Genomic DNA, 61,730 nt, shown 5'->3' on the forward strand with positions numbered 1-61,730 from the left:
TAATAATATTTCATCATAAATCTGTTCAGCATAGATGTAAATATGACACGTCAGTGGATATTCCATAGGCCGATTTCGCAAATTTGCAAAAAGCGTCCCCTCCTCGCCAAAGCAAGATATAATAATTTAACAAAAAACTAAAATTAGCACAATTTTCTTTGTTCTCATAACTAGTTATCCTCCAAGTTTTAATGTGTTTGGTTAAACCGTGTATTTTTAATTATTAAGAAAATGTGTTGCCAGTCTGCCGAAACTGTCCACAGCCGGGTACAGAAACACAGAAATGTTGGAAAATATTATACTGTTGCCACATACTGACAATCACTTTACAACTAATATGTCTTATCGAAAATATTATTATGTAGTCTTTGCATTTATTAATATAAAATACAACAGGCCCGTAGGAACTGGGGAAGGGCGGGCCTAGGGACTTGTTCTCTATCACACACTCTAGGATGAAAATGTGTTTTAAATTTTCACTACTCTGCATAAATAAAGATGTAATAAAGATAAAAAATCTAGTTTGTATCCCTTACTGGAGACTGTATCCCCCCCCCCCCCCCCCCCCCATACACACTTCAAATATCGTTCCTACAGGCCGGTACAAATGTAGATAATATGTAGAGGGTGAGGTTAGGAACCAGTTCCTTTTATCTTTAGGATTTTGTAATCATGATTTCAGGTAGTTTGCTCCACATACTGACATAAAACACATTTGTTATATATTGGAACAAAATATAAATAATTACAATATATCCAGTGTTATTTTCTTTAATCATTCATGGAGGAAGAAGGAAGTCCTGATGAAAATATACTACAGGTAAAATATATTACAGGTAAAACAAAATAATATATGATGCTTATTCCATGTGGTAACTATTGTTAATTTTGCTTTAAATTGCTAGATGCCAAAAGTGATTAATTATATTATTTTATGGTAACAGTCGAAAATTAGACGACCAATTGTTTCAACCTCTGCCAAAGGTACCAGGTTTTCTGCCAGAAAATAAGTTGAGGGTACGTAATAAAACAGGCCCGTAGGAACTTCGGGGTGTTATCACATTAATTTTTGCCATTGTAACCAAAATCTGATGTAGAGTTTATACCCGGTCCGTCAGTGCCCCACCTCCCAAAGTCGTTCCTATGGGCCTGTAAAAACTAAATATATTCAAAGGAGTATATTGGGTGGTTATAGGTTTGAAATGTGTGTTTTTTATTGAACATTTTATTTCACGCACTTTTACAAATTTTAAACAGCAATTATGTTAATATAATCTATCGAAAAAATAAAACATTATATACATCAAATGTATATACATTAATTTCTGAGATGTTTTAGTACATACATGTAAGTTTACCCTCCGCACCCTCTGGCAGAAACCCAGGTTAGGTATTAAAACAATTATTTGGTGTAGAGTATTTTTAATATGACATACAGAAAGCATTAAAAAGTACAATTTTATTATGCTTTAATAATCGACATTAGCTTTAAAATTATTTAACCATCATTCCTTCTGGCCAGAGTACATACGTTGTTCCTGCCAAAGTGTTAGCATTTTAATTTTAATGACAATATACTGAACTGACGATAAACATTGTTAACGTTTTAAAGGTGGTTTGTTATGAGGTTAACAAACCAACTAGATCAAGAGACGTTAGTATGGAATCGTTATGGGCTGTCGGTAAAAATTAATTTGGTAATTATAGGTAAATAAATGTGAAGTTTAAATATTCGTATGTGAACAAATTGCAATACCTTTATTTAATGTATATCTTAAGTACATACTTGTTTTAATTTTCACATTGTAAATGTACCATAACCTGCTGTATTTAGTTGGTGTAAAGCCTGTTCGACGACAATAATGCATCCATGTTTTAAAACAACTTTCGTTTTTTTGGAAATCGAAACCATGATGTTAGCCGTTTCTTGGGATGCATTGCTGTTACTGTTTCAGTTAAACACTGCGCAGTTAACCATCATATAATTACGTTGACAGTATATAATAACACTAATTATCTTGTAAATTAAATTTCCGATAAACCTGGAGACAAAAAAAGAAATAAAATAAAAGACGATTAAAAGGCACAACCAAAGAATCAACACGTGTACTGGTATTGCTTGGTAACTCTCACCGATGACGTATTGCCTCGCTTTCGTTCAGATCTATGCATAATCCCGCCCACTTCTGTTTTTACTCCAAACCTAAGACTTCAGCTGACCGGTGCCTCGCAGTGAGCCAGGCGTTAGAGTAATGCGGTCTTTGACGCTGACTTAATCCATTACACACTACATGTCTTTTGGTGTCCAGTTTCCTTTAACCCTCTCCTTAGTGGATCTGTTCGTAATAATATTTTCCGTTCAGTCAGTTTTCATGGTTGTTTTTAAAAAGGGCGTGGTGTGTGCTTTAATATTTGTGAAACTTACTAATTGACAAAAGTAATGTAGCAGTAGCTAGTTTTTCTCTATTAAAAGTAAAAGTTTGTTTTGTTGGACGACACCACTAGAGTACATCGATTTATTAATCATCGGCTAATGGATGTCAAACATTTGATAATTTCGACATATAGTCTTTGAAAAGAAACCCTCTACATTTTTTCATCAGTAGCAAGGGATACTGTATATGCACCATCCCATAGACAGGATAGCACATGCCACGGCCTTTGATATACCAGTCGCGGTGCACTGGCTGGAACGAGAAACAGCCCAATGGGCCCACCGACGGGGATCGATCCCACACCGACCGCACATAAGGCGAGCGCTTTACCACTGTGCAACGTCCGCCCCCTTCAGTTAGATGTATGCAGGGACAGGTCCACACAATACTGTGCTACGTCCGCCCCCTTCAGTTAGATGTATGCAGGGACAGGTCCACACAATACTGTGCAACGTCCGCCCCCTTCAGTTAGATGTATGCAGGGACAGGTCCACACAATACTGTGCTACGTCCGCCCCCTTCAGTTAGATGTATGCAGGGACAGGTCCACACAATACTGTGCTACGTCCGCCCCCTTCAGTTAGATGTATGCAGGGACAGGTCCACACAATACTGTGCTACGTCCGCCCCCTTCAGGAAGAAGTATGCAGGGACAGGTCCACAAAATTATATAAGATCAGGTCTTAGTTTATTCACTTTCATATAGACAGGACAGTACATACCACTGTGTTTGATTGCCAGTCGTTAGACACTTGTAGGGACGGAGGAAGTCCCGAGCCCATCATGGGTGGCCGATCCTACAGCCTACTGCACCTAGGAGTTAATCGTGCTCCAGTTGTTAGTTGAGTATAAATACAGTATGAGACATAGAGAATAATACATGAGTGGCCGTTAGATAAATACAGTATGAGATTATAGAGAATAATACATGAGTGGCCGTTAGATAAATACAGTATGAGATATAGAGAATAATACACGAGTGGCCGTTAGATAAATACAGTATGAGATTATAGAGAATAATACATCAGTGGCCGTTAGATAAAGACAGTATGAGATATAGAGAATAATACATGAGTGGCCGTTAGATAAATACAGTATGAGATATAGAGAATAATACACGAGTGGCCGTTAGATAAATACAGTATGAGATTATAGAGAATAATACATCAGTGGCCGTTAGATAAAGACAGTATGAGATATAGAGAATAATACATGAGTGGCCGTTAGATAAATACAGTATGAGATATAGAGAATAATACATAAGTGGCCGTTAGATAAATACAGTATGAGATTATAGAGAATAATACACGAGTGGCCGTTAGATAAATACAGTATGAGATATAGAGAATAATACATAAGTGGCCGTTAGATAAATATAGTATGAGATATAGAGAATAATACACGAGTGGCCGTTAGATAAATACAGTATGAGATATAGAGAATAATACACGAGTGGCCGTTAGATAAATACAGTATGAGATATAGAGAATAATACATCAGTGGCCGTTAGATAAATACAGTATGAGATAAATACAGTATGAGATATAGAGAATAATACATCAGTGGCCGTTAGATAAATACAGTATGAGATATAGAGAATAATACACGAGTGGCCGTTAGATAAATACAGTATGAGATATAGAGAATAATACATCAGTGGCCGTTAGATAAATACAGTATGAGATATAGAGAATAATACACGAGTGGCCGTTAGATAAATACAGTATGAGATATAGAGAATAATACATCAGTGGCCGTTAGATAAATACAGTATGAGATATAGAGAATAATACACGAGTGGCCGTTAGATAAATACAGTATGAGATATAGAGAATAGTACATCAGTGGCCGTTAGATAAATACAGTATGAGATATAGAGAATAATACACGAGTGGCCGTTAGATAAATACAGTATGAGATATAGAGAATAATACATCAGTGGCCGTTAGATAAATATAGTATGAGATATAGAGAATAATACACGAGTGGCCGTTAGATAAATACAGTATGAGATATAGAGAATAATACACGAGTGGCCGTTAGATAAATACAGTATGAGATTATAGAGAATAATACACGAGTGGCCGTTAGATAAATACAGTATGAGATATAGAGAATAATACATCAGTGGCCGTTAGATAAATATAGTATGAGATATAGAGAATAATACACGAGTGGCCGTTAGATAAATACAGTATGAGATATAGAGAATAATACACGAGTGGCCGTTAGATAAATACAGTATGAGATATAGAGAATAATACATCAGTGGCCGTTAGATAAATACAGTATGAGATATAGAGAATAATACACGAGTGGCCGTTAGATAAATACAGTATGAGATATAGAGAATAATACATCAGTGGCCGTTAGATAAATACAGTATGAGATATAGAGAATAATACACGAGTGGCCGTTAGATAAATACAGTATGAGATATAGAGAATAATACATCAGTGGCCGTTAGATAAATATAGTATGAGATATAGAGAATAATACACGAGTGGCCGTTAGATAAATACAGTATGAGATATAGAGAATAATACACGAGTGGCCGTTAGATAAATACAGTATGAGATTATAGAGAATAATACACGAGTGGCCGTTAGATAAATACAGTATGAGATATAGAGAATAATACATCAGTGGCCGTTAGATAAATATAGTATGAGATATAGAGAATAATACACGAGTGGCCGTTAGATAAATACAGTATGAGATATAGAGAATAATACACGAGTGGCCGTTAGATAAATACAGTATGAGATTATAGAGAATAATACACGAGTGGCCGTTAGATAAATACAGTATGAGATTATAGAGAATAATACACGAGTGGTCGTTAGATAAATACAGTATGAGATATAGAGAATAATACATCAGTGGCCGTTAGATACCATTTATCTCGCAACGAGTTGTTTCAAAATGAACGAAGGAAAGCGAGTTTGATACATTTTTAAACGAGTGGTAACTAACGGACACGAATGTATTATTCTATTTCTTACATATCCTCAAAAACTAGGTTTTAAGCAAATTTTAACATCTTTTTCGACTAAAAGTTATTTACAACCGTTGCACTTACAGCTAGCTATACGTTACAATGTAATCGATTTCCATCGTGTAGTTTTTCATTGGATGCATGGCAGTGGTGACCTGGTCGTCACCTAGGAGCAGCCAGTCGTATGTCTTGAAATTGTTAACACGTGCATGTGTTAACAACGCATGGTATTCTCACCAACGGGTGTGTCATCTTCATAAATCAAGGCTAATATTCGTTCCTCGTATTCAGCCTTGATACATGTCGTCAAGAAATCGTGCCACAAAATGCTTAAATTTCATTGGATGCGATGAGATCTGATTGCAACGCTCCTTATAGATTCCCTTGTTATTGTAAACAAAGACGGCAGCGTCAGCGTCCGGCGGATAATTTTTGATATTGCTTTCAAGATTGTCACATGTTACCGATGCTGTGATTGGTCAACGATGTCATCGTGTAAGGGACATAATCGGTATTACAAATTTTCTTCCAATAGAGGGCGCTAGTAGTGGATATCAGTAATCTTGACTACATATATCAAGGCTGAATACGAGGAACGAATATTAGCCTTGATTTATGAAGATGCGGGTGTGTAAGATATAGTTATATTAACTAGAATACATGGGCTGGACGAAGACCAGTATACGTGCTAAATTGCTCGCTAGGATCGATCCCGTGGGTGGGCCTATTGGGCTACTTCCTGTTGCAGCCATGGCACCATGACTGGCATATCAAAGGCCGTGGTGTGTGCTATCATCTCTATGGGATGGTGCATATGAAAGATCCCTTGCTATCTATGACTACATGTCAAAATTACCAAATGATTGACATCCAATAGCCGATAAATCAGTGTGCTTTAGTGGTGTCGTTAAACAAAACAAACTTTAACTAGTATACAAATTCAGGTTAATGAATGATTTTGTGTTTGTTTTAAAAAATAATAATAATTAATTTTAGAAACTACGTTTTCTTCATAGCACTCTAGTGAACTATAATGGACAGAGTTTCGTTGATATAGCAGTGCCGGTGTATTTTAACACTACAGCATTCTTTCTGCGACTCTGGATCGTATTAAAATCCACTAACACGTGCTGGCGCGTCGCCCACACTCAGTATCCCCATCACGTGGCTTTTATGAGGAAATCGCCTAGTGGCGCTGCTTCATTACCTCTCTGCAGTTTGGCATCATTGGGCCAATTCGGTTTAACATGGAACCATTACTGTCTGTTCACAGAGGAATTTCAAACCGGGACGTAGCAAGAACATGCATCACGTACATTCTCAGGATATTTAAATGTGTATTCCCCAAATAAACGTCAGCATTCATTATATATGTGTATAAAATATATGGCTGAGCTGTATTGGCTATTAGTAGTATTGCATATCTAATCCGTAACCACATCGTGTGGTGATGTCTTCTCTAAACCTCTAACACATACCAGTACTAAGTTATATGTTCGCTTTTGCTCATCACAAAGTATTGCTTGAAAATCGTAAACACAGATGTTGATAACTTTCACATTTCTGACATATTGACTTCACCAAAAATAAGAGATCTCCACTTTGAATCTATACATACAAGCCTTTTAATCCAAGCAATTTCTTGTGCCATAATGAATGTTTGAATATTTGGTACTTTAATTCCTCCATCTCTAATAGTATAATTCATTTGTATACGTTTAACTCTGTCAGGTTTACCCTTCCAAATAAAATTAAAAAACTTTTTTTGAAGTTCTTGAATACCATTAATAGGTGGATTTGGAATAGAGGAAAATAAATGATTTAATTTTCCAAGAACAAGAGATTTTAATACTGTGTTTCTTCCCAATGGAGTGAGAGTTCTACTTGACCAACTGTTCAAAATAGATTCAATAGCTTTAAATTTTTCCCTAAAATTACTTTCTATCATATTTTCCAAATCAGTATCAAAGTTAATCCCCAATAAAGTAAATTGTTCTGTCCAGTCAAATTTCCAGTCCCGACATATCTTATATCTACTACGTTTTTTCGACCCTATCCAAATTAGTTTAGTCTTGTCCACATTTACTTTAAGATCTGAAAAACGAGCAAAAAATGCAAGGGTGTTTAAGGTGGTATAGAGACTTTTTTTTGTGCCATCTAATATCGCTGTTGTATCGTCAGCAAACTGCGTAATTAAATATTCTATATTTCCAAGTTTTATTCCTTTTATGTTTTTATTGTTTTTCAATAGCTTGGCTAATATTTCTGAACAAAGAAGAAATATATACGGGGAGATTGGCGTCAGACATATGGTTAAGGACCACACAGATTTTGAGAGGAAACCCGCTGTCGCCACTACATGGGCTACTCTTTCCGATTAGCAGCAAGGGATCTTTTATTTGTGCTTCCCACAGGCAGGATAGCACAAACCATGGCCTTTGTTCAACCAGTTATGGATCACTGGTCGGTGCAAGTGGTTTACACCTACCCATTGAGCCTTGCGGAGCACTCATTCAGGGTTTGGAGTCGGTATCTGGATTAAAAATCCCGTGCCTCGATTGGGATCCGAACCCAGTACCTACCAGCCTGTAGACCGATGGCCTAACTACGACGCCACCGAGGCCGGTCAACAGATACAGGGTCACGCCAATATTTATTGTTTCAATTGCAATTTGATGTAATGTTATATATATTATAATGTAATGTAATGCTATAGATGTTACAATGTAATGCTATAGATGTTACAATGTAATGCTATAGATGTTACAATGTAATGTTATATATGTTATAATGTAATGCTATAGATGTTACAATGTAATGTTATAATGTAATGTTATAGATATTATAATGTAATGTTATAGATGTTACAATGTAATGTTATAGATGTTACAATGTAATGTTATAGATGTTACAATGTAATTCTATAGATGTTACAATGTAATGCTATAGATGTTACAATGTAATGCTATAGATGTTACAATGTAATGATATAGGTGTTACAATGTAATGTTATAATGTAATGTTATAGATGTTACAATGTAATGTTATAATGTAATGTTGTAGATGTTACAATGTAATTCTATAGATGTTACAATGTAATGCTATAGATGTTACAATGTAATGCTATAGATGTTACAATGTAATGCTATAGATGTTACAATGTAATGTTATATACACACACAAAAAGATTCAACTGTGATTTTTCTCATTAGTGTTTGGGACGGGATTTAGCTCAGTCAGTTGAGTGAACGCTTGACGTGGTTGCGCCGCAGGATCGAACCGTGGTATGTGTGCTTTCCTGTCCAGTGGCATAGGAAGGTGTTAAAACGTGGGGGGCACATGACCCCCCTTGCCCCCCCCCCCCCCCCCCGCTTCCTACACCAGTGCTGTCTGTGGGAAAATGCATATAAAAGATCCCTTGCTGCATTAGGAAAAATGTAGCACCTTTCCTCTGATGACTACGAATCAGAATTACAAACTTTCATTAGTGTTTGTTTTCTTTAACGACACCACAAGAGCACATTGATTATTAAATGTCAAACATTTGGTAATTCTGACAGTCATCAGAGGAAACCCGCTACATTTTCTTAATGCAGCAAGGGAACTTTTTTATGCACTTTCTCACAGACAGGAAACCGCATACCATGGCCTTTGACCAGTTGTGGTGCACTGGTTATAACGAGAAAACCCCCAATCAGTTGAATGGATCGAGCGAGCACTGAACCGACTGAGCTCAATCCCAGCCCTTTCTTATTAGTGTGTACTAGAATAGAAGAGACACCACTGACACTCGTTCACCGGCCTTGGTGCTGTCGTCGTTAAGCCATCGGACACAAGGATGGTAGTACTGGGTTCGCAGTCCAGTACCGGCTCCCACCCAGAGCGAGTTTTAACGACTCAATGGGTAGGTGTATGACCACTACACCCTCTTCTTTCACTAACCACTAACAACTAACATACTGTCCTGGACAGGCAAACCAAATAGCTGAGGTGGGTGCCCAGGACAGCGTGCTTGAACCTTAATTATAAATAAGCACGAAACTAAGTTGAAATGATATGACACTCGTTCACAAGAATGTAAGACTGGTCTGTATTACTGAGCCTCGTCATTATTTGTAAAGACGCCACAAACATAAAACACAGAAATGAATAACATCGGTGTTAGGACATTACAAACTTATACAGATGATAATGAGATGAATGGTTAAGCCGCAGTATTTTTCATTTCGGTATGGGTCAACTTGACAGGGTCATAGTCCATACTTGTTGTTCAGTATGATTCAAGCCCAAGGTAGACGGAACATGCCGTGTCTGCTTGGTAATCATCCCCCATGTGAGGCCATACACTCGGGAGACACACCTATAATGGCACCTATGAAGTGGGTGAAACTCAGTGCGTGTGGCCTTCACCCTAGCGTGTACTCGCTCTGCTTGGTAATCATCCCCCATGTGAGGTCATACACTCGGGAGACACACCCATAATGGCACCTATGAAGTGGGTGAAACTCAGTGCGTGTGGCCTTCACCCTAGCGTGTACTCGCTCTGTGTTGGGGCGGGACGTAGTCCAGTGGTAGAGCGCTCGCTTGATGCGCGGTCGATTTGGGATCGACCCCCGTCGGTGGGCCCATTGGGCTATTTTTCGTTCCAGCCAGTGCACCACGACTGGTATATCAAAGGCCGTGGTATGTACTACCCTGTCTCTGGGAATGGTGCATATAAAAGATCCCTTGCTGCTAATCAAAAAGAGTAGCCCATGAAGTGGCGACAGCGGGTTTCCTCTCTCAATATCTGTGTGGTCCTTAACCATATGTCTGACACCATATAACCTTAAATAAAATGTGTTGAGTGCGTCGTTAAATAAAACATTTCCTTCCTTCACTCGGTGTTAAGCGGTATTCTGATTATGCGATTTGTCGCACAGACTTGTTGCATGCGATTTGTCGCACAGATTTGTTGCATGCGATTTGTCGCACAGACTTGTTGCATGCGATTTGTCGTAGCGACTCGAATCGTGTGTGTGGGAAGATGTTATGTCATGCGATTTGTCGTAGCGACTCGAATCGTGTGTGTGGGAAGATGTTATGTCATGCGATTTGTCGTAGCGACTCGAATCGTGTGTGTGGGAAGATGTTATGTCATAAGATTTGATGATGTGTAAAAATATTTTTCTGGAAATGTAAGTGAATACAAATTTCCTGTAAAATAAAGAAGACATGAATGTAGACAAATTACTGATGGCATTAGTCAACAAAACAATTATTGATCACATCTGGACAATAATAGGTTTTATGGACCATTGAAATCTGATATTTTGACATGTTTATAAGCAAATGAAAAAAACCCAGAAGTGACAAAACTAACCGGTTGTACTTTAATGTGATTTGATTGGCTGAGAGCTTGCGATTTGTCGTATAAGACTAAAGTCGTTCCAATTTAGATGTTCTCACGGTATGATTGGATCGCATGCGACAAGTCGGTACGACTAATCGCATTATGAGAACGCCCCTTTAAAGCGATACTGTAATGAAAAATGAAAAATCTCCACTGCCTCAGGTGGGACACGAACTCAGTGCCTACCACCCTTGAGTCCCATATTTTAACCACTACACCCGAGGCCATTGCGTCACGAGATTATTTACAGACGCTGTATATCATATTTTAAAAAAGAAGAAAACACATGTGTTTTAAACACCACTTTAATAACTAGAGGTACATAGTGATGGATGATGATGTATCATCTGAATACTTCGACAGTGTGAGCAATCATTCAGTCATCACGAATTACTATTATATTTTGTTTTCACAGTTAGCTAGGATTTTTTTTTATAGATAACCTAAACAACACTGTCTTAAATAGAGGGGTGTTCCTCTCTTGTGAACAGCGAGAGATCATTATGCGTAGCACAAGCAGTGGTAATGCCATGTCGAAATCAAGTTGTTTTATATAAATGCATAAAAGCAATACTTAAACTAGCGTGCAAAACTCATTGGACTCAGGCTTTGTTGGAGTGTTGCAGTGTCCGATATCGTTCGATTTAAAATTGTATTAAACTCTCTTCAGCTTCTGTACCATGGATACATCTTCACACGACGTGGTCTGAAAGTGTCAAATATATGTCATCAACTGCGTTATTAAAGCAGACATTCAGTAAATAAGAAAATAAATGTTTATTGCGAAACGTCATCACGTTGTTCAATCAAAACATTTGTCATAAACAGAGCACAATATTATATCACTAAAATATTTGTAATTGAAATCCGTATTTGAGTACTGCATCAGTTGACTACTATATTGTACTGCCTCAGTGTACTACATCGGTGTACTACCTCAGTGTACTACCTCGGTGTACTACCACCATGTACTGCCTCTGTGCGCTACATAGGTGTACTACCTCGGTGTACTACCTCGGTGTACTACCTCAGTGTACTACCACCATGTACTGCATCAGTTGACTACTATATTGTACTGCCTCTGTGCGCTACCTCGGTGTACTACCTCGGTGTACTACCACCATGTACTGCCTCTGTGCGCTACATCGGTGTACTACCTCGGTGTACTACCACCATGTACTGCCTCTGTGCGCTACATCCGTGTACTACCTCAGTGTACTACCACCATGTACTGCCTCTGTGCGCTACATCGATGTACTACCTCAGTGTACTACCATCGTGTACTGCATTGGTGTTCTACATCGATGTACTACCTAAGTGTACTACCACCACGTACTGCCTCTGTGCGCTACATCGATGTACTACCTCAGTGTACTACCATCATTAGCCCGAGTACTCTGACTGTAAAATAGCTAGACTGAAATATGGATGGTTATACGCTCGCATTAGTGTATAACCTTCTAACTGTCCGTCTAGCTCTATTAGAGTACTTGGGCTATATCAACATGTACTGCATGTGTGTTCTACATAAGCGTACTTTCTTAGTGTACTACCATCATGTACTGCATCTGTGTTCTACATCAGTGTACTATCTCAGTGACTACTTCAATGTACTACCAGAATTTACTGAATCTCTGTTCTATCTTGGTGTACTGACGGTGTCTTGCTACTCACGTGAGTCACAGTGAGTGTTATTAAAGTGTCAGTGTTGTTGTCAGTGTAAATGTGTTGTGTACTCACCGCAGTCATGGCGTCCCCGTCAACCTTCCTGACGCACTTCCACTGCCTGTTGAACTTCTCCAGAGTGTACGACTCCACGACAGTGTCGCCCTCTTCCGTCACCGTCAGCTGTCAGAGTAACAAACATACCGAGTATAACATTACAAGTACAACATACACACATTACAATGTACAACATACATTACATTACACTGTACAACATACACACATTACACTGTACAACATACACACATTACACTGTACAACATACACACATTACACTGTACAACATACACACATTACACTGTACAACATACACACATTACACTGTACAACATACACACATTACACTGTACAATATACATTACATTACACTGAACAACATACACACATTACACTGTACAACATACATTACATTACACTGTACAACATACACACATTACACTGTACAACATACATACATTACACTGTACAACATTCACACATTACACTGTACAACATACACACATCACACTGTACAACATACATACATTACACTGTACAACATACATTACATTATAATGTGTCTTATGTGTATATATTATGAATTAGTCGTTATAAACTTATATGTCAATTGATCGGTTCCCTTTTGACGCAAACAGACTACAGAGTACCTGGCGGCTTATTAATTACAGGATGCATTTTGTTTACATATTTTCATTTGCAGCAAGGGATCGTTTATATCTACTTTGTCACAGACAGGAAAGCACATACCATATCTATAGCCTTTGATTATCAGTCGGGGGCGGGACGTAGCCCAGTGGTAAAACGCTCCCTTGATGCGCGGTCAATCTAGATTCGATCCCCGTCGGTGGGCTTTTTGGGCTATATCTCGCTCTAGCCAGTGCACCACGACTGGTATATCAAAGGCCGTTGCATGTGCTATCCTGTCTGTGGGATGGTGCATATAAAAGATCCCTTGCTACTAATGGACAAATGTAGCGGGTTTCATCTCTATGACTGTCAAAATTACCATATTTGACATCCAATAGCCGATGATTAATAAATCAATGTGGTCTAGTGGTGTCGTTAAACAAAACAAACTATTGATTGGCAGTCGTGGGGCACTGGTTGTTACGGTGATGTTCCCAGCGTGTTCACCGAGGTGATTCGATCTTACACCCCAAACACGTCAGGCGAGCGCTCTACCCACTTAGCTCGTTCACGTCCTTAGTGGCGATGGAATTCCAAGCCGTCATCACAGTTTGATATGGGTGTTGTTAAAGCATGTTACTGTGTAAGGTCTTCAAATGTGTGTTAAAAGCAACATGCGACAAACTGTACACTCGGTATGTGTAACTCGAAGATTGTGTCAGGACGGCTGTGCTAGCGAGAATTCCGTACATAAACGGAGTAACAGACTTTTTAAAAATCTGTCTTTGGGTCGAGTCAAGGTGATTCAGAATGAATAAAAATTGGATAAAATTGTCATGATTTGATTTTACTTCTTGGAGTTGTTTTAACCCACTACATTTTGACGACCATACAGTGTCATACCTATCATACCACACCAAACCGTACCGCACGGGACAGAACCACACCAAACCGTACCGCACGGGACAGAACCACACCAAATCATGCATGAATGAATGAATGAAACTTTAACGACACCCCAGCACAAAAAATACATCGGCTATTGGGTGTCAAACTATGGTATATGCAAACATTAAGTGACGACCTCGTGCAATGCGACACACAACCATATATATGGGGTTTTCTGAGTTTTGTATTCTCCAAGTGTATTTCTTGCCAATACAGTTGCACACAATGTCATCTCTCACCACGTCAAACCACAGCACACACCTCTGTACCACATACTAAGTCTACTTTTTAAATCCTACCATAGGTTTGGTTCCGTCCAGCGACTGGTACTCGAAGGCCTCTCCCAGCTTCCACGTGTAGACGAGGGGGTCGCGACCGGTGATGTTGACCACCGACTTGAACGAGTCCCCGTCCTTGGACGTCTCGATCGTGTAGTCGAGATCCTTGTAAGCGGCCTGGGCTTCCTTCGGCAACCCTACAAACAGAGAGAGATCGTTAGGTCTAGACTGTTGGGTATGTGTGACTCTAGGTCTAGACTGTTGGGTAGGTGTGACTTTATGTCTAGACTGTTGGGTATGTGTGACTTTATGTCTAGACTGTTGGGTATGTGTGACTTTAGGTCTAGACTGTTTGGTATGTGTGACTTTAGGTCTACACTGTTTGGTGTGTGTGACTTTAGGTCTAGACTGTTTGGTATGTGTGACTTTATGTCTACACTGTTGGGTATGTGTGACTTTGTCTAGACTGTTGGGTGTGTGTGACTTTAGGTCTAGACTGTTGGGTGTGTGTAACTTTAGGTCTAGACTGTTGGGTATGTGTGACTTTAGGTCTAGACTGTTGGGTATGTGTGACTTTAGGTCTAGACTGTTGGGTATGTGTGACTTTAGGTCTAGACTGTTGGATGTGTGTGACTTTATGTCTAGACTATTTGGTATGTGCAACCCTACAAACAGAGAGAGGTCGTTAGGCCTAGACTGTTTGGTATATGTGACTTTATGTCTAGACTGTTTGGTATGTGTGACTTTATGTCTACACTGTTTGGTATGTGTGACTTTATGTCTAGACTGTTTGGTGTGTGTGACTTTATGTCTAGACTGTTTGGTGTGTGTGACTTTATGTCTAGACTGTTTGGTATGTGTGACTTTATGTCTAGACTGTTGGGTATTTGTGACTTTATGTCTAGACTGTTGGGTATTTGTGACTTTATGTCTAGACTGTTAAGTGTTTGTTACTTTATATTTAGACTGTTAAGTAGTTGTAACTCTAGGTCAAAACTGTTCGGTATTTGTGAGTTTAGGTCTCGACTATTCGAGGTCAAATATGCTCTTTGCCGCAACCAAAATAACGCATACCACGGAATTCGATATATCCGGTGTGTGGTTTTGGCTGGAATGGGAAATAAGTCAGAGGGTTCATCAACGACCTACCTATCGCACTACCACAACAACACAGTTTAAATATTAAATATACAAAACAATCATGGTGTGGTCCTTTTTTAAGACTAAACATTATATATTATGTTGATAAATTTCATTTATCGAGCACGGTCATATAATATAGTACTTTCTCCTTTTGTCAATACAACGGGTTTTGTGTGTTGCCGGGTGTGCTGTTTGCTTTGCAGTCAGACCGTCTATTCTGTCAGGCACGTCTGTTCTAACGGTATCAGGTTTTGCACGAAACCAAACCGACGACAATGAATTAAAATAAATTAAGTTGCAACAGGGATCAGCGGTATACTTTTCATGTAGTGTCCCTAACTCTGTAGTGTGAGTTGTGTGTGTTTAGCAAACAAACAGTGGTCGATCACAAACGTTTTTATCGAGGTTTAAAAACGTGGAATTTCAGGTCACTATTCTGTAAGAGAGATTGGCAACTAAACGTAATTAATTTATTTTCTTTGTTCTCAGTTGGTTCATTCTGTTGTTGTTGTTGTTGTTGAATTGTTGTTGAATATTTGAATTATTGGGAAATACATTGCAACCGGTCTCGGTGGCGCAGTGGTTAAGCCATCGGACTACAGGCTGGTAGGTACAATGTTCGCAACCCGGTACCGGCTCCAACCCAGAGCGTGTTCGTAAGGGCTCAGTGGGTAGGTGTAAGGCCACTACACCCTCTTCTCTTTCACTAATCATTAACCAATTAACAACTAACCCACTGTCCTGGACAGACAGCCCAGACAGCTGAGTTGTGTGCCCAGGACAGCGTGCTTGAACCTTAGTTGGATAAGCACGAAAATACGTTGAAATGAAGTTAAGGGGTATCTAGAGCAGCCACTTTAGAATGAATGAATGAATGAATGTTTAACGTTACCCCATTAACAAAAATACATCGGCTACTGAGTGTCAAACAAAGGAAATGGGTGAATGAGAGCAGCGTATTTATGAAGATATTTTAGATATCTGGGGTCGTCTATCTCAATGTGATTTTGAAGGATTCTATTTTTACCTATCAGGGCCCCGTTTCACGAAGTGCTCTTAGCGCTAATATCACCTTAAGTGTATGAGGTAGTTATGTACTGGGGTTGATCTTAGCGCTAATATCACCTTAAGTGTATAAGATAGTTAAGGCGCTAATTTCACCGTAAGTGTATAAGATAGTTATGTACTGGAGGTGATCTTAGCGCTAACATCACCTTAAGTGTATCAGGTGGTTACGTACTGGAGGTGATCTTAGCGCTAATATCACCTCCTGGATGTGATCTTAGGGCTAATATCGCCTTAAGTGTATAAGGTAGTTATGTACTGGAGGTGATCTTAGCGCTAATATCACCTTAAGTGTATAAGGTAGTTACGTACTGGAGGTGATCTTAGCGCTAATATCGCCTTAAGTGTATAAGGTAGTTACGTACTGGAGGTGATCAGGGCGCTAATATCGCCTTAAGTGTATCAGGTAGTTACGTACTGGAGGTGACCAGGGCGCTAATATCGCCTTAAGTGTATCAGGTAGTTACGTACTGGAGGTGATCAGGGCGCTAATATCACCTTAAGTGTATCAGGTAGTTACGTACTGGAGGTGATCTTAGCGCTAATATCACCTTAAGTGTATCAGGTAGTTACGTACTGGGGATGATCAGGGCGCTAATATCACCTTAAGTGTATCAGGTAGTTACGTACTGGAGGTGATCAGGGCGCTAATATCGCCTTAAGTGTATCAGGTAGTTGTGCACTGGAGGTGATCAGGGCGCTAATATCAACTTAAGTGTATCTTAGCGCTAATATCACCATAAGTGTATCAGGTAGTTATGCACTGGAGGTGACCAGGGTGCTAATATCACCTTAAGTGTATCAGGTAGTTACGCACTGGAGGTGATCTTAGCGCTAATATCACCTTAAGTGTATCAGGTAGTTACGTACTGGAGGTGATCTTAGCGCTAATATCGCCTTAAGTGTATCAGGTAGTTACGTACTGGAGGTGATCATGGCGCTAATATCACCTTAAGTGTATCAGGTAGTTACGCACTGGAGGTGATCAGGGCGCTAATATCACCTTAAGTGTATCAGGTAGTTACGCACAGGTAGTTACGTACTGGAGGTGATCTTAGCGCTAATATCGCCTTAAGTGTATCAGGTAGTTACGTATTGGAGGTGATCAGGGCGCTAATATCGCCTTAAGTGTATCAGGTAGTTACGCACTGGAGGTGATCAGGGCGCTAATATCGCCTTAAGTGTATCAGGTAGTTACGTACTGGAGGTGATCAGGGCGCTAATATCGCCTTAAATGTATAAGGTAGTTACGTACTGGAGGTGATCTTAGCGCTAATATCGCCTTAAGTGTATCAGGTAGTTACGCACTGGAGGTGATCTTAGCGCTAATATCACCATAAGTGTATTAGGTAGTTACGCACTGGAGGTGACCAGGGCGCTAATATCACCTTAAGTGTATCAGGTAGTTACGTACTGGAGGTGACCAGGGCGCTAATATCGCCGTAAGTGTATCAGGTAGTTATGCACTGGAGGTGATCTTAGCGCTAATATCACCATAAGTGTATTAAGTAGTTACGCACTGGAGGTGATCTTAGCGCTAATATCACCTTAAGTATCAGTAGTTACGTACTGGATGTGATCAGGGCGCTAATATCGCCTTAAGTGTATCAGGTAGTTACGCACTGGAGGTGATCTTGGCGCTAATATCACCTTAAGTGTATCAGGTAGTTACGTACTGGAGGTGATCTTAGCGCTAATATCGCCTTAAGTGTATCAGGTAGATACGCACTGGAGGTGATCTTAGCGCTAATATCACCGTACGTGTATTAGGTAGTTACGCACTGGAGGTGAACAGGGCGCTAATATCACCTTAAGTGTATCAGGTAGTTACGTACTGGAGGTGATCAGGGCGCTAATATCACCTTAAGTGTATCAGGTAGTTACGCACTGGAGGTGATCAGGGCGCTAATATCGCCTTAAGTGTATCAGGTAGTTACGCACTGGAGGTGATCTTGGCGCTAATATCACCTTAAGTGTATCAGGTAGTTACGCACTGGAGGTGATCTTGGCGCTAATATCACCTTAAGTGTATCAGGTAGTTACGTACTGGAGGTGATCTTAGCGCTAATATCGCCTTAAGTGTATCAGGTAGATACGCACTGGAGGTGATCTTAGCGCTAATATCACCGTACGTGTATTAGGTAGTTACGCACTGGAGGTGAACAGGGCGCTAATATCACCTTAAGTGTATCAGGTAGTTACGTACTGGAGGTGATCAGGGCGCTAATATCACCTTAAGTGTATCAGGTAGTTACGCACTGGAGGTGATCAGGGCGCTAATATCGCCTTAAGTGTATCAGGTAGTTACGCACTGGAGGTGATCTTGGCGCTAATATCACCTTAAGTGTATCAGGTAGTTACGCACTGGAGGTGATCTTAGCGCTAATATCACCTTAAGTGTATCAGGTAGTTACGTACTGGAGGTGATCAGGGCGCTAATATCGCCTTTAGTGTATCAGGTAGTTACGCACTGGAGGTGATCTTGGCGCTAATATCACCTTAAGTGTATCAGGTAGTTACGCACTGGAGGTGACCAGGGCGCTAATATTGCCTTAAGTGTATCAGGTAGTTACGTACTGGAGGTGATCAGGGCGCTAATATCGCCTTAAGTGTATCAGGTAGTTATGCACTGGAGGTGATCTTGGCGCTAATATCACCTTAAGTGTATCAGGTAGTTACGCACTGGAGGTGATCTTGGCGCTAATATCACCGTAAGTGTATCAGGTAGTTACGCACTGGAGGTGATCAGGGCGCCAATATCACCTTAAGTGTATCAGGTAGTTACGCACTGGAGGTGATCTTAGGGCTAATATCACAAGTGTATAAGGTAGTTATGTACTGAAGGTGATCTTAGCGCTAAGATCGCTTCCTGGGAAGGGAAGGGAATTCTATTAACGTGCCCCTATCCAAAAGGTTCAGGCACGCCTATTCCAGGTTTGACCTCTGACATCGTCAGTGAGCAACTCTGGGACGGTCGCTTCCTGGAACGGGACCCTGGTCAGTAAACTCATATAAATTGATTTGAACTCGGTGGCGTAGTAGTTAAGCCATCGGACATAAGGAGGTAGGTACAGGCTTCGCAGCTCGGTACCGGCTCCCACCCAGAGCGACTTTAGCGACTCGATGCGTAGGTGTAACAGCACTACACTCTCTTCTTTCTCACTAACCAATAACAACTAACCCACTGTCCTGGACAGACAGCCCAGATAGGTGAGGTTTATGCCCAGGACAGCGTGCTTGAACAATAAGTGGATATAAGCATGAAAATAAGTTGACATGAATGAATGAATGTACCAAGTTCAAACGTGCTTGAAGAGTGTGGAATGACAGTCAAGGACCGGAAACGGTAATGTTTGCACATTTTATTTTATTAATTTGGAGGCAGGGTGTATCCCAGTAGTAAAGCGCTCACTTGATGCGCGGTCGGTCTGAGATCGATCTCCGTCTGTGGGCCCACTGGGCTATTTCTCGTTCCATTCCACGACTGGTATATCAAAGGCCATGGTATTGCTACCATGTATGTGGGATGGTGCATATAAAAGATCCCTTGGTACTAATGAAATAAATATAGCTAGTCTCCTCTTAAAATTACCAAATGTTTGACATCCACTAACCGATGATTAATAAATCAATGTGCTCTAGTGGTGTCGTTAAACTAAACAAACTTTAACTTTTAACTTTGATTAATTTGAACGGTTTAGTGAATAAAAGGTTGCACTGTGGCAGCTTTAGCTATGTTGATTGATTGATTTCAACTTATCTTCGTGCCTATATCCAATTAAGGTTCAAGCACGCTATCCTGGGCATACACCTCAGCTATCTGGGCTGTCTGTCCAGGACAGTGGGTTAGTTATTAGTTTGTTAGTGGTTAGTGAGAGAGAAGAGGGTGTAGTGGCCTTACACCTACCCATTGAGCCATTAAGAACTCGCTCTGGGTTGGAGCCGGTACCGGGCTGCGAACCCTGTACCCACCAGCCTGTAGTCCGATGGCTTAACCACTGCGCCACCAAGGCCGGTAGCTATGTTGAATGCACCCAGTGCGGCCGGTATGTGCAGTGTATTCCTAGCCACTTTTCAAACGTATACTAAAAATGTTAAGCAATTACCGGGTTTTATTGGGATGGGTTTGATGTGTTTGTTTTCACTTGCCACCTTCGTTTGCCTTCCGTCCAGTAATACTCATTAGAAGTAACACAATAAAACCGAACGTTTCAATACCTGAATTACAACATGGCGGACAGTATAAACGGCATTACGTCCGATTAATCACGTCTAATGTCCATTGGGAGCCGTTTAAATATTACGTAACGCTATTTTTGTAAAAATTAGACACCCACCACCCCTTGTAACGCCCCGTAACGCTATACCATACACACACACACACACACACACACACACACACACACAAAATATTACGTAACGCTCGGAAAATATCCCCCTCCCCCCAACACACAGATAAAGCAACGTGGCAATGTTTATTTATACCCATGTGTACTACAGTGATGTCATTAAAGTGACGCATTGCTGTATGATGGGGAAAAAATGCGGGTTTTCACTTGCGCCATTTTAAAAAATCTGGTGTATTAAAGCATTTCAGCTTGATTTATAATTGTTTTGGTTAGCTCTAAAAATCTACATTATATGTTGTTGTCATGGCATGGCACGTTTAAGAGAAAACTAAATTGTGTTACGTAACGCTGTTCAATACACCCCCACGCCTTGTAACGCAACGTTTGGACTTAACCCCCCCCCCCCCCCCCACCCCCACCCCCTAAGCGTTACGTAATATCTGAATGGCCCCTTGTGGGAATTAGTTTTTAATAAATTGCTTCAGTTGGGAAACATATAGCTGTTTCTTCTTTCCAAGATACCGGCCTCGGTGGCGTCGTGGTAGGCCATAGGCTGGTAGGTACTGGGTTCGGATCCCCAGTCGAGGCATGGGAATTTTAATCCCAATACCGACTCCAAACTGAGTGAGTGCCATGGTTTGTGCTATCCTGCCTGTGGGAAGCGCAAATAAAAGATCCCTTGCTGCTCATCGGAAGATTAGCCCATGAAGTGGCGACAGCGGGTTTCCTCTCAAAATATGTGTGGTCCTTAACCATATGTCTGACGCCATATATCTTTCTTTCTTTCTTTCCAAGATGAAATCTGCCACTGACATTACGGGACTCTGATAAGTGTTTTTACAGGAAGTGTAATAACTGAAGATCTAGTCGACGTGTTTCTAACAATCTGACACCTTTCCCCGCGAATATCTCCCATGACAGTCTATGCCACGTCATAAAGGAGCCAGTACGTATAAGCATATGCCTTGTGTCTCGTTTCTGTAGGAAATAACTGTATAATGTCTGAAGATTGAACAGGCCAAAAGCTATAAATATATACAGCACTGGGTTTAGGAAATATTACTATTACACACATTTGAATCTTTGTTTTAGTTTTAAAATTATTCGCAATATATCGAGTGTTCTGAACCGGACAAAAAGCACATTCTAAGAAAACGAACCATACATGGGCGTCACCAGAGGAAGAGACGGGGCGGTCCTCCCCCAGCCCCCTTTTTGTTTACACGTCGCCTTTCTGTCTAACAAGAGAACACCCTTTATTACTATGCCCTGATTCATTTCTTCTTCTTCTTCTTCTTCTCTCTCTCTCTCTCTCTCTCTCTCTCTCTCTCTCTCTCTCTCTCTCTCTCTCTCTCTCTCTCTCTCTCTCTCTCTCTCTCTCTCTCTCTCTCTCTTTCTGTTTTGCCCTTTCCGAACCCGTCTCCCAACCTCTCTCTTTAACATAACTATTTTCCAAACTGCCGTTTGTATTTGTATTAAATTTAATTTATTTACCTATAAAGGAGTCTTACCCAATTTTGTTAAAAATTCATCCAGTCCAGTCGTTTCCTCTTTCACGACCTTCCATTTGCCCAACTGTGCGTCCATATCGTCTGCTGTGTGTGTGCCGAGTGTGGGTGGGTCTACGTGTGTTGTCTGCTAACTTGCGACTGTCTACTGTCTCGTGTGGGGTGTCTGCTACCTCCTGCTTGTGTCGGCTGCTAAGGAAAGAAAAGTTTCGGGTTAGGAGAGGACAACTGTTTATCTACGGCTGAGGTGCACTTCGAGCCCTGGGCATCACGGGACGGGTGTATCGACGAGCGTTATCGCCAGGGATGACCTAGGGGTGGCGGGGAAAGGTGGGAGTTCGTGACAGGAGACAGGAAGTAGGCTATAGAGACAGAAACTTTGAGAATATGATGTGTAACTGATTTTTTTTTTTTTTTTGCATTGATTACAGTGTTGTGGAATATTTATAATACGCTAGTTAGATACTTGGCGGACTGGTTGACCAGTTGCTTGGTCAGTCTGTCAGTCCGTTAGTCTGTCAGTCGGTTTGGTAGATATGAGCCACGTTCCACTAAGCTATGTTAGCCCTAAGATTACCTTAGGTGTACAAGATAGCCATGCACTTAAGTGATCTAGGGCTAGGATATCTTTGTGTAACAGGGCCCTGGCGTGTAAACCCAGGTCGGTCCTCACAGTGAATCCAGTAGGTTACTTTCTCTTCCAACCAACAACAAACGATATATGGTATGTGCTGTCTTGTAGATGGCAAAGTACATATGAAATTTTTTTTTTGTCCTGGTCAAAAGTTAAACGATATATAATAGCATCGAGTTTCTAACGTGTGCTTATATGATTAGATAGTGTTAACATTGGTAAAGAAACATGCCTTTCTGTTGACATCTAACAACGTTCATACTCTACACAAGTATTTAAGAGAGAAACGAGAGAATAATTACTACGACAGAGTCACCACCCATCCATTTCACAGTGTTCGCCCCTGGTGACTCATGCATTGACATAGACATACGTGTCGTAAACTTTGTAATGTGGAAGGTTGCGTCTTGATAAAAGAATGTTTTCAAGACCACAAGTATTTCCAGCGTTGCGCAGGTTCACCAAGCCTCGGAACCGCAGTTCGAATGTTGAGCTTAAATTACACACAAACACAGGCGCTGCTGCAAGTTTTAACTTTATAGACCTTATCGCTTGAGACAAACAATACATTTTTTACTTGGTGTTTTCAATTTTGTTGCTGGTTCCAGTGTAGTTTATTGCAACAATTAAAAAAAAGAGAGTCGGTTAACGACTACATGTTGTTAAATGTAACATTAAATAAATAAAGTAAAAGTAATAAATGTCATTACAAAAAAATCATTCAAAACTGAAACAGGAGCCGATTGTTAAATGAGTTCATGTCGATCAAAGTACAACACGCCCATTGTGGGAAACGTTCTGACCTGGGAGATAACAGGCAAAGTTTTGTTCCTGAAAAACACCGATTACAGTTTAGAATGGAAATAAAAAAAGTAAAATAAATAAATAAATAAATAAATAAATCAGTTAAAACTGTTTTTAAATAACCTTTAAAAAAAACCACTTCTTAAAATTTTAAAATAAAAATAAAACATACAGGACGAAACCATCAAAGAAAAGTAAAATCAAAACCTTTTAAAAAAAGGTTTTAAATACCATAAGAACATAGTTCATAGTATTATGTTGACAAACATACGTGTCGTGTAATATGTATTAAACTCTTCACAGAAACACCAGGTCAACTAATACAGTTGACAAATTGAATATATTGAATATATATATATATATATATATATATATATATATATAGAGAGAGAGAGAGAGAGAGAGAGAGAGAGAGAGAGAGAGAGAGAGAGAGAGAGAGAGAGAGAGAGAGAGAGAGAGAGAGAGAGACATACACACATTTATACACACATACATACATACATGTTGTGCCAAATATCTATTTATATTACTGTCATCAAGGGATTTAAGAATCCACAATAGTATCGCAATACTGTTGCAATAGTAAAACTGACCGCAATAGTCACCCATATATATATATATATATATATATATATATATATTATGGTAATTAGTGATATAATATTAATTATTAATATTTAAGGTTCTTCAATAGTTTGAAAGTTTCACGTTATATGTTTTATACTGATTGTTTCAACTTTGTATTATTTGCAGACTGTTCCCATTGTGGAATCTATATTTGCAATAATAATGAATCTTATCTTATCGGTTTTTAAGTCGCGTCTTGAGCTGTACCGACATGTTGGTAACCACTGTTTCGTCATCTGAGCACAAACTCAATATAATGGCAGGTCTGCGCAGCTTAATTCATGCTGCAATATACAGAATGTTTCATGGGAAGGGCGGGGGTTACTGAGTGGTGTTACATCCACATACATCGAGGATGTTTAAACATTCCTACGCATTACCACTTCCCCCACCCTGCCTCCCGTGGAGCGGATGCGATCACTTCCTGACCGGTAATAACAATCATTGAGGACGATAAGTTTTAGTTTTAAAGAAGCAATCTCGAAGTTGCACGAATTAGATTTAAAGATTAACTAGTACTTTAAACTGTAAACATTATACCTACAGTTAAAGCATGTGACAAGTTACTGTTATTTAATTTAATAGATGACGACGGACGGAACTGGACGCTTTAAATTGAGGCGAACACATCGTAATGTTACGTTAGGCCGATGCAGCCAAGTTTGATGTCTTTGCACAACTCATCTGTCTCTGATGACCCTCTCTATCTGATGACAGTCAACGTGCCAGCATTAGTGAATTCGCTTCACGTCATAAGACAGGAATCGTGTTGTTCTGAACGCGATTTTGTTTACACGGTAAACACTTCATGGCAAAGACTTTACGTGTGAGGTCGATTAATTGTAGTTAGTTATCACAAATAAATGAAAACAAACAGAGAAGTGGTGCCCTTGAAAATATGATATTCCACCTTCAAGTCATGTGACAACCATTTGCAGAAGTCAACATTAAGAGAAGTTTAAATGAGTCCATTTCGCATCAAATTTACGTCCCTGTTCACTCAGCGACATAGCATGTTGTTTTATAGAGTATCAATGTGGTAATATCTTAAAGGTCTCCCCGTGGTCTTAATTAGGGGAGCGACATAGCATGTTGTTTTATAGAGTATCAATGTGGTAATATCTTAAAGGTCTCCCCGTGGTCTTAGTTAGGGGAGCGACATAGCATGTTGTTTTATATAGTATCAATGTGGTAATATCTTAAAGGTCTCCCCGTGGTCTTAGTTAGAGGAGCGACATAGCATGTTGTTTTATATAGTATCAATGTGGTAATATCTTAAAGGTCTCCCCGTGGTCTTAGTTAGGGGAGCGACATAGCATGTTGTTTTACAGAGTATCAATGTGGTAATATCTTAAAGGTCTCCCCGTGGTCTTAGTTAGGGGAGCGACATAGCATGTTGTTTTACAGAGTATCAATGTGGTAATATCTTAAAGGTCTCCCCGTGGTCTTAGTTAGGGGAGCGACATAGCATGTTGTTTTATAGAGTATCAATGTGGTAATATCTTAAAGGTCTCCCCGTGGTCTTAATTAGGGGAGCGACATAGCATGTTGTTTTATAGAGTATCAATGTGGTAATATCTTAAAGGTCTCCCCGTGGTCTTAGTTAGGGGAGCGACATAGCATGTTGTTTTACAGAGTATCAATGTGGTAATATCTTAAAGGTCTCCCCGTGGTCTTAGTTAGGGGAGCGACATAGCATGTTGTTTTATATAGTATCAATGTGGTAATATCTTAAAGGTCTCCCCGTGGTCTTAGTTAGAGGAGCGACATAGCATGTTGTTTTATATAGTATCAATGTGGTAATATCTTAAAGGTCTCCCCGTGGTCTTAGTTAGGGGAGCGACATAGCATGTTGTTTTATAGAGTATCAATGTGGTAATATCTTAAAGGTCTCCCCGTGGTCTTAGTTAGGGGAGCGACATAGCATGTTGTTTTATAGAGTATCAATGTGGTAATATCTTAAAGGTCTTCCCGTGGTCTAAGTTAGGGGAGCGACATATATTGTTTTATATAGTATCAATGTGGTAATATCTTAAAGGCCTCCCCGTAGTCTTAGTTAGGGGAGCGACATATCTTGTTGTTTTATATATTATCAATGTGGTAATATCTTAAAGGTCTCCCCGTAGTCTTAGTTAGGGGAGCGACATAGCATGTTGTTTTATATAGTATCAATGTGGTGATATCTTAAAGGTCTCCCCGTAGTCTTAGTTAGGGGAGTGACATATGTTGTTTTATATAGTATCAATGTGGTAATATCTTAAAGGACTCCCCGTGGTCTTAGTTAGGGGAGCGACATAACATGTTGTTTTATATAGTATCAATGTGGTAATATCTTAAAGGTCTCCCCGTGGTCTAAGTTAGGGGAGCGACATATGTTGTTTTATATAGTATCAATGTGGTAATATCTTAAAGGTCTCCCCGTGGTCTTAGTTAGGGGAGCGACATAGCATGTTGTTTTATATAGTATCAATGTGGTAATATCTTAAAGGTCTCCTCGTGGTCTTAGTTAGAGGAGCGACATAGCATGTTGTTTTATATAGTATCAATGTGGTAATATCTTAAAGGTCTCCCCGTGGTCTTAGTTAGAGGAGCGACATAGCATGTTGTTTTATATAGTATCAATGTGGTAATATCTTAAAGGTCTCCCCGTGGTCTAAGCATTTTGAACTTTGACACGAAACCCTGATTTGGTACAACACAACATTCATATAAGTGCGACAGCCACTGCACATGCACATGCACAGATGTCAAGGGCGTAGGCTTGTGGGGGGGGGGGGGGGGGGGGGGTCGGTATTTCGAAAAACTACCCGTTGAGACTGAAACAATTTATTTTCTTAGAGTACAGTATTAGGCTATTAATGTAGCTGTCCAGTAAAATGTAGACAAAGATCCGCTAGGTTTATATCCCCCCCCCCCCCCCCCACACACACACACCCACCTCTATATCCACACCCACACCCACCTTCATATCCACAAACACACACACACCTCCATATCCACATCTACACACACCTCCATACTCCCCCCTCCCCCCCCCCCCCCCCCCCCCCCCCCCCCCCCGCACACACACACACCATCCCAGATATCGCAATGCCCCTGTATGTCGAGTTTGAACATGTACATGATTTCAAGCAAGTTTGCACACAGTTCAGTTAAAATTAAATATCTACCTAATCACTATCGTTTATCACACTGCTCGACAGGTGACGGTAAAACTAAACTGAGACATCAAAGGCAAACAAATACTTGGGCTGTTTAAGCCAGACCGAGCAGTGACTTGCTCTGAGACAGAAAAAATTAAGGCGACAGTTTTGAAATTTACATCCAAAAATAAAATGAATTGACTGCTCGGCCGAATATTTATATAATTTGGAGCATTTTTGAAGGATAGTCCAAAAATAAATAAGAGAAAGAAGCGAGGATCGGACTATTTAATAATATTTTTAAAAAAAGAAGTAATTTCGACATAAGGTCTAATGTCTAAAAGTTTAAAGTCCGATCTTATGGTCTGGGCCGGAGGGGGGGGGGGGGGGTAAGTTTGAGGTGGGCGGAATTTTGAATACGAATTTAGTAGTTGGTCAAAGACCGAAAGGAAAATGAGCTACAAAAATTTAAGTTCAAACAATAACATTAGAGTGCTCGACCGAAAAGGTTTTAAGGTGATGTGAGCAATTTAGACGGGCTGCCAAATAAACTGCGTCGGACTGTTTACAAAAAAATAAACATAAAATTTTGAACTGCGGTCGAAATGTTTTAAGTCCAACTAAGCCCAAAACAGGAGGTGCCTGTCCTAAGAGAGGTTGGCGTCTACGGAGAGTTGAGGACCGGTGTAAACGGAATGCAAGTCCGTAGGAACAATGGTCTGCCCGGACTTAATCTCCTAGGAATGCAGGTCCTAGGTCTAATATACCTAGGAATGCAAGTCCTAGGACTTATGTTCCTTAGGAATACTGGTTTGACTGCCAGGATATCAAGTCCGAGCCAGACCCAAACCCAAACAAAAAAGTAATAAAACGTCTGAATACATTATTTGTTTAATTTATTTGGGAGAATAAACCAGAAAAGATAAAACGAACATCAATAACACAAGACTACAAAAATGGTGGTATAAAAATGATAAATATAGATAACTTTCTTATAGCTTTAAAATGTATATGGGTTCGAAGATAATGGATAACCCTATTTAAGTCAGTTACAGGTATATCCACAGAGGATCTAATCTTATATGGGGATAATTTTATTGTTCGTAAAACATTGCACATGAAAAATATGTTTTGGAAAGATACTCTGGAAAATTGGGCAGAAATACAACAAAAACAAAATCCGAATAATGTAGAAGACATACTTGGAACAAATATATGGCTATATTGGTAAAAGCATTATTTTTATAAACGATTTATTAGACGAAAATTAATTTTTTGAGGAAAAATACCATATAACTACAAATTTTATCAACTATGCATCATTAATAAATGCTGTCAAATCATTTATATATAAATTAGATCAGTTAAAAGACGATCATTTTAACACAGTGAAACATCCTATATACCCTTTAAAACTGCAACTATTAATAAAAAGTAAAAAAGGGTGCAGAGATATGTATGACATTTTAAACTTTCAGTATGTAAAGCCAAAAGCACAGATAAAATATAGTAATGAAGGCTTCTTATTTGAACAAACTGACTGGGAAAAATATTATGTTTTACCATTTCGATGTGTGAAAGTTTCTAGCCTTGGTTTCAGTATAGATTACTGCGAAACATATTAACTACTAATACTTTTCTATACAAGATTAACTACACTGATTCTCATATATGTAACTTCTGTAATAATTTTCCTGAAACAATACAATATTTATTTTTCGATTGCGATAAGGTACACACTTTATGGGAAGCAGTAACAGATTGGATATTTACTCGAACAGGAACTATAATTCATTTTAATAAAATTATTATAATGTTTGGTTTGATAAATAATAATAAAAGCGATTTTATAAACTGGTTAATAATTAATATAAAATATTATATATACAGTATGAAAATACAAAAGAAATGTTTTAAGTATTAATGCTGTACATGGCATAATGCAACATAAATTTGAAATTGAAAGATATATTCTTTTAAAAACTTGTAAATACGATGTATTTAATAATGAATGGGCAACGTGGCAAACACTATCTTATTGAGACTTAAAGATAATCTCGACATGGAAACAGCTTGTTTGAAAACAAAATTCAGACATTTTAGAACAAATATAATACTTTTAATTTCATTTCTTCAGTATATATTTCTGGTAGATGTGGGTACATCTGTGAATATATGTACATGTATAATATATATGTGTATGCATTTATGTATGTGGGTATCTCTATGAATATACTGTCATATACGCGCAATTATGCACGAAGTAACTCTGTTCCGGACCAGACTTGCATTCCTGGACAATCAAATTTTTAGTCCGGTCGTACACATAAAAATTAAATTATAAATGTAAACAAAACGAAAAACAGTTTCCTTTTTGGTGTATTTAATTAACTTAGGATACTAGCGCCTCTCTTTATTTAAATATTTTCTATTTATTCCAATATTTTCCATTTATATAATTTGCAAGAGTTTGTACACATTTTGTTGACCTTATTACATGAGCAGAACCAAGGTCTTTATTCACTGCGTATTGTTCTAACTAATAAATGTTTAAACATTTAAAAGTAACTCAAAAACATTTACCATAATTCGAAGCATATTAGTACTCACAAATAAGTATAACTTGCCCATATGATATACCAGCACAATTATCTGTTAGACATTATATATTGGTATTTGATAATAATCATAATCATAATAATAATAATAATAATAATAATAATTTAACTATAAAAATGTGATATTTGCGTTATATACATTATCTTGTTATTATATAATTTTAAGTCTGTGCCTTTCTGTCAATAATGTTGCAGGCGCGTGTACATAGGGTGTGGGGTGGGGTGGTGTGTTCTAAACACCCCTCTTCAAAGCAAATTTCTTGACCTCTCCCCTGCATAGCTTACTGAACATGTGCCTGCTTTGTCAATTTTACTCATTTTAAAAATTAATTTGGTCTGACATATGACATATCAGACTCTAGCCTCTATGATATATCTTAGTCCCAACAAACCATACCATCGATAAACAAATATGTTAAATGGTTTTCATTAATGTTTATCAATTAATAGAAATATCAATGACTAAGAGTGGGTTTTAGCAGCTCAATGGGCTACTACACCGACTAAAACAAAACAGTAATCCCTGAACAATTATCATACTGTTAATAATATGCACACACAATTTACAAAGATCCTTTTAAACAGACGAACTACTCATGACACTTTTACACCTGACCGTTTTGGTCGCAATAGGCATTCAGACTCCCTTTTTGGGAGAAGGGGTGGGGGAGGCATGCTGATCATTATTGCCCGAATGAAACAAAAATGTCCGAATCAGGAACACAACGTATATTTATATTCGCATTACTACCAAGACGCTAAATAGGATTCCAAACAAATCAGTCTGCATCTTTATATGGATTACAACTAATACTGTGAGTAAAATTATGGAAGTGCATGTTGAAGATTTTAGGCCAGCTAATTTTGCCCGAACGTGTCCATTGCTCCCTTGATTAAGAAAATCACAATTAATCAGATTGTGACTTACCGTCAAAATATAAACTTACAAAACATATTGTTAAAAATTATGTTGGTGCATATAGAAATTGTCTTTTGTTGTTCACCAAATGTTAGGGGTTTTTTAGTTACCAGTTTTCATATATATATTTAAAAAAAAAAAGTTTGGGTTACATATTGAAGTGTGGGGGGGGGGGGGGGGAATATATTTGTTCGTGTTGAACACATGGACATATAGCCTACTTTATATCTGTAGTTGCTTTATATACTTTTGAAAAAGCAAGATATTCGTCCTACATCAATATGCTAACAAGAATGTAAGACGATTACAAAATCCACTCACGTGTCTGATCCACAAGTCTATGACGTAAAAAATAAAATTAATTTGATACTCAAACTTTAAAATATTTTTTGACATGGAGATTTGAACCCACAATAATTTTAAAAGATTCGTACACTTATCCATCACACTACGAAGGAAGGCTGCCCAAAACTCACTCCTTTTTTCGTGTCTTTCTGGCAGCTCGTGCAAATTGCAGAGTATAATAAACAGACATCTAATTTGCCGGACTAGTATTTCTGTCACTGCTGTAGAAGGAATTTAAGTCCGGTAGGAATACAAGTCCTAGGATAAAAACAACTTTAAAATAAACCAGGAATGAAAGTCCGGGTAGGACTATGGTTCCTAAGCTATGGAGGTCCGATAGGACTACTGTACATAGGAACCGAAGTCCTACGGACCTCGGTTCCTACGGACCTGCGTTCCTTTTACACCGGTCCAGCAGTCAGTGACGGGATCAGGTGCTTCCAGCTTAGCAAGGCCTGGATGACGATGTTGTAACCGGCGCTGCAGATCGTCTTGACGATTCGGTGGATAGTTGGGCTGTCCATCCGATGTAGAAGAATCGCTTGTCTGAAGATCTGCTGGCGTCGGTGTGTCACGACAAGTCCCGTCGCGTCGTTGAACCGTAGGGTGTACAGCTCGTAGTGAGTCCCATCCGGCAGTGGCTTCCATTTCTGGTTGCTGTACCGGCCTCTCAACTTCTTCGTGTCTGTTGTATCCCCTTGGACGTAGTCCCGGAATTGTCTCTTGAGTTTCCCCACGGCCAACTCCCACGGGTCTACGTCCTCCTCTGCAGCAGGCGGGGGGATTGTTGGAGCAGGCGGCTTCGACTTAGCAGGGTGGTCGTCTGGTGGTGTGACGGCTTTCCGCTTAGCAGCCACGGCAACAACTGTATCCACTGCCGACTCAACGGGAGCGGTAGGTAAAGTTAACCGCTTCACCGGAGTCGGCTTGGGAGTAGAAGTGTGCCGTCGCGGTGGTGACTGGTACATGGCAGTGTCCAGTGTCCCGCTGATCGCGTCCGTCGACTTGTCCGCCTGTGGCGAGCTGGTCTCCTTCCGCTGAGTAGATGGAGGGGGCGCGAACGCAGATGGAACCATGTGTCGCCCCTCTTTCCACGTCCTCTTCTCTTCCTCTTCGGGGTATCGAGATCGCAGTACACGCGACTCGATACTCACGCAGCACGCCGCAACTAGCTAAGAGTCCCCCAGGTGGGGGGTGGGGGGTGGGGGGGTGGGGTAGCTCGAAAGCACAAACAGCAACATCTTGCTTCATAGCGAGTTGAAATCGGAGTGAGAGAAGAGGGTGTAGCGGCCTTACATCTATCCATTGACTCGTTAATACTCGCTCTGGGTGGGGGTCGGTACCGGGATGTATCTGTACTTACCAGCCTTACGTCCAATGGCTTAACCACGACACCACCGAAGTTGGTTACACTTTTATTAAAGATCTTGTCCAAAAATAAGTTTGGATTGAGAGAATTCTTGCGGATTGCTTTCATGAGTATCCACATGGTTTCTTGTCAAAAACGGTTGAATTTTTAGGTCTGCAACTTAGTCGTCTAATAACGTACGGAATTAGTCGCAGGTGTAGGTTACGAGAACGTACGGAATTAGTCGCAGGTGTAGGTTACGAGAACGTACGGAATTAGTTAAAGGCGTAGATTACGAGAACGTACGGAATTAGTTAAAGGCGTAGTTTACGAGAACGTACCGATAGATAGATGTTTAGTTTAACGTGCCCATATACCACTAGGGTTTCGAACACGCCCATCCCGAGTCCTGCCTCCGATAAGATCGATGGCCTGACTCGGGATGGGGGGGGGGGGGGGGGGGGAGAGAGTTGAAAATGGGCAGAATTTTGAAAATAGAAATTAGTAAAAAAGTTAATAGAATTTTTAAAAATAAATAAATAAAAAGTTACAAACCAAATATAAAAAGAATTGACTGCTCGGCCGAATATTTATATAATTTGGAGCACTCTAGAAGGACAATTCAAAAATAAATAAGAGAAAGAAGAGAGGATCAGATTATTTAATAATATTTTTTTTAAAAGAAGTAATTTCGACATAAAATTTTGTCTAAAAGTTTAAAGTCCGATCTATATGTCCACGTGAGTGGCCTCGTTACGGTCGTTTGGGTGCACAGCTTATAGGGACGAGATGGGTTGCATCCCGTCAAGAAAACCCCTAGATTGTCAGTCATTAGACGTTGCAGATGTAGTGCTGTGCTGAAATACAGATCTTGAGAAGCCGGATCCGTCTGAACGAGAGAGAGTATCAGACTATGGTATAGTCCAGTCGTCATGGGTTGGTATAGTGGTGCGGACGGGCCCGACTCCGGAGGATACGAGATGGTATCACTATAAAGCAAAGAAAAGTCTAGAAAAGAGTAGTAGGGACCGACCCCGCTTCCTATTTCTTCTTGGAGTGGGGCGGTCAATCTTCCAGTGCTGCTAGAACAGGCTCGGACATGTAGAGACTAAACGCGAACAACCGTGGCGTTCTGCAGAATGGCCGTCACACGAGTCACGAAAAAACAAGTCGACATATTCAGCCGGAGAAATGACGTGGAAGCAAGGAATCTCGCTAAAAAAGAATCCAACCTGGTGGTGCAGGCTGTCGAAACGAGAAGCGTTCCAGTGTTCAATCAGTTCCAATGGCCGCATTCATCCCAGTAGAAAACTTCATTTCGTTGACAAAAACAACGAAATGAAGGATCCCCAAGTCGAGCACACGAAAGCACGCGCAGTGTGCACAAGCGAAACAAACACGTCTTACCGCGTCGAGCTCCAGACTGGGAATGAGAATGTACGGAATTAGGTCATAGCCGTGGCTTACGAGAATGTACGAAATTGGTCGAAGGCATAGATTACGAGAACGCACGGAATTAGACGAAGGCGCTAACAATAGTGTGACGTCATATTAGAAAGACGTCGTTTGTTCTTATCAAACTATTGCAATCAATTTATTTCTGTTTCTTACCACGGTAAGTGAAATAGTATGACAGGGCCTGCGGAGTGTATTTGAAAGGGGAGGGAGGAGGGGGGACTGTCAGTTCGATTGTCCGGGGAATGGAAATACGAGGACCCGAAGAGTTCGAATTTGTTACTGGAGTTCTTAGACATGCGCCGCTGAGATAATTTTGAGTTTCAGGTGTTAAAATAGGGCATTTCCAGTCTTCTAAGCACAATAACAGCGAACCGTCGTGGGTGGCCCTCCGCCCTTCCCGTTCCTCGGCCCCTGATATGGTATTTTTTGTTCAATTTATGTATCAAAAGTATGCTAAATTTAAGGTCTCACTACACAGTTCACTTCCGAGTAAGAGTTCATTCATCATGGTCTACTATAGTTCCTAACAGTGCTAATGATATGGTTCACATATTTGTATTTTTCAATGTTGAGCCTTGTGGCTGGATTTTGCCCATGATATTTTGTAATATTGTTCATTGATATTTTGGAACACGGGTGTATAGCGGGAGAGGCGGCCGTTGTGAATCGGTTCCTGAGAGAGAGAGAGAGAGAGAGAGAGAGAGAGAGAGAGAGAGAGAGAGAGAGAGAGAGAGAGAGAGAGAGAGAGAGAGAGAGAGAGAGAGTGTGTTTTTTGTTGGGTTTTTTTTTTTTGGGGGGGGGGTAGGCTTTTTTAAAGGTTTTTATTTTTGGGGAGGGTTGTCTTTCTTTGGTGGCAATGCTTCATTTGGGTTGTTTGCTAATACATTTGTAGCACAAATGTGATATAATATATGCGGATTGATTTAGTGTTATATGGGTTGTTTGCTAATACATGTGTAGCACAAATGTGATATAATATATGCGGATTGATTTAGTGTTAATGGGTTGTTTGCTAATACATTTGTAGCACAAATGTGATATAATATATGCGGATTTATTTAGTGTTATTTGGGTTGATTGCTAATACATGTGTAGCACAAATGTGATATAATATATGCTGATTGATTTAGTGTTATTTGGGTTGTTTGCTAATACATGTGTAGCACAAATGTGATATAATATATGCTGATTGATTTAGTGTTAATGGGTTGTTTGCTAATACATTTGTAGCACAAATGTGATATAATATATACGGATTGATTTAGTGTTAATGGGTTGTTTGCTAATACATGTGTAGCACAAATGTGATATAATATATACGGATTGATTTAGTGTTAATGGGTTGTTTGCTATACATGGTAGCACAAATGTGATATAATATATACGGATTGATTTAGTGTTAATGGGTTGTTTGCTAATACATGTGTAGCACAAATGTGATATAATATATACGGATTGATTTAGTGTTAATGGGTTGTTTGCTAATACATGTGTAGCACAAATGTGATATAATATATACGGATTGATTTAGTGTTATTTTCTCACTCAGTGTCACTAGGGGCGGGACGTAGCCCAGTGGTAAAGCACTCGCTTGATGCACGCTCAGTTTGGGATTGATCCCTGTTGTTGGGCTATTGCTCGTTCCAGCCAGTGCACCACTACTGGTATATCAAAGACCGTGGTATGTGTTATCCTGTCTGAGATGGTGCATATAAAAGATCCCTTGCTACTAATGGAAAAATGTAGCGAGTTTTCTCTGTATGTCAAAATTAGCAATTGTTTGACATCCAATAGCCAGTGTTTTATACATTGTCAACCCAAACCCAACTATAACCATGTCACTGTTTCCACGAGGCCAGCAGCTCGCACATGGATGTGACGTCACAGTGTCAGATCGAGTCCAACTCGTGGAGCACCTTGATGGAGCGGAGGAAGAAACTCGCAGCCGCCCGAGAGAGATTCTTCAGTCACACCTACCCGACAGATAACAACCTCGATGAGGTGGAGATCGACCAGCTCGCGCAAGGTTAGTATACAGTTAACTCCCTTGTGTACTGTATCAGTATACAGTTATCACCCTTGTGTACTGTAAGAGTATACAATTATCTCCCTTGTGTACTGTAGCAGTATACAGTCATCTCCCTTGTGTACTGTAGCAGTATACAGTTACCTCCCTTGTGTACTGTAGCAGTATACAGTTATCTCCCTTGTGTACTGTAGCAGTATACAGTTATCACCCTTGTGTACTGTAAGAGTATACAATTATCTCCCTTGTGTACTGTAGCAGTATACAGTCATCTCCCTTGTGTACTGTAGCAGTATACAGTTACCTCCCTTGTGTACTGTAGCAGTATACAGTTATCTCCCTTGTGTACTGTAGCAGTATACAGTTAGCTCCAGCTAGCAGTGGAGTAAATCATAACACATTGTCCACGATATTAACATAAATTAAAAAAGAATAGAAAAAAGAGAATTTTCCCAGGTGAATCACACATGTAGTGATGATAGCCAGTCCTTGTTTTGTGTAACAAGAATATCTGAACTAGGTGATGTCAACCTAAATATGGAAATAATCTGTCATTTTTCGAGGAACCCCCCACCCCCCCCCCCCCCCCCCAATTTGCCATTTCACAGTTGTCACTCCACCCCGACCATGTGTTTATACTTGGTATGTACAAATAACTCATGGAAAGTCAGATCTCATGCAACACAATTGTCCACTACAAATGTAGGTGCAATTCCTGTCAAATATCCAATTTCTTACCTATTTTCAAACTAGGGTGCATTTTAAAAGCACTATCTTCGTGTGCAACACGACACTGATTGGTCAGTTTACTTATCAGCTAAATTAAGAACAATTTTTTTTTTTCGGTTTATAAATTTTAATGCTCCAAAATGAATACTTCATGAAAGTCATTTGGTTATATGTTGACGACTGGCCAAGGGGAGATAACTCTTTGAGGAGTTTCACTGTTTCGAGCTGAGTTTGCCTGTACAAAAAATGGAGAAAAAAATGATTGGGATGGTACATTGGAATTTTTTTTCTTTAAAATAAAGATTTCTATTTTAGGCCAAGTCTGACTGATTGCTAAACCTGGTAATATCATACTGTATAGAGGGGGGGTATTTTCAGGCCATCTCATCTGTCCTGCAATTTTTACACTTGATTTTAAAGTTGAAAATTGTGGAATGTGGGAAACATTTTCATTTACTTAAGTGATTATCACAAAACTGTTGCTCTGTTGAGAGTATCTTTGGCATAATGGGTAACCACTAGCAGCCATACGTCCACCATGACACAACAGCATGTTGTTTCAGTGTGTTGTTACTGCATACCAGGACAGAGTATTCGTGTGTGTGTGGGGGGGGGGGGGGGGGGATTCTGCGGACCTGGCATATGTGTTCCCAGAGGCAGGGTTATTTGTCAGTCAGATAATTTTGAAAAGTGAGAACATGTTTTTGTCACACTGGGGAAGACTAAACAAATTTAATTTGTACACTGACATTGAGAAATTATTATGGGGAAATCCCGCCCAAAAAAAGAAACAAGCTTTGGGTAGACCCCCTAAAAGACAAAATGTATATGTAATTGGTCACAAATTCCATCACCAAAAAGAAGGTACACTGCTCCAAATGCCACCAAATCACCTACCTGTACCAGACTGTTCAGGGAAGACTTTGATGCAGTGGCTAAGCCGTCAACGAGTCGAGGTGCATCTTCTTATATCGTCACCGATTCACAGGGGACGACTGGAAATATACGGTTACTTCTGCCTCAGCCAGCTGTTCCCGATACCTTGGAAGATTTCCTGAAACAAAGCAATCAAGACTTAGATGGCTATAAACTTCTTCATTGTGGTAAAGTGCTCAATCTATTCAATGAATCTTATCGAGAACATAGAAATAACTTCCCAACATGTAATGGTGATCTGAAGTATGACGAACAGTCCTATCAACAATGGGGTATGTTTTGGCGCCTATGATTAAAATGTGAGCTATGCTATTTTAGATCGAAGAAGCACAACCTGTACGAAGAAGTCACTTTATCCACTGCACAAGGTCAGAAAGCTGCTCAGCCTAATATTGGGATACATGTTGGTCTTATGAATACATCATTTGGAATTACAGGATTTCGCGATTCCTTATCCGCAGCTGGTATACCTGTTTGAAGCAAGCGTTGAATGCAGATTTTAGCCAATTACGTTGGATCCAAAACAGTGTACTTGAACAGACAGGATATGAAAGAAAGACTGTCTAATTTGGTTCGACTAAACAAACTAAAAGGTTTCACCAGTGTTCGCAAGATAAGTGTCGAGGCAGACTGCCGTTACAACAGTAGACTTTTCGGTGGGAACTCTAGCACACCTCTGCAGCCTGAAACTCAAGCGGTCTACACCATTGTTGAGAACGAAACACCTAGAAAGAAAATTATTGGGATCTACACTGCAAAAACGCTAAAATCCTCAGATCTAAAGGAGAGAAAATTACATGTCCAAATGACAATGAAAAATGTACAGCTAATATCAAGACTACAGATTCCATCGGCAATGAGGGTTTGTATGCTGAAAAATGTGTTAATGAATTTCAAGTGGATGAAGACAAACTGAATATTGGCTATTTCATGACTGATGGAGATTCACATGCTACTGACGGTGCTACCTGAGCACAGACAGGTTCCATTGAGAATTTACGTGACACTAGACATTTTTCTAAAAGCCAACAAAAGGCTATTGAGAAGTTTTATTCAGCGAAAACATGTTTTAGGGAAGACATAAATAAGACCGAGAGAAATGACGTTTTGCCATCGATATCAAGCAACGTTGTCACCTCAAACTTGACATCGCCCACCGTCAACTTGCAGGAGATATCACTAAAATAACAAGACAAATGACTTACACCGTGGATTCCATTGTGGCGTGTGTGAGTGGCAGCTGTTCAACACTGTGTCAAAGGCTTTCATTCGTGTGTTCGGGCAGGCGGATCAAAGCATGGAAAGCAGCTTATTTACCTGCAGACTCAGTTCCTAAAATGAAAGAAGACGATAAAGACTTATTAAGAAAATCCTTAGAACATCGACTCGGCAAAACTGCAGTCCTGAAAACAAACTTAATACAAACACTAAAAAAATAGAAAGTATCAACCGGGCTTATACTAGAACAAATCTGAAACAAGTGACATTCTATCGCAACTTTGAAACGAGAATACATAGTGCAGCCCACATACTTAACAAAGGAATTCTAAAGTCTACTGTTACGAGATGTCAACTAGTGGGAGCCCCACTGACTGGAAGAATACACGCCCTCGCAGAACTGAAAGCTCTACTCGGTACAGATCCCGAAGAAATTACCTTCGCAAGGTTCGATATCAACAATATGACAACAAACACCACAGTACTGCAAGAACAACCTACAAGAAGAATGTGCTCGACTCCGAAGTTGTACCACCATGTCTAACAGATCATACATACCTGTCCCCAAGAAGACAATATAACCTGGATGGCCGACACAGTGTTTCGAGACAATGTTTAGACAGTGCTGACGGTTGTTGTTATCATAATGTGGTTCGAGGCTCAAGTGTTCAATGTTAATACAGAGGGAGTGGTAACATAAATGCGATACATCCATGCTACGAGGTATGTCAAAGTGATTGTGGTGGAGTATATACTGAAGTCGTGTACTTAAAAGTTTGGTGTTTTGGACGACCAGGTATTTTTGCATGAATAACTCCATATTTGTTATGATTCTTTCTTTTGTCCCATTTTTGGCAACCTGTCCAAATTACACATTCCAAATTTGGCTTTTTTTCAGTCTTGGCCAGTATAAGATTTTTCATAGTGAATACCCAGTTTGAGTTCACCTCAAACTTAACATTTGCTGTTGTCATATTACATCAATGATTATGTAATAAATTATGAAAATTAAAGCAGAAAAAATTAATTTGTTGTTCCATTAAAATTATGAAATATGCAAATACATTGTTATTATTACCTTGGAAATCAGTATTTTTTGTGTGAATTCCAGTGATATGTGTCAAGAGTGTCTTCAGGTAGCAGTGAAGCAAGTCATAACAGACTGTCCACCATATTAACATATATTAAAAAAGAATAGAAAAAGAGAATTTCCCCAGGTGAATCACATGTAGTGATGATTGCCAGTCCTTGTTTTGTGCAGCAAGAATATCTCAACTAGACCTGTGATGTCAACCTAAATCTTAAGTAATCTTTCAGTTTTGGAGGCACTCCTCAATTTGCCATTTCACGACTGCTAGGAAGTCACTCCATCCCGACCATGTATTCATACTCGGTATGTGCAAATAACTCATGGAAAGTGAGATCTCATTCAACACAATTGTGCACTATAAATGTTGGTACAATTTCTGTCAAAGATCCAATTTTTTATCTATTTTCAAACTCATAAATTATTTTATTAAACAATGGGGTGCATTTTAAAGCACTAGCTTCGTGGGCAACACAACGCTGATTGGTCAATTTTACTTCTCTGCTACCTCCATTGTGTACTGTGGTAGTACACAGGTAGCTCCCTTGTGTACTGTAGCAGTATACAGTTATCTCCTTTGTGTACTGTAGCAGTATACAGTTATCTCCCTTGTGTACTGTAGCAGTATACAGTTATCTCCCTTGTGTACTGTAGCAGTATAGTTAGCTCCCTTGTTTACCCTAGTAGTATACAGTTAGTTCCCTTGTGTATCGTAGTAGTATACAGTTAGGTCTCACTACACAGATGTCATCTGCCATTGAAACCCATGTTAAATTGCCCAACTTCAAACGAAGATTGCCAATAGAACGGGTTCTCGTTGGCACTAACAACATACACCATTGCGAACATACATTATATAAGCATTTATTTTCACTCCAAAATTGAGAACATTTCCGTATCAGTTTTTTGCTATATGACCGCATCTGGCTGTAGTACCGGTCCGAACAGGTGGTTCATTAACCGATTCACTCCGGCAGTCTCTTGCGCTATACACCCATGTCCCAAAGGTCGATGCACAATATTACAAAATAGAATGGGCAAAATACAGCCAGAAGGCTTACCATTAATGGGACTAAAATATTCACAGGAAGTTTAAATAAGTGAATAATTTTAAATAAATTAAATAAATCTAAATATTCAGTATATAGATATATAATATCTAATTTTTACGGAGAAAAAGGATCTTATTAGTCGGAATAGCAGCAAAATGAGGATAGTCTCTTTAAAGATGGGTTGATTTAAAAATAAAGTTACCCGAGATGGCGGGACGTATCTCACTTTTATTTAGCGCTCGCCTGATGCGCGGTCGGTCTAGGATCGATCCCCGTCGGTGGGTCCATTAGACTGTTTGTCGTTATAACCACAACTACGGCTGATATGACAAAGATCGTGGTATGTACTATCCTGTCTGTGGGATTGTGCATATAAAAGATCCCTTGCTACTAATGGAAAAATGTAGCGAGTTTCCTCTCTAAGACTATGTTAAAATCACCAAATGTTTGACATCCAATAGCCGATGATTAATAAACCAATGTGCTCTAGTGGTGTAGTTAAATAAAACAAACTTGTTGGTCCATAAACAAGATGGTGTCGTACTGTATACAAATCAGTACTGATAGCGAGCTGGTGCTGTAAGTTTGCAGAATGATTTGTTAGTACACTCAAACCTGCTATAAAGACCACTTAAAGTATCTAGGAATTATTGCTTTTATTAACAGGGGTCTTGATATACAGGTTATCATGCACGTCGACAGACTCTAGTACACTTCATTGATATTTAGCGCCATTGCTTGTACACCTTAGATCATAATATACTGTTCTGTCTTTATACTCCATCACGTCGGTGGGCCCATTGGGCTATTTCTCGTTCCAGCCAGTGTCCACGACTGGAGTATCAAATGCCGTAGTATGTGCTATCCTGTCTATGGGATTGTGCATGTAAAGGATCTCTTGCAGCTTGTTCCGAATGTGCACGTAAAACCCTATGACCTGACCTAATTAAAAAATGTAGCAGGTTTCCTCTCTAAGACCATATGTCAAAATTACCCAATATTTGACATCCAGTAGCCGACTATAAATAAATCAGTGTGCTGTAGTGTCGGTAAACAAAGCAAACTTTAACTTCACCTTTTACAGAAGTGGTAACCAATGTGTTAATGGAGCTGGCTAGAGAATGGCGGGAGGCGTTCCGGAAGGAGCAGAACAGACAAATGGATAAGATTCAGTGTTTCGAGTGCGACAAGAACTCTCCTGTGGCGGAGGTATGCATGCCTCATAAACTCGCCGGAAGTGTGACGTCGAAGCATAACGAATCCAAAACGATGCTGAATACATTTTGGGAAATTCTACTGCCATGTCTTAAGGACAAAGAGAAGGGAAATACCATGGATCATTCGTCTCTTAAACACAGAAAGCGTCATTAACATTATTGTTTTTACTATAGTAATTTTCAAATTATTTATAAAATTAATGAATTTTGTTTTAAAATGTAAATTTTTATTTTAAAAAATAAATAATTAAATAACCACAAGTCATGTAGCTTTTCAAATTATTTACAAATTCATGAATTAATTTTTTTCACATTTTTATTTGAAGAAATAAATAATGAAATCCCCACAACACATCATGTAGCATCACTTTAAAGGGAAACAATCCCAGTATACATTACGTATCCAGCAACAAACTTCATTGTAAATATTCGATGTTTATTTACAAATGATAACATTAAACAATGGAATTTAAATAAACATGAACAAAGACACAAACAAAACACAAAACACATTCGCTATCTGACATTCGGCACCAGCAAATTTATGGAACTTAAATAAACAGACAAACGACCATAACCAAAACACGTACGCTATCTGGACATTCGGGACAAGCGTCATGTGAATTTGTAAGATCATATTTAATGGAAATTAAATAAACATGGACAAAGGCAAACGAAACACAAGACAAATCCGCAATCAGGAAATATCGATTTGTACGCGCCATGTCACGTTTTAAGATCAAATCCATATCACGCATGTGCAATTGTCCGTCATTGTGCGTTATCCGACCGATCTACTTTGAACTGCATGTCCCTGAAAATAGAGAAAGTATTTTATTAACAAATAAAAATATTATCAATCTAAGTTTGTTTTAAAATCATTGCTATAAGCAGCCAAATCCAAAGAAGGGAAAAAAAAAAAAAAAAATACACAATGAAATATATATATATATATTAATTATCTCCCTTTTGTCAACGTCCGCGCTACTAAATTATGCATCCGTCACTAATTAATATATAACAGCCTATTATATTTTTTCGGCAAAAGTAAAATATGTTAAATCATTTTCATTCCCCAATTGTAAAATACCACAATCTAAACCATGTGACATTGGTAATGAAATCTTATTACTGGTAACCTCATTACCTGATTATCAGCCTGTGACATTGGTAATGAAATCTTATTACTGGTAACCTCATTACCTGATTATCAGCCTGTGACATTGGTAATGCAATCTTATTACTGGTAACCTCATTACCTGATTATCAGCCTGTGACATTGGTAATGCAATCTTATTACTGGTAACCTCATTACCTGATTATCAGCCTATGTTCCGTCTGTTAAATTGTCCATTTTGTTGCCGCATTTGCCTGTTTCTTCTGTTTTGACTTGTCAGTCGACTGGCTAGCAACTCCGTAATTCCGCTGCTAAATGCTGGCCCTAGTCCGGCTCTAGAGGTACCTTGTCTTGTGGTACGAGATCCAGTGCCAGTACCTCTTCCAGACTGACCCTGTCCCCTATTACCAGATCCAGTGCCAATACCTCTTCCAGACTGACCCTGTCCCCTATTACCAAATCCGGTGCCCATACCTCTTCCAGACTGACCCTGTCCCCTATTACCAGATCCGGTGCCAATACCTCTTCCAGACTGACCCTGTCCCCTATTACCAAATCCAGTGCCAATACCTCTTCCAGACTGACCCTGTCCCCTATTACCAAATCCGGTGCCCATACCTCTTCCAGACTGACCCTGTCCCCTATTACCAAATCCGGTGCCCATACCTCTTCCAGACTGACCCTGTCCCCTATTACCAAATCCGGTGCCAATACCTCTTCCAGACTGACCCTGTCCGCTATTACCAAATGCGGTGCCCATACCTCTTCCAGACTGACCCTGTCCCCTATTACCAAATCCGGTGCCACTACCTCTTCCAGGATTAATTTGCCCCTGTCCCCTGTTACCAAACCCAGTGCCCATACCAGTTCCAGGAATTGCCTGTCCCCTATTACCAAACCCAGTGCCCATACCGCTTCCAGGAATAACCTGTCCCCTATTACCAAATCCGGTGCCCATACCGCTTCCAGGAATAACCTGTCCCCTATTACCAAATCCGGTGCCACTACCTCTTCCAGGATTAATTTGCCCCTGTCCCCTATTACCAAACCCAGTGCCCATACCGCTTCCAGGAATAACCTGTCCCCTATTACCAAATCCGGTGCCCATACCTCTTCCTGGATTAATTGCCTGTCCCCTGTTACCAAACCCAGTGCCCATACCACTTCCTGGAATAACCTGTCCCCTATTACCAAACCCGGTGCCCATACCGCTTCCAGGATTAATTTGCCCCTGTCCCCTATTACCAAACCCGGTGCCCATACCGCTTCCTGGAATAACCTGTCCCCTGTTACCAAACCCAGTACCAATACCGCTTCCAGGAATAACCTGTCCCCTATTACCAAATCCAGTGCCAATTACATTACCAGGAATAGCCGGTCCTCTATTACCAAAACCGCCGTCAATTCCAACTGGAGGAATACCTGGACCCTTGTTGCCAAAACCGCCACCTGTTCCAATACTCGGTCCCATATTGTTAAAACCGCCACCCATTCCAATTCCCGGTACCTGTATCCCCTTTCCGGGAATACCAAGACCCTTATTGACAAACCCGCCGTGTATTCCTTTGCCAGGAATAACATGTCCCTTCTGGCCAAACAGAGGATCTACTGGTTCGGGTAGAGGTTCAGGGAGAGGTTCAACCTCGGGTTTAGGTTCAGCTATTGGCTTTACTGGCTGGACATAGGGAGTTCTTCGATATCCTACAAATACAGGAATAGAAACGAAATTAGGATTCACAAATTGAAACAAGGACAACTAAATACTGTTATTTTTATGATCATGCGAGGAAGACATTTTCGGTACAACTTAACACTGATATCTCTATGTTCACATTAGTAAAACATTTAGATACAGCTTAACATTGATATTTTATGGAATCACGGGGAATAAAAGAAAGGAATGTTTATATAAAAAAACCCAACATCCTGGCACATTCCTTGGTGGTCGACAGCAGCTGTTACACATGATCCAGAGAGAGGGAGAAGAATAACCACTGACTACTCTTTTATTAGAACTAACGGCGTTTGCAAGAACATCCTCCCAGAAACAGAGCATCACGTACCACGGTCTTTGAATACTTGAATGTTGTTTGTGATCTGGTTGGACAGACAAAAACAACAGGTCGGCTAAGCACATGAACAGTAACATGTTGGAATATTTAAACAACAGGTCGGCTGAGCACATGAACAGTAACATGTTGGACTATTTAAACAACAGGTCGGCTAAGCACATGAACAGTAACATGTTGGACTATTTAAACAACAGGTCGGCTAAGCACATGAACAGTAACATGTTGGAATATTTAAACATAAGGTAAGTGAAACAAAATCTCGACTCGCATGTTTTGCATTTAATATCCACAGTTATTTAAATTTCAGATTCACTTTCTGTGACTGCAAATATATTTCATTGGAAAGTGAGATCGGAGACCCAGTACTAAGATCTTTTTTTAATAATTAATATTAATATTTAAATATAAACGATGCCTTACTTTATAATAGCCTGATCCTGTGTTATATAAATAAATAATGACTCACTGTCGTTATAACCTGTTTCAGTGGGACAGGAGATGCTCAGCTTTCGGGAACACCTAGTATCATCATTGTTTTACAGTGATTTATGAGTGCATGCCATCACAGCTGTATATATTTCATTGAACTCTATCCTATGCAAGTTTGGCTTTTCTAAGCTAGTCCTGTGCGTGATAGTCTTCCTACAGGCGATGAAATATCCTGTTACGGATATTTACGGACATGCTAGGTAAGTGGCGGTCCTCCTAAGGAGGAGCATCTGATAGAAGGTCATGCAAGCAATCACGACTTAAACACATAAAACGTCCTCGGCTGTCTTGTGCAGAGATACGACTTTGATCACGGATACGGTTTTGCCATTCAGATTGACTATTGTAGTGTTATATAATATGTAATTGATATATACAGATCAATGGAAAGAAGTAACGGTTCACACCAACACTAACAGAATCTAGTTACTGCAACGAAACCCCTCGCCCATAATGTCAGGACGTGAACCATGTCACTGACACACAATCTCAAGGGCGGGACGTGGTAAAGTGGTCAGTCTAGGATCGATCCTCGTCGGTGGACCAATTGGTCTATATCTCGTTCCTGACAGTGTACCACGACTGATATATCAAAGGCCGTGGTATGTGCTATCCTCTGGGATGGTACATATAAAAGATCCCTTTTTACTCTCTAAGACTATATGTCTGAATTACCAAATGTTTGACATCCAATAGCCGATGATTAATAGATCAATGTGCTCTAATGGTGTCTTTAAACAACAACAAAAAAAAAAATTCTAAACTTTCTCAATCTCAACATTACGACGATAATAGTGACTGAACTTTGGTCTACAAAACCAAGTGTTCCCTCATTTCCTTGTCTCAGTACGTACTGTCGTAATAACCGAACCCACTGTTACATAACATGTAATATATAAATAAAGGTATCACTTACTATCGTGACAACCACATTCAGTGATAAATATTATGTAATTTATAAATCAAACAATCACTTACTGTTGTTGATACCTGCTTCGATGTTATCGGTTAGTTGTGCCTGTGCTATGTCTTCATAACCTGCAATTACAACCATGCGTGTGTGTGTGTGTAAGAATGGTGTTAATTAATTCTCAGAGATGATCAAATGGAACTTTTCTCATTTTCAAATTACTTAAAGACTATTTGTGTATATACAAGCTAATTAACTCTATATTTACTACTACCAACATTCATCGAGAATATGCAATATAGTATAACCTGAAATGTTATTAAACTTCTCACGTTTATTTGTATAAAAATACTGTTATTAGACCTCTGTTCAGAAATGCTGTCATTAAACCTTTGACGTTTTTGTTTTTAAAATGTTGTCATTAAACCACTGATGTTTTGGTTTAGAAAAATGCCGTTATAAAATATATCATGTTTCTGTTGTAGAAATGCTGATATTAAAACCCTGATCTTTCTGTTTAGACATATTGTTATTAAACCGCTGATGATTCTGTTTAGAAATATTGATATAAAACATCAGATGCTTGTGTTTTAGAAATGCTGTTATCAAACATATGCTGTTTCTGTTTAGAAATGTTGTTATAAAACAACTGATGTTTCTGTTCTAGAAATGCTGGTATTAAAACTGATGTTTCTGTTTTAGAAATACTGAAATAAATCATTATTTTCTGTTGTAGAAATGCTGATATTAAAATCTGATGTTTCTGTTTTAGAATACTGATATAAAACTCAGCTGTTCTTGTTTTAGAAATGCATTTATGAAAACTCTCATGTTTCTGTTTTAGAATACTGACCAAAATGACAGCTGATCCTATTCCTTATTTCGAAGTTGTGCATTGTTTTTCATCTCTTTGGTGAACCTCTTGCACATTTAGTATTTCTGCATTGTTTTAGATGAAGAGATAGACGACAGATGTGGTGAGTCAACCACTATTTTACTCTGCATTGATTTAGATGAAGAGATAGACGACAGATGTGGTGAATCAACCACCATTTGACTCTGCATTGTTTTAGATGAAGAGATAGACGACAGATGTGGTGAATCAACCACTATTTGACTCTGCATTGTTTTAGATGAAGAGATAGACGACAGATATGGTGAATCAACCACTATTTTACTCTGCATTGTTTTAGATGAAGAGATAGACGACAGATGTGGTGAATCATCCAATGAAGAGATAGACGACAGATGTGGTGAATCAACCACTATTTGACTCTGCATTGTTTTAGATGAAGAGATAGACGACAGAAATGGTGAATCAACCACTATTTTACTCTGCATTGTTTTAGATGAAGAGATAGACGACAGATGTGGTGAATCAACCACTATTTTACTCTGCATTGTTCAGAGATACGGCCCTGTCATGCATTACGGTTTTGTCGTTCACATTTATTTAACCTCTGATATGTTTCTTTTAGGTATGCTGAGTTATGAGTTATTAACGTTTAACATCTAATGTTTATATTGTAGAAATTTTGTGTTATCAAATCTCTGATGTTTTCGTTTAGAAATGCTGTTATTGGATCTCTGAATTTTTTGTTTTGGAAATATTGTTATTAAACCTTTGAAATTTCTGTTTTAGAAATACTGTTATTAAACCTTGAATTATTAAACCTCTGGTGTTTCTGTTTTGGTAATGCTGTAAACTTCTGTAGTCAACACAGATTGCATTAGGCCTACCTGACACCAAGACTGCGCAGGCGCAAAGACACAAACTCAGCATAGCAGCCATCGTAACCGATTTGTCAACTGAAATACATAATGGCACAGTAATAAGTATTTAAAATCAAGATATCCACAGCTTACAGCTGATACATAACACGTGTATAACACCATCGATTTGTCAACTGAAATACATAATGTCACAGTAATAAGTATTTTATATCAAGATATCAAAAGCCTACAGCTGATAAATAACACGTGTATAACACGATTTGTCACCTGAAATACATAATGTCACAGTAATAAGTATTTTATATCAAGATATCAAAAGCCTACAGCTGATAAATAACACGTGTATAACACGATTTGTCACCTGAAATACATAATGTCACAGTAATAAGTATTTAATATCAAGATATCCACAGCCTATAGCTGATAAACAACACGTGTATATTACCACCGTGGCCTGAATAATACTAAAACTTGAAGATATACGTTTCACATAAAAGTATATTTTCAGTAAATTTAATAATAAATCGACTAAACACAGCTTTACTGTTTAAGTGTTAATATCATCTAATACTTATACCATTACAATATAAGGTGTGGGGGTTTTTTTTATAATAGTACGAACTGGATGTAATGAAACGAAACCTTCGTGTGAAATATTGATAGTCAAAATCTTCTCCTCGTTAACTTAAGCCTTAGTTATAATACTTTAATGACTAAAAATCACAAACAAAATATAAAAAATTAAACAATTAGTATAGTGCAATAGCACAGTATATTCACTTCATACTGTGCTATTACAAACAATATTTACCTCAACTGATTCACGGGTATGCAGTGGCGCACTACATTTTCTGAATTGTTTATATGCTGTGTATTCAATGACGTAGGTGGCTAATGTAACGGTAGTCCAGTTGCGTCGTTTCGTATCAATCAATCATAACTGCTGCTTTCCGTGTTTCCTCTGTGTGCCACGTCCTGATGTATACGCTTGTCACAATTCTTTATTTTGTTCCGTCATCGTCCAGACTTTCCGTTTACATCGCCTTATTTTATAGTTATATGAGCTAGGTTGTCAACTGCAGTAAGTGGTGACATGTAAATTAATAACAAAAGAAAGAAATAGCTTGTAAGAATGTGTCTAAATATTTATTTGTATTTCAAAACGCCTCCTGTTGTTTTAAAAATAGGCGGACAAAAATAGATCACGTTGAAATTACTCTCTCTCTCTTTCACAGAAACAGACAGAGAGAGAGAGAGAGAGAGAGAGAGAGAGAGAGAGAGAGAGAGAGAGAGAGAGAGAGGAGAGAGAGAGAGAGAGAGACGGAAAGAGAGAGAGAAACATACATACATTCAGACAGGGGGGGGGGGGGGAAGAGGTTTTTTGTGGGGACCGGGTTGTTTTGTTGCCTTCTTTTTTTCTGTATGTCAAAATTACCAAATGTTTGACATCCAATAGCCGATGATTAAAAAATCACTATGCTCTAGAGGTGTTGTTAAACAAAAAATCTTTTTGTTGTCTTTTCTTTTGTTGTTGTTTTGGGGGTTTTCTGTTGTATAAAATAATTACAAATGTGTAAAAAAAACAAGACCAATCAACAATCAAATTGAATAAAATGGTGTATTTGTGATACTCCGACGTTTTACAGGACGTTCCGACATCAAGATGATGGATGCCAAAATGAACATCTTGTTTATCCTTCAGAGCAAATACTCGTAGTCTGGATTGCGTTAGAAATAAATTAAATATAAACATAACTCGCAGATATCAAAACTGTAAACTCGTTTCAATGGTCACGTCTCAATACCATTTAAAACACTGGTTCTTTTTACTAAACAGATAAGGAGAGAGGACAAAGAGAGGTCCCCTGGAGGAGAGGTTAAATATAAAACCATTTGATCCTTCTAACTGTAACCAATAGCCTATCCAGTGGCAGAGGAGATTTCATATGCCAATGACACTTTGCTTGACTTCTTCGTGGAATTTTATTGAAAAAGTTTTAGATTTGTTTAATATTCAAATACTAGTATCTATAACAAATTGGATAAACACTTTATATCATAATTCAACATCAAGAATACTCCAAAATGGATTTTTATCTGAAAGTTTTAAACTAGAATGTGGATGTAGACAAGGTGGTCCTCTCTTTCCATATGTTTTATAATATGTGTAGATATTCTCGCAATATCAAGTAGAATTTTCCGACAAAATAAATGTTTTTAAAATAGGTGGAGAGGAATTCGTCTTATCACAATATGCAGACGACACAAGTTTAATCCTAGATGGACATCACAAATCTCTTGAACACAACTTAATAATGTTACATTTATATTCTAATGTTGGACGTAGCCCAATGATAAAGTGCACGCCTGATGCGCGATCGGTCTAGGATCGATCCTCGTCGGTGGGCTCATTGGGATATTTCTCGTTCCAGCCAGTGTTCCACGACTGGTCTATTAAAGGCCGTAATATATGCAATCCTGTCTGTGGGATGGTGCATATAAAAGATCCCTTGCTACTAATGGAAAATTTTAGCGGGTTTCCTCTCTATGATTGTGTCAAAATCACCATATGTTTGACATTCAATAGCCGATGATTAATAAATCAATGTCCTCTAGTGGTGTCGTTAAACAAAACAAACTTCTTTTTTGTATTATTATTCCCATTTTTATTGACATGATATCCACACACAGATGTATACAGTGAATCATCTTCATAAATCAAGACTAATATTCGTTCCTCGTATTCAGCCTTGATACATGTAGTGAAGATTACTGATATCCACTACTAGCGCCCTCTATTGGAAGAAAATTTGTAACACCGATTATGTCCCTTACACGATGACATCGCTGACCAATTACAGCATCTGTAATATGTGACAATCTTGAAAGCAATATCAAAAATTAACCGCCCAAACTTTTTTTTTAACATATCGTGACAAACACGACACGTTTCCACGGACGCTGACGCTGCCATCTTTGTTTACAATAACAAGGGAATCTATAAGGAGCGCCCCTGCGTGTGCATTAACCTCACCGTGGTGCAGGAGTGAACATTCTTTTATAGAATGGCCAATAAATGCACAACTCCTCGTATGAGGCACCTTGTTTGCCGTGAGGTGCAACCCGTGAAAATGGATGATGGGATCCTGGTGATTGAGTTGGGGCATATCTGCGGGTATGACTTCTGACAAGACATCACTTTGGCCCGGAATTCATATAGACGGGTGTTCAGGAAGGCCCGACCTGATCAATCGGCTGGTCACGTCAAGCTCGAGGGCATACAACCCTTTGCTTTGTTACATCTCCAAAGAACAAACATTGTTTCAATGGTCATATGTTTTGTTGCTCTTGGGGCGGTGGCTAGGGTCAATCAGGTGATTTATTATTTCTTATTGCCTGAGTATATCAACCATGTATCCCTGGCATGATTGTCTGCTGGTTATCCGCAGCATCATGTCCCCTTGTTGGACTCCGTGGTGGGTGGGGAGCATGAGTGATGAATTATATGAACTATATTATGGCTCAAACAACAACACTAACTTTTGATGGGACCCTGAAAAGTGTCCACACCGAAGTTTCGGACTCTTCATCATCAGATGAAGAGTCTACGACATTGTTTGTAAAGAAATCCAGAGTGATTTCTTCAAAAACCTGGCCAAGGTTTCTTGTCATCGGGTCTACTGATGATGAGGCCTTGAAGAAATTGTCGCCTTTTGCGATTCAAAAAGGGCTCGAAGGCTTGGCCGGCGAGCCTAAAAGTGTTAAGAAATTAAGGAGTGGCTCATTGTTGGTCGAATGCTCAACAGAGAGTCATTCCAGAAATCTTCTTAAATCAAAACATTTATGTAATATTTCCATCAAAGTCAGTCCTCACGCTAGCCTTAATTCCTCTAAAGGAGTGGTTCGGTCTAGGGATTTGGAAGGAGTCAGTGAGGATGACATTTGCGAAAATCTCTCCTCACAAGGTGTCACATCAGTCAAGCGGATTAAAGTCCGTCGGAACAATGAACTGGTTTCGACGAACACCTTAATCCTTACATTTAATATGCCAACCCTTCCAAATTCTGTCAAAGCAGGTTATTTAAATATACCTGTCGTGCCGTATATTCCTAACCCTTTACGATGTTTCAAATGCCAAAGATTTGGACATGGACAAAATACATGCCATAACAGATTGACATGTGCTCGTTGTGGTCAATTTGACCATGACAGCAAGGCATGTCAAAATGATATGGCATGTACCAACTGTAAAGGGAAACACTTTGCGTACTCGCGAGAGTGCCCAAGGTGGAAAGTGGAAAAAGAGGTACAACATGTGAAAGTTGAAAAACACCTCTCTTTCACAGAGGCTAGAAAGGTTGTGGAAGCATCAACACCTCCAGCAGCTGGTAAATCGTATGCCGCTGCTGTGAAGGTATCTACAACCAATATAGCCATTCAGACAGACCTTACATGGCCTAATGGTGAGGACAAATTTAAGAAGACTTTAAAAGCAAACTACAAAAGCTGCTAATAAACAAGTTTCCAAATCATCCCAGGTGTCTTTGGATTCTACCAAACCATCAAGAGGTTCATCTTCTGGGGAGCCAGGTCCCAGTAAGCCTCCGCCACGGAAAGACCTTAAAAAACCCAATAAGGATTCTTCTTCAGGACGTCTGAAGAAATATGAAAAACAGTTGGTTCCGACCAACAATCCTTTTGAAGCTTTGACTGATGTGGATGATCAAATGGATATAATGCCAGATGATTGTCCACAATCACAAAGATCTGGAAAGCCAAAGATAACTCCGTACTTCCCCCTAATGGCTAATTCAGTCATTCAGTGGAACTGCCGTGGGCTTAGGCCCAATTTTGATGAATTAAGTCTTTTAATTCAAAAACATAATTCTCTTGCAGTGTGTCTTCGGGAAACTTTCTTGAAGGACACTGATCATATTACTATGAGAGGATTTAACCTCTATCATAAATTTCAAGAAACTGAAAATAGAGCATCTGGGGGTGTTTCCATTCTTGTTAATGAAAACTTTCCTCAGAGTATAGTGACATTAAATACCAATTTACAAGCTGTGGCTGTAAAGGTCACGGCTCATAAAACTATAACTCTGTGTTCAGTTTATTTACCTCCTCGAAACCATTTTGATTTTAATTCAAGAGATCTTCAAGATCTCATTAATCAGCTCCCTACTCCCTTCATTGTTATGGAAGATTTTAATGGTCACCACACTTTGTGGGGATGCGAGGATGTAAATATTAGAGGAAAACAATTGGAAGACTTAATTCTCAAAAATGACTTACTTTTATTCAATGATAAAAGTCATACATATTTTCATTCTGCAAGTGGTTCTTTCACTTCTATAGATTTAACCCTTTGTAGTCCTTCACTTTTTCTTGATCTCTCCTGGAAAGTTGGTTCAGACCCTTGTGGTAGTGACCACTTTCCCATTATTTTGGAGAATGATGGACCACCATCACTTGAAAGGGTTCAAAGGTGGAAGTTGGCGAAGGCAAATTGGGGTCAGTTTCAGCATCTGTGCAGCACTCGTCTGCAACAATTTGTCATTACGGATGTTGATGATCCCATATCTTTGTTCACTTCTATCTTGAAGGATATTGCAGATGAAACTATTCCTAAGACTTCGGCAGTGCCAAAGCGTTTCAATAAACCATGGTTTAATGATACGTGCAAAGATGCATTCAAAGAGCGAAACAGGTTGCTTGAGCGGTTCAAACGTGAACCTACAGCAGACAACCTGAATGCATTTCGTATTGCTAGGGCTAAGGCTCGCAGAGAGATTAGACGGAGTAAGAAATCATCTTGGAGATCTTTTGTCTCCAAGTTGAATTCACAAACATCAGTGAAATCTGTCTGGAATAGGATCCGTAAACTCAAAGGTAAAGAATCCAGTAATACAGTTCATCATTTGTCTGTCAATGACACGGATGTCACGTCTCATCGTGACATTGCCAATGCATTGGCAGACAACTTTTCTCATAACTCATCTTCTGCTTTCAGTACAGATGCTTTTACATCTGTCAGAACTAAAGCTGAAAAGCAGTCCATTAATTTTTCATCCGAAAATGCTGAAGTGTACAACAGGCATTTCTCTATGGAGGAATTGCAGGATGCTCTTCGTAGAACCCATGATACTTCAGTAGGACCGGATGAAATTCATTATCAGTTATTAAAACATTTACCTGAATCATCTTTGATGGTTCTTTTGAATATTTATAATAACATCTGGATTTCTGGAGACTTTCCTTCTGATTGGAGGAAAGCTATTATCATTCCTATTCCCAAGCCTGGTAAGGATCCAACCAATCCTACTAGTTATCGCCCTATCGCTTTGACAAGTTGCATTGTAAAACCATGGAACGCATGATCAATCGTCGACTTGTCTGGTATCTCGAATCTCACAAATTGCTCACTAACGTGCAATGTAGGTTCAGATCTAGACGTAGCACGGTTGATCATCTTGTTAGATTTGAAACGTTTTGTAGGGAAGCTTTCATCCATAATCAGCACTTGGTTTCAGTGTTTTTTGATTTGGAGAAGGCTTACGATACCACGTGGAAGTATGGGATTTTAAACGACCTTCATGGCATGGGCCTTAGAGGTCGCCTTCCTGTTTTTATATCTCAATTTTTAAGAGATAGATCTTTTAAAGTCCGGGTGGGGTCGACTTTGTCCGACATTCACCCACAGGAGATGGGTGTACCTCAAGGTAGCATCCTGTCTGTAACTTTATTTTCTGTGAAAATTAACAGCATCACCCAGTGTTTAACACCTGGTGTGGATTGCTCGTTATATGTCGATGATTTTCAGATTTGCTATAGATCGTCCAATATGAGTATCATTGAGCGTAAGTTGCAGCTTTGTTTGAATAAACTTCATCAATGGGCAACTGACAATGGTTTTCGATTCTCAAAGGCAAAAACGGTTTGTATGCATATCTGCCAGAAAAGAGGTCTCCACTTAGACCCACAGTTGTTTTTGGACAAAAATCCAATTCCAGTTGTGGAGGAGACTAAATTTCTGTGGGTTATATTTGACAGGAAGCTATCTTTTGTGCCCCATCTCAAATATGTTAAAAAGAAGGGCTTGAAAGCTCTCAATATTTTAAAAGTTATTGGTAATACAGAATATGGAGGAGACCGAAAGGTTATGCTCCGTCTGTATAGATCTCTTGTAAGGTCTAAACTAGATTATGGATGCATTGTGTATGGGTCGGCACGCAAGTCTTGCTTGCAGATGCTAGATCCTATACACAATCAGGGAATTAGACTTTGTCTTGGTGCATTTAGAACATCTCCTGTAGAGAGCCTGTACGTTGATGCACACGAACCTTGCAGTATGCTGCCAAGATTAAATCTTTACCAACACATCCAACACATGATGCGGTGTTTGATAACAAATATATGAAGTTGTTTGATGCAAGGCTGAATGCTATTCGTACATTTGGTCTTCGCATTAAGCGTTTTTTGTCGCTTTCTAACATTGATTTAACTGACACTTTGGAAACTCCTTCATATTTTGTTTTACCACCTTGGTGTATTATACCACCTATAATTGTGTTTCATCTTTCGCACCTAAAGAAAGATCGTACAGATGCTGTTGTGTACAAACAGTTTTTCATGGAAATTCAGGACAAGTACCGTGATTACATTCCTGTGTATACAGATGGATCACGGGATGGGAATTCTGTGGCTTGTGCTACAGTTTTTCCATCAGACACAATACTTTCCATGCGACTGCCCGACTCAGCATCAATCTTTAGTGCTGAAGTTTGGGCAGTCATTAGAGCCTTAGAAGAAATCAAAGATTCAATAGCATCCAAATTTATTATTTTTACAGACTCACTTTCGTGTCTCCAAGCTTTACGTAATATGAAGCTGGACCATCCCTTAATTGGGATGGTGATACGAAAGTGTGTCTTTTTATCTATTGCCAACAAAGATGTTGTATTTTGTTGGATGCCCAGCCATGTTGGCATCAGGGGCAATGAAAAGGCAGATTCAGCTGCCAAGTCTGCTTTGGATTTGCCTCATGCCAGGGTTGGTGTACCTTATACTGATTTTAAAAATAATATCAACCAATTTATCTTTTCGACTTGGCAACGTGATTGGGACGGTGAGATTGCGAGCAAGCTTCATGCTATCAAGCCAGTCTTGCGAGAGTGGCAGTCCTCCTATAGACAGTGCAGGAAGGATGAAGTAGTCTTGTGTCGTGCCCGCATCGGTCACACTCACTTGACCCATTCATTTGTCTTAAAGAAAGATCCTCCACCTCAGTGTGAGTACTGTCAGTGTACTCTGACGGTACGCCACATTTTGGTGGAGTGTAAGCATCTTCATGAAACTCGAAAAGATATTTTTGGTCAAAGTAATGTGATGGAATCATTTCGATTCCATCCAGAACGTATTTTACAATTTTTACGCGACACCGAGTTTTATTCTAAATTTTAATTATATCTATCTGTGATATTTGTATTTTTACACAGTCCTTTACACTGTGTTTTTATTTAACTGTTGAATTTTTATATTCATGTTGATCATAAAACAATTGTTTTTGCATTTACCATTGTTTGACACCCAATAGCCGATGTATTTTACGTGCTGGGGTGTCGTTAAACATTCATTCATTCATTCATTCATTCATTCTATAAGGAGCGTTGCGATTCGTTGCAATCAGATCTCATCGCATCCAATGAAATTTAAGCATTTTGTGGCACGATTTCTTGACTACATGTATCAAGGCTGAATACGAGGAACGAATATTAGCCTTGATTTATGAAGATGACAGTGAATATGATGAAGAGATATTTAACTACATAAAAAAATAAAGTTGTTAAAGAGATATTTAGCTAAAAATCAAATATATGTGACTACTAATCCAACATACATGTATGAAAAATTCAAAAGGAGACCGAGAACATACTAAGTATCAAAACGAAGAGAAGAAATACAATCTAAGTTTTAAATAAGTTGTGACAAATTGACCAAAATTTTGTGAATTTATCATAATTGCACGCGGAAACGGCTGTTGCTTTTGTCACATAATAGTATTCAGTCAACTCTTTTTGGATCCATTTCAAACTGGGTACATGTGCATTGAAATGACTTTTAAATATTAAGTGTTTTGTAACAAGTACAATGGCATTAATGGGATCATTATTTCTGGTTTTAAAACCAAAAATTACATTTTCTTTATTAAATTTAATGTTGCTGCCTGTTTTTACATGAATCCAGTTCTGAATATCAGTCCCAATTGAGTTGACTAAAGTCCATTCCCAAAATAAATGGATAATTGTACCAAGTTCTAAATTACAAAAATTACACTTCGAACAAGAAATATAACCAATTTTATATAAATAGGTATTAACAGGAAGTATATTATGAATTATTTTAAAATTAAACCAGCGCAATTCACTATTATCAGTACAGCATAAAGGAATTATAAAACAAACTTCCTGTGGCTTGAAAATAAACTATTCGAAATCGAAAGTCATATGGATAGGCAGAAAACCAATACACCAAAGATGTCTATCATCATGTAAAATGGAAATTAGAATGGGTGCAGAACAGTTTGAAGATGACTTAAAACAAATTATTGTAATCAATTTTGAAATCATAATAAATGAAATGAAAAAGTTAATAAAGATCAGGGGTCTATTTCACTAAACATCGTAAGTTTACGTCTTCTACTAGCAGTTATACCGGTCGTGCGTTTACACGTGTCTGACGTCTATATCACTAACCATCGTAAGTTTACGTCTTCTACTAACAGTTATACCGGTCGTGCGTTTACACGTGTTTGACGTCTATATCACTAACCATCGTAAGTTTACGTCTTCTACTAGCAGTTATACCGGTCGTGCGTTTACACGTGTTTGACGTCTATATCACTAAACATCGTAAGTTTACGTCTTCTACTACCAGTTATACCGGTCGTGCGTTTACACGTGTTTGACGTCTATATCACTAAACATCGTAAGTTTACGTCTTCTACTACCAGTTATACCGGTCGTGCGTTTACACATGTTTGACGTCTATATCACTAAACATCGTAAGTTTACGTCTTCTACTACCAGTTATACCGGTCGTGCGTTTACACATGTTTGATGTCTATTTCACGTAGAAAATTGTATCATTACGGAATAAGCAGCATTTTAAAGATAAAAGAAAATGAAATATGTGTATTTCTAAGTATATTGGTTGACCTATAATAGTAATAAGAATTGTGGTTTAGTCGTAGATTTACGTTTACGTGTATAACAAGGCTTACGATGTTTAGTTTAGTCGTAGATTTATGTTTACGTGTATAACAAAGGCTTACTATGTTCTGTGAAGTTGGGCCCAGGGCTATATAAATTGAATAGTCGTTTTTAAATATTTAATAATTCCTAAAATAACTCACCTATTAAATTCATTGCCAAACCCGCCAGAACAAACAATAAAACTGAAAATTTTACCTCAAAGCTATTCAAACAGCGGCATTAAAATTATAAATATTTCGAATATTTTGAAGTTACTATAAAAATATGTGTACAAAAGCTTATTGCGTGTGGGGATTATTTTATCAAAATACAAATTAAGAAATTAAAAAAACTATTTTTGGAAAAATGTCACAGAGTTGGTGTTTAATTCAACAAAAACAAATCCCACAAAGCATAAATGAAATAATCAGAATCAGTACTTGGTATAACAATAAAATAACTATTGACCAGAAACCAGCGGCAAATGTGTCTGACAAGGACCAGGTTCATTTGAATCATACTGAGGACAAACACAAACAAATAGGTTACAATATCATCACACCGCGGTACGTGTGTCAGAGACAGACAGGGGGCCAGGTTCGTTTTAATCCTAGTTTACAACAAACACAAACAAATAGGTTACAACATCATCACACCACGGTACGTGTGTCAGAGACAGACAGGGGCCCAGGTTCGTTTTAATCCTAGTATAGAACAAACACAAACAAATAGGTTACAATATCATCTCACCACGGTACGTGTGTCAGAGACAGACAGGGGCCCAGGTTCGTTTTAATCCTAGTCTAGAACAAACACAAACAAATAGGTTACAATATCATCTCACCACGGTACGTGTGTCAGAGACAGACAGGGGGCCAGGTTCGTTTTAATCCTAGTATAGAACAAACACAAACAAATAGGTTACAATATCATCACACCGCGGTACGTGTGTCAGAGACAGACAAGGGGGTCAGGTTCGTTTTAATCCTAGTATAGAACAAACACAAACAAATAGGTTACAATATCATCTCACCACGGTACGTGTGTCAGAGACAGACAGGGGGCCAGGCTCGTTTTAATCCTAGTATAGAACAAACACAAACAAATAGGTTACAATATCATCTCACCACGGTACGTGTGTCAGAGACAGACAGGGGGCCAGGCTCGTTTTAATCCTAGTCTAGAACAAACACAAACAAATAGGTTACAATATCATCACACCGCGGTACGTGTGTCAGAGACAGACAGGGGGCCAGGCTCGTTTTAATCCTAGTCTAGAACAAACACAAACAAATAGGTTACAATATCATCACACCGCGGTACGTGTGTCAGAGACAGACAGGGGGCCAGGTTCGTTTTAATCCTAGTATAGAACAAACACAAACAAATAGGTTACAATATCATCACACCACGGTACGTGTGTCAGAGACAGACAGGGGGCCAGGCTCGTTTTAATCCTAGTCTAGAACAAACACAAACAAATAGGTTACAATATCATACGTCCAATGGATGTTAAAACGTGAACCATTATTAAATACGACAACACCATCGACTGTTTTGGTATGTGTTTAATACGGCTATTCCTATATAATACACTGCTTCACATAATCGTCAACGTTTATAGATTATGTAGCCCAATCTCCGCATTCTTACTGGAGTGCTGTGTCTATCTGACTTATATCATCTGTCTTCTCATATGTCTGAACCCATTCAATGGCATTCTTGCGTTGAGTCTGAAATACCAACAAAAACAAAACACTCAAGTATTGTGTTTGTATACATTATATTGTTATATTAAATTAAAAAGCACAACAACGGCAATTAACCACGGCAATCGGCAATGCCGTGCATAGGCGTACGGGTTCTCATTTTTGTAAAGGGGTGGAGGGTAGGGGCAGGCTGGCTTTTGTCTGAATTAAACGAAAATGTCCGAATCTGGATAACAACATTTATTCATATTACCATTACTACCAAACAGCTATATAGGACTGCAGTCGAATCACTACTCATTTTTACATAGATTACAACTAATTCTGAACGTAGAATGATGGAAATATATGGTAAAAAGGTATCAAGTTAGCATATTTTTCCCGCCCCCACCCCACCCCACTGCTCCTTGTCTCGTACCATTGATATTGACCTGGTATTTTCAGTTTTCCAGAGCATATATTTTGCCACGGAACATTCAATTTTCTAGTTTAGATTTTCTAATCAATTAATTTTGTTTTAATAATACCAACAAAGTAAACTCCTCACTTACACATTAACCACAAAACTGCCATGGAAAATGCCGTGGAGACTATTTTTCCACGGCATATTTTTTTGCCGTGGCCATTTTCGTAATTGCCACGATTGAAAGCATGGCATTCGCTTGACGTCATACGACGGCTCTCTGCCATCATCTATCGTCCATTCGTATCTAATAATTATTACAGTATATCACCTTTACGAGAGAAGACAAGGTCATTTTTCCTTTCAGACTCACTTAACCTGTGTATTTCGTGATAAATCATCCTCCACTTCTCA

General features: G+C 39.1%; 4 protein-coding genes across 7 annotated transcripts in view; 1 reads left to right on the plus strand and 3 right to left on the minus strand.

Annotated features, from left to right (window-relative positions):
• Positions 1–11,116: 11,116 nt before the first annotated feature.
• Positions 11,117–22,717, minus strand: LOC121383930 (fatty acid-binding protein-like). Its single transcript, XM_041514031.1, has 4 exons — positions 22,472–22,717; positions 14,425–14,600; positions 12,566–12,673; positions 11,117–11,531 (listed from the first exon to the last, which is right to left on the minus strand). The coding sequence occupies exons 1-4, from the start codon at positions 22,545–22,547 to the stop codon at positions 11,481–11,483; spliced, it is 411 nt and encodes a 136-aa protein (XP_041369965.1). The 5' UTR covers positions 22,548–22,717; the 3' UTR covers positions 11,117–11,480.
• Positions 22,718–34,410: 11,693 nt separating this feature from the next.
• On the plus strand, positions 34,411–42,890 carry LOC121383100. 2 transcript variants are annotated; one of them, XM_041512879.1, is made up of 3 exons: positions 34,411–34,521; positions 36,224–36,390; positions 42,497–42,890. In XM_041512879.1, the coding sequence occupies exons 2-3, from the start codon at positions 36,234–36,236 to the stop codon at positions 42,781–42,783; spliced, it is 444 nt and encodes a 147-aa protein (XP_041368813.1). In that variant the 5' UTR covers positions 34,411–34,521; positions 36,224–36,233; the 3' UTR covers positions 42,784–42,890. The 2 variants fall into 2 exon arrangements, with proteins under 2 accessions (XP_041368813.1, XP_041368815.1); XM_041512881.1 differs by having other exon boundaries at positions 34,423–34,521; positions 36,227–36,390.
• A 256-nt stretch (positions 42,891–43,146) lies between these two features.
• On the minus strand, positions 43,147–49,846 carry LOC121383099 (glycine-rich cell wall structural protein-like). 3 transcript variants are annotated; one of them, XM_041512878.1, is made up of 6 exons: positions 49,763–49,846; positions 48,958–49,026; positions 47,286–47,345; positions 44,675–45,447; positions 43,945–44,578; positions 43,147–43,443 (listed from the first exon to the last, which is right to left on the minus strand). In XM_041512878.1, the coding sequence occupies exons 2-5, from the start codon at positions 49,007–49,009 to the stop codon at positions 43,952–43,954; spliced, it is 1,512 nt and encodes a 503-aa protein (XP_041368812.1). In that variant the 5' UTR covers positions 49,010–49,026; positions 49,763–49,846; the 3' UTR covers positions 43,147–43,443; positions 43,945–43,951. The 3 variants fall into 3 exon arrangements, with proteins under 3 accessions (XP_041368812.1, XP_041368811.1, XP_041368810.1); XM_041512877.1 differs by having other exon boundaries at positions 43,945–44,937; positions 44,992–45,447; positions 49,763–49,845; XM_041512876.1 differs by having other exon boundaries at positions 43,945–45,447; positions 49,763–49,845.
• Positions 49,847–60,756: 10,910 nt separating this feature from the next.
• The window catches only part of LOC121384463, a 20,591-nt gene continuing 19,617 nt past the window's right edge, over positions 60,757–61,730 (minus strand). Inside the window, exon 4 of the mRNA XM_041514865.1 lies at positions 60,757–60,937. Coding sequence (XP_041370799.1) covers positions 60,854–60,937 — 84 coding nt within the window. The 3' untranslated portion in view covers positions 60,757–60,853. The remainder of the gene's footprint in view (positions 60,938–61,730) is intronic.

The sequence above is a fragment of the Gigantopelta aegis genome, chromosome 10, assembly GCF_016097555.1.
Source record: "Gigantopelta aegis isolate Gae_Host chromosome 10, Gae_host_genome, whole genome shotgun sequence".
Taxonomy (NCBI): Eukaryota; Metazoa; Mollusca; class Gastropoda; order Neomphalida; family Peltospiridae; genus Gigantopelta; species Gigantopelta aegis.

Coding starts and splice junctions, on each gene's coding strand:
- LOC121383930 (XM_041514031.1), bottom strand. CDS start 22,547: ATGGACGCACAGTTGGGCAAATGGAAGGTCGTGAAAGAGGAAACGACT. Junction 12,674..14,424: donor TGGACGGAACCAAACCTATG/GTAGGATTTAAA, acceptor TTACTCTGACAG/CTGACGGTGACGGAAGAGGG. Junction 11,532..12,565: donor ACGGGGACGCCATGACTGCG/GTGAGTACACAA, acceptor TGACACTTTCAG/ACCACGTCGTGTGAAGATGT.
- LOC121383099 (XM_041512876.1), bottom strand. CDS start 49,009: ATGGCTGCTATGCTGAGTTTGTGTCTTTGCGCCTGCGCAGTCTTGGTG. Junction 47,346..48,957: donor CTGCGCAGTCTTGGTGTCAG/GTAGGCCTAATG, acceptor TTGTAATTGCAG/GTTATGAAGACATAGCACAG. Junction 45,448..47,285: donor CGAAGCAGGTATCAACAACA/GTAAGTGATTGT, acceptor CTGTATTTGTAG/GATATCGAAGAACTCCCTAT.
- LOC121383100 (XM_041512879.1), top strand. CDS start 36,234: ATGGATGTGACGTCACAGTGTCAGATCGAGTCCAACTCGTGGAGCACC. Junction 36,391..42,496: donor GATCGACCAGCTCGCGCAAG/GTTAGTATACAG, acceptor CACCTTTTACAG/AAGTGGTAACCAATGTGTTA.